The 71,186-nt window shown below is 40.2% G+C and overlaps 3 protein-coding genes across 9 annotated transcripts in view; 2 read left to right on the top strand and 1 right to left on the bottom strand.

Moving 5' to 3' along the window:
* Positions 1–20,895, top strand: part of spire1a (spire-type actin nucleation factor 1a) — a 34,078-nt gene extending 13,183 nt beyond the window's left edge. The window contains exons 3-20 of one of the 4 annotated variants that reach the window (XM_022197834.2): positions 2,262–2,522; positions 5,484–5,609; positions 8,565–8,639; positions 8,749–8,913; positions 9,051–9,137; positions 9,621–9,750; positions 11,497–11,538; positions 12,456–12,503; positions 13,461–13,615; positions 14,008–14,098; positions 14,264–14,406; positions 15,471–15,494; positions 16,065–16,094; positions 16,814–16,951; positions 17,041–17,111; positions 18,637–18,664; positions 18,775–18,938; positions 19,020–20,895. In XM_022197834.2, the coding sequence (XP_022053526.2) occupies positions 2,262–2,522; positions 5,484–5,609; positions 8,565–8,639; positions 8,749–8,913; positions 9,051–9,137; positions 9,621–9,750; positions 11,497–11,538; positions 12,456–12,503; positions 13,461–13,615; positions 14,008–14,098; positions 14,264–14,406; positions 15,471–15,494; positions 16,065–16,094; positions 16,814–16,951; positions 17,041–17,111; positions 18,637–18,664; positions 18,775–18,938; positions 19,020–19,281 (2,040 nt within the window). In that variant the 3' untranslated portion in view covers positions 19,282–20,895. The remainder of the gene's footprint in view (positions 1–2,261; positions 2,523–5,483; positions 5,610–8,564; positions 8,640–8,748; positions 8,914–9,050; positions 9,138–9,620; positions 9,751–11,496; positions 11,539–12,455; positions 12,504–13,460; positions 13,616–14,007; positions 14,099–14,263; positions 14,407–15,470; positions 15,495–16,064; positions 16,095–16,813; positions 16,952–17,040; positions 17,112–18,636; positions 18,665–18,774; positions 18,939–19,019) is intronic. The other 3 variants (XM_022197835.2, XM_022197836.2, XM_022197837.2) reach the window with 3 other exon arrangements.
* Positions 20,896–24,393: 3,498 nt separating this feature from the next.
* Positions 24,394–28,900, bottom strand: klhl38a (kelch-like family member 38a). The gene is made up of 3 exons (XM_022197816.2): positions 27,473–28,900; positions 27,178–27,283; positions 24,394–26,329 (listed from the first exon to the last, which is right to left on the bottom strand). The coding sequence occupies exons 1-3, from the start codon at positions 28,826–28,828 to the stop codon at positions 26,040–26,042; spliced, it is 1,752 nt and encodes a 583-aa protein (XP_022053508.1). The 5' UTR covers positions 28,829–28,900; the 3' UTR covers positions 24,394–26,039.
* Positions 28,901–33,444: 4,544 nt separating this feature from the next.
* On the top strand, positions 33,445–67,467 carry fam91a1 (family with sequence similarity 91 member A1). 4 transcript variants are annotated; one of them, XM_022197832.2, is made up of 24 exons: positions 33,445–33,780; positions 36,626–36,710; positions 37,542–37,693; positions 39,489–39,546; positions 41,571–41,638; positions 43,290–43,403; positions 44,679–44,769; positions 46,379–46,441; positions 46,692–46,798; positions 46,962–47,000; positions 50,019–50,131; positions 50,570–50,679; positions 51,889–51,998; positions 52,132–52,218; positions 52,383–52,512; positions 54,539–54,687; positions 55,327–55,461; positions 56,568–56,681; positions 57,989–58,061; positions 61,604–61,750; positions 62,272–62,373; positions 62,610–62,733; positions 62,858–62,927; positions 65,043–67,467. In XM_022197832.2, exons 1-24 carry the CDS (start codon positions 33,709–33,711, stop codon positions 65,229–65,231), a joined length of 2,502 nt encoding a protein of 833 aa, XP_022053524.1. In that variant the 5' UTR covers positions 33,445–33,708; the 3' UTR covers positions 65,232–67,467. The 4 variants fall into 4 exon arrangements, with proteins under 4 accessions (XP_022053524.1, XP_022053525.1, XP_022053522.1 ...); XM_022197833.2 differs by having other exon boundaries at positions 33,447–33,780; positions 65,046–67,467; XM_022197830.2 differs by having other exon boundaries at positions 33,448–33,780; positions 51,886–51,998.
* Positions 67,468–71,186: the final 3,719 nt, after the last annotated feature.

Here is a 71,186-nt window from a genome sequence, read left to right as displayed (position 1 = left end):
ATTTAATGAACTCAAACATGCTCAGTCAACACCCTTCTCTTCTGTTTGGGACACTCCCAGACTCGCAGATAGGTGCTATGCCGTCCCAACACCTAAGCCAAGCATAACCAGCCATGCCCATCAACACTGGTTTCACCCACATCAACAGCATGTTTTGTTTGAGCACCTCCCTTTCTCAACAATGTAACTTTGGAATAGAACATGCAGTACAGTAATGAGTCAGACCTGTTTTAGTAAATGGCTTCATCCTTATTTAAAAAAAAAAAAAAGCATTTACATGAAAAAAACACAAATGCATAAGACATCAAAATGACTAACTAATAAAGGCAAATTCTTTGGAAGAAAACGTGTTCATGGTTGACACCTTTTCAAATTGTTGGAGTGCTGAAAGAATTTAAAGTATCCATTGAAGCATACAAAGAGATTGAAGTGTTTTTGTGCTGAGCTGAAAGAAATTGGTGTCAATTGTTTCATAAACTAAAAAAAAATTGTATTTGCTTTATTACTAACTAGATGTGCACTTGAACCACAGCAAATTGTCCACTATTTTGTGCTATGTTCATTTGCAAACAAAGCCATTATACACTGCTAAACGCAAAAAAAACAGTTATAAGGGAAAATGCATTTTTCCTGACTGCAGTCGCCCCCTGAGTTTTGTAATATTGTTGGTGTTTCCTCAACATTGGGTTGGGTGTGCTTTCGATAGATCAAAGTGTAACTGAGATATGACTGCATCTTCACCGCAACTTTGAACAAATGTACTCCAAGCACAAAATTCATGTCTAAAAATCATCATGACCAATTTTGAAGGAGGTTGAGGTCATAGTGTCTATAGACTGTCAATCAACTAGACTGTCTTTCTGTCTTAAAGGGTCTTCAAGAACCAAGAAAAGAAGTCCAGTTCTCTTCTATTGAAACATTTAAGTTTGTGGTCATGGGGCACTCTGAACTCGACTTGATGTGAAAAATCCAAAGTTAGCTCTTTAGTCTGGGCTTATGGTTCAAAAGATACTTTGACACACAGGTGGTGATATAGTGCAGAACGTACAAACACCAATTTGTAACTCTCCCCTGCGTTGCTCTCATGCTTCTTCTTTTGACCAAGTTTTATGAAAATTGGACGTGTTTTTGTAATCTTTCTTACTGATCGACACACATACGGCAGATAAACGCCACCTCCTCAGAAGAAGTGATTCCCTTAGCATTTTTAGTCAGCATAAACGATTCATTAACATTCTGTTTAGTGCTTAAATGCCAGTCATCTTCACTGTACTCTGATTGAAACCAGTGGCCTGCATAGATCACTATCTGCTGTTTCCAGCGGTTGATTCAGGCCCACTGTCCTGTAGAGAACTCTAAGCTCTGAACGCTTAATAATGGAAGAGCAATGATTATCTTAAGTTGTCTGGTGAGGAAGAGGCACAGATGAGCCAACCGGATATGCTGCAGTGAAAGAACAGCTTTGTCCTGGTGGTAGTTTGAAACATTAGGATGAATTTAAACAAGATGCATAAACAAAACGTCATATTCTACTTATTGATGAGACTAATCAGTGATGGAATGAAACTGGTTCTAAATGATGCTGATAATCACTATATCTGGGGAACGCCGTGACCTCCTTTTAAGATTTTGTTTGAGGAAATGAAATGTCTTCTTGTCTTTTTAGGTGAATTGAGGTGTAGATTGGGTTGTTGGTCTGTCTAGGACATGGAATTTGAGGAAATTGGGTTGTTCCATGAGAGTGTGCTGGTGTGCTCTTAATTATAGAATAGTAAGGGCAGAGAAAGCAAAAAATGAGTGAAGACTGTCAGCTGGAAAGAACATGTTACCCAGCTGAAAGGCAAGTAAGGTAATTTAACAAGAGAGGCATTTCTTAAATACCCCAGCTAAATTTGTGAAGTCCTACAGGTTTACTGAACTGTGGAGTTTAGGAACATTGAAGGTTGTGTGTTTGCATTTGTAAGAATAGCACTGAACAGATATGACGGAGAATAATTGCTCTAATGATGTTCATATTTGTCTTTCTGTTTAATTCGAGGCATTGAATTCCAGTCTTAGCATTTTGTGTGTGTGTGTGTGTATATATGTGTGTATGTGTATTTTATCCCTGTTTGAGGCTCTCAGTGCAGCTACAACAGCTAAACTCAATCCTCATTCCAAATATAAAATCAGATGGAAGGAACTATTTTAGCCAAAGACCAAAACATGTAAACTTGTCTTAATATCCTTCATACAATAATAACCTTCAACATCTCCTTCAGGTTATTGACTCATTGGGCGTCATGATCTACAAAGCTCTGGATTATGGCCTCAAACAAAATGAAGAACGTGAACTCAGCCCGCCGCTGGAGCGCCTCATCGACATGATGACCAACACCGAGGAAACGGAGAGCGACCCTTGTCCTGATGAGGGCTACGAGGCCACAGAGGAAGAGGATGAAGGAGAGGAGGAAGAGGAGCTTGTCTCTACGACCTCCACAGGCACAGTCAGCAGCATCCAGAGCTATCGGGACATCATCATGGTAGGTTGGAATGGCGGGTTGTTTTGAACCCTATGAACCCCAAGCTGTTTTACGAGTTCCTGTCACATTTTTATTCACTGTAATAAAAAGTCCTGCACCTCTGTGGAAACGGCACATGGCTAGAAACAGAGGGGAATTAAAAATGACTTCTATTCAGTTTGAGGCAGCGAACATGCAATAAATCATAAATAAAAAGAAAACTTCAGTTGAACTTTTGGCTAATTCACAAAAAGAAATGGAAAAACTAAAATGAACATGTATACCATTTCATTCTGACTATAGCTGTTTCCAATACTAGAAAGAAATAGTTAATTTACATCCTTTAGATGTTTAACTACTTGTGTTTTTATTTCGCTTCCATAGTTGTCTTCTATTTGCTCCATGTAAGTTCAGCCCGCTGTTCAAACCAGTTCAGTCCCTGATTTTTGTCATGTAGCTATTAATCACTGCTGATGGACGAATGGCTTCACAGTTGGGCTGAAGAACACAGAATTTATGTTTTTCACATAATCTGGTTAGAGTTGTCTGAGAGAGTTTTCATAAAGCGATTATGATTAAGTCACACTTTTTTGATTTAGCTTTGCTAGTTCCCTAATTGAAGGGCACATCACAGATGAGTAGTTCAAGGACTGTCAGATTCTTTGTATTCACAGCTTCTTGCACTGATAAATGCTGTCATTTTGGTGATTATTATTTTCTAAAGACAACAAGACTTTGAAACCTGCTTTTGAGTTCAGTAATTTGATTTTTATACAACAGTGTTTGACATCAAAGGGTTAGTGACAATAATTACCATGAACAAACCGGTACAGTGTGCACCACAGTACGAGATGCATATGTAGGCATGTAGACATTGTGCAATCTGAATTCTTTGCATGCACACTGATGTATTTTCTGTGCAAGTATCAAGTACTTGTGTTTATATTCAGTTGGAAAAGAGAGCTTAGGTTGTCTTCCAGTTTCCATGTGTACATTAACCTAAAAACAAACACTCTCTAATGGTCTTGTAATAACTGTAATAATTTAATACAGTTTTCCGTCATGCTTCATCCTCAATCTGATCATACAGTCTGTGACGGATTAAAATGATGCGGCAAATATTTTTAAAGCAGTTATTAAATGCGTATAATGTGCAGATGCCTCTTTTGCTCGGATTATATTCTTCAGTGTCCTGCACATATTAAAAACTGCCAGGGTGTACATACATTATTCTTTTTTACCACATTATTGCATGATTAGTCATCCGGTTTGCCAACAGAGCAGTGCAGCCACACACAGGCATCATCACCACAGCACCAAATGCATTCCCCTGATGGAGGCTGTCACTGTAAACTCCCCAAGTAGCTTCTGAATATGACGCTGGTAAATATAGCTGTATAAACACACTGGTGTTTGGGGAATAGGCTCAGAAATTGTTACAGCTTGTTCCTTCCATGTAATGAATGCAAATGTTAGGTCTGTTTGTTGCCCCTACGTGTCCAGCCTGGCCTCTAATTCCCCTTAACAATCCTGCTCTTGAGGGTAAACTGCAATATGCTGGTATGACATGGCTGGATTAGATAACTGCACATTCCCGGCTGACCTCTTTCCTGCTTTACTCCATTCGGTTCTGTCAGACAGAGACAACTCAGACAGGTGAAGGTTCAGTGAGACGCGAGGCTGATGAAAGATGACAGGACTTAGTAGTTCCCACTGAGACAGGAATAGCAAGAAGTTGAAAGTGCTGAATGGGTTTTCCCAATGCTTTAGTGAAAAGGAGTGGATACATGACCTGTCATCCTTTTACCAAAACTGTCAGTCTGGTGTTTTGAATTTAGGTGCCCATCTTCATATTAATCACGGCTCATCAAATACGCTTCTGATCAATCCAAATCCACAAACTGACGTTGACAGTGATTGTAATTTTTAAAAATTATGCAATTTTCATCTATTTTTTGTAAAAAATGAGGCTCCAGGTTTGCATAATTATTTGTGGTATAAACAATGGAAACCGCAGACGCAGTGTTATTTTTGACATGCAAGTGCATGCTTTCATTACCCTGGTGTCATTTTTCCTGTAAATTTCCCCTCAGTCGGTGAGGATGAAGAGACTCTGTTTGCTAAGTCAAATTCTTGTGACTTGCCACGCCTTAGTGGAACGCAGAAATATGTCATTCGTCTGGTTTCCTTCATTGTTTCTCTTGAAATAGTTTGACAGCAGCACATACATTACTCTGTCAAATAGCTTTCTGTTATCATTAGTCGAATACCGCACAGGTCAGTTCTTTAAAAGCTTGGGCTTGTCGGGCATTGCTGCTCCGACTGGACAATCAGGTTCATGATGGTTCTGCTTCACATAGTTTCTTTTATTTAGTCATGCAGTGAGGATGGGTTTGTTGATGTCCATCTGTCAGACCATCGCTCTGATCCAGATTGAAATACTCGATAAATGTCACATTTGTAATAACGTGACTTTCCCTCTAGTGCAATGAATAGCCCAACAAATTAATTTGATCACCTGTTTGACTTATGATGAAATTTCTCCAAACCTATGGACATTCTCACCAGCAGGAGCAACTTTATTTGTAGTGCTAATTAGCGAAACCAAAAACCTGAGCATGATAATGGTATGGTATTATAATGTCACTGTGTTTATTAATGTCATATTAAGCATGTTGGCATGCTGATGTTGACGCTGTAGATTCTGAAGCCCTTTTCAGACATGGGATGGGTACCATTGCTGCTACGTCAATCTGTTCAAGTGACGGCATTCAAACATAGTTGACCTGTCCATTACTGTTCTTCACAGAATTAAAGAATTAATCAGGGAAAGACAGATTGTGCTTTAACTAGACAAAAGATCTATGTCTGCAGCAGCTATGCAAGATACTAGTACATGTGCAAAATGTTGGCCATGTTTTATTGATGAGTATTTCACTGGCATCATAGTATAACCCATTCCTTACTTTTTCACCTCCACAGATATGTTCTTCCCACCTGCCCAGCCCATCAGATGCCCCCAACCACTACCAGGCTGTGTGTCGGGCTCTCTATGCTGAGAGCAGGGAACTACGCACCTTTCTGGAAAAGATCAAGAGTGCCAAGGAGGTACGAAATTCTGACACCTGACGTCTAAGAGTTATTAATAAATCCAGTTTGGACAAGTCTGACAAATGTCTGCACTCACTTTTAATATTTTTTTTTCTCATCTCTGCACTGCCAAAGTCTGGTAATTCTTATCAATAAGTCATACGGAGGCTGTTCGACTCGTTTGCACATCACAGACCTGTCAAAATCTGAATATGAAAGTAAAACGAAAGTGTGAGGGGAAAAGTGTGCTTCGAGGCACAGAGCAGATAAGAGCTTGTGAGAAAGTGCCGAACATCGTCTCCCTCTGCTTTGGTATGTGGGTTTACTGTGTGGAACTGAATTGGTTGAATTAAGATCTGTCAAACTTCCTTTTGCTGGGGAGAGAAAATACCAGAGATGCCCAGAAACGGCACAGTAACAACAAAACAGTCTACAGAGAGACAATCGCACAGAATGATTGGAACTGAGTGAGTGCCCTTTTCTGACCCATTTGTCACGACAGTTGAGAGCTCAACTACTTGGCATAACTTAATTTTGCTTGAACGTGATCTGGCATCCTGTTTCTTGTGCCTGTATACAAGCTAACTGGAAGATTTCTGTTTGTATCTGGCCAATTGGTAACTAAGAACGATCAGCGAGAAATTCCACCACGTTGTTGTTGTGCTTCTTAGTGACAGAATGTTTTCAACTACTGTTTGAGACAACTGGCAACTAACAGCCGCTTGGAATTGCTCCTTTTAATTAGAAATAATTCATTAACAATCAGAATAGCTGAACTCGACAGCTTTTAAGAGCGTGATGTCTTAAAATTGCCAAAATATAAAACTATTCATCAGTGCCAGGAACCGTTAAAATGGTAAGAATGGATTGGATTCTCAACTTTCTGACAACCCTTGAACTTTGTTGGGACAACTTTACCAAACCTAATCTTGAAGTAGCATCAGAATCTCCTGATTCTACGTTTCTTATGTAAAGGTTTGCCAAAAATACAACATTTGACAGTTTTTTTAATAACAAAAAATAAATGTGCTCTCTGCGTAAGCATGGAGTTATTAATAATTTAACTGCGACCAACACTGATGAAAAAAAATCTGGGTTTACACAGAGCATAGAAGATAAATATGGAAACAATTCAATTTTAAAAAAGTAGGAAAACATCTATAGCATGCAATTGCCATTTTTCCTCCCAGCTCTTGTAAAGGTGTTTTACATATTAATTCTATTTTTTAAAATTTTTTGTCAAATGAATAATCAGAGAAATTCCACTTTTGTTGAAAGTGATTTATGGCATTACAAACTGCATAAAAGATATTTAGAGGTTCTCTTCTCTTCTAACTATGACTGCGGGACTGAACCGTATATTGTAGTGACAAATAACCCCACAGTGGTTAAAAAAAATGTGACACAAAAACGTGAGCGTAAACACCCAGACATTGCTTGAGATTCAGGGGATTAAAGAAATATACGCTGGATTATGTCATGAGCACCTTAAGCTAAACAAAATATGACAGAGTGGAGTGGAGTCAAGTTTTGGAATCTTCTTTGTTGTTCATAGACTCCATTCTTAATGCTACAGTTGTCATTTTTGAACACCGTCTTTGCTTAAAATTTGCACCTGATGAGGAGGAGGATGATGATGCTAGGTATCCATTGTACAGCACATTGATGAAGAATGTCTGGAAAAAAAAGTGCAACACTTGCCTAAGCCTTAAGCAATTGAAATGCATTAGTTGAAACCCTTGTACTCTTACTAGCTCTCTGCTGTTTGCTGTGATTTAACTGAGGTTTAAGGAAGATGTTGCGATAAGGCTTACTCTATGACTTGTCAGACAGCATAGCTTTACTTTACAGTATGTTCACACGAACTGTGGCTTCTGCAGCAGACATGATTCATGCAAACAATCTTATGTAATAGATGGTTATAGAATCAAGTTTAACCTTATTACAGAAATTTAAGGAGCTTATTGGAAAGGATTGGACCACTCAGCTCCCACTCAGTGTTACTGGGTAATTAATTACTAAGTAACCACACATGGTACCATACATCACACATGCTTTACAGATTAGCGGGTTAGTGAGTGTTGTTCTCAGTTTCTCTTACTGTTCCAGTGTTTTTGTGTTTTCTGTCTGTAAAGGCTCATGCTAAAAAAAAACAAAAAAACAACCAAACTGGAATTTTAAAACTACAAACTGAAATTTGGGTGACTCCTGAGTCCCAAAGGCAGAAGCTAAATAATAAGAGGAATACGATTAAAAAAGGATTTTTTTGGAAGAAGGGATGAATTTTAGCAGTAAACATGGGTGTGGATGAATAGATGTGTAGATTAGAAATGCAAAAAGAGAAGCAGATGCCAGCAGATAACCGTTAAGGCTTCAGTTTTTCTTTGATCTGAAACTCTGGCATGAGTGATATAGATAAGGCTTCGTTCAACTTGTGATGAACCGGAACTGAACTTGAGAAAAGAGCAAATCAGATAACAAGATAGCATGCAGACATGTTTAAAATACACCCAGAAGAATGCAAAAAATTTGTGGGATTTCCAAGTCAACGTACCTTAGATTGTAAAGGATGCACATACTAAATACATCAACTCCAAAGGCTGTTTTTTCAACAAATATGACAAATAAAGTAATCACCCAGAATGTTCAGAAACTTTCTTTTGCTGAAAAGATCCAGCAGACACACATTAATCGCAGTCATTAGTTGACTATTGACCTATTTTTTCCCCCCCTCTGGCTGGCTGTCAACACAAAACGAGATGGATATCGACATGCTCATGTGAAACAGCATCTATTGATTAATTAACCAGCCAGCTATGACAATATGGGCATTTTGCCCGTGCCCTCAATTTGATTTTAGCCGGTCTTGTGAATGCAGTGATGCACGAGTTGAATGTCATGACGTTGCAAGTTTTCTGTCTCAGTTCTTTCGTTCTCCATTTCATGTTTTTCCTTTCTTCCTTTGTTGGCCAGAACCTTCGGAAGATGGAGGGTGAGACTCGGGAGGAACCCGTGAAAGACCTGAACGAGCTGCAAAATGCAGATTGGGTAAGAAGAACATCTGCCTTTTACATGGAGAACCACTGGGTTTAACTTAGTGGTGCATCTGTTCGGAACATAACTGCTGTAATTGTTAAATCGCTTTTATTCCAACTAGGCACGGTTCTGGGTGCAAGTCATGCGAGATCTACGACATGGCGTCAAGTTGAAGAAGGTTCAGGAACGTCAGTACAACCCATTACCGATTGAATACCAACTCACGCCGTATGAAATGCTGATGGATGACATCCGCTCCAAACGCTACAAGCTGCGAAAAGTCATGGTGAGGCTCAACGTAAACATTTAACGGTTTCCTCTGTTTTGGAGTAAACAAAGAAAAACCACCACTTCTTTCTATATGTTAACATTCACAGTGCTTCATTGTCAAGTTGCTGTTATTGATCTTCTGTCTCGTTCCAGGTGAATGGAGACATCCCTCCAAGGTTAAAGAAGAGCGCACACGAGATCATTCTTGAATTCATCAGGTCACGACCCCCTCTCAACCCCGTGAGTAATGAAAAACATAGTGCCAGTAATGTGCCTGATGCTTTTCTCATTGCTGCCTCCCACTTTGACTGACGTTAGCTTCCAGTTGTAGTCAGATTACAGTACTGAGATCTCATGTGTTCCCACCAGAGTCAAATTTCAGTTTGGCAACATTTAGACGATGATACGATGATGACTATCCATATTTAGCACAGCTGTGAAAACACTTAGTCACAGACATCAATATTTGATTTCCACTTGTTCTATCAGTACATTAGCAGACACGGTGCTGTATATGCTGAATGACAAGGTGTGAATGATGAAGGATAAATGGACACATGCATGTCTGTCACCTCAGTGGTATTGTTATCCAAGTGCTGAAGTTTGACTTAAATGACTTAATGTAGCTGTAAGTCATACAGCTGTCATATGAGAGGTGTGAGGTAAAATCTCATGCCTGTCTCCATGGCAATGGAGTGCTCACTCTTGTCGTTGTCATGACAGGTCTCGGCTCGTAAACTGAAACCTCACCCTCCACGTCCCCGGAGCCTCCACGAGCGACTGCTGGAGGACATCAAAGCTGAAAGGAAGCTCAGGCCAGTTTCACCCGACATGATCCGCAGAAGCCGCCTGGGTGAGACACCGACACACACTAATACACACACAGAAGTGATGATATTTACAGCCTGACATAAAAGCCTCTGAACCACAAGCAGTGCTTTTTCTCCCCCATTTTGGCTCCAGTTTTTCATCGCAATGTGACAAAAGTTGAATTTCTTCTATCGTTTATTTTGACAAAAATTGAGAAAATCAGCATGCACATTTCACCAAGTGCTCCCAGGTGTTACATTACTGGATACATAATGGTGACTCTACTTTCTATAGATATGACATTTTAAATTTAACAGGCTTGTCTCTTTTCTGCTCTGTGTGAACACAGCCGGCAGTTCAGCCAAAAAAAATTCTGAAGTTTTGTCACATGACTGTTGGCTCCAGCTGAGTCATGAATTGCATCCTTTTTTTGCACTAAGAAGAGCAACATTTTACATTTATTTTACAGAATCTGGTTACTATTTTTTGAGAGTCTTTAAAAGAGACACGTGACTTTGGTGAGTGAAATATCCCAATAGTAAGATTTGATCCTGATCATTTCCCAGAAGGAAATGAGTGCTTCAACCGTTTCTTTAAAAAAATAAAAATAAAAAAATTTCAGTTTCCAACAGTGCTACATGATGTAATTTTGTTTTGATGATTATATTTATTTTTAATGATAACCTTTCAAACCTTCCAGCAGGTTTTGAGGTTCAGAGGGTTAAACAAAAACTCGCGTGACACACTGTCCTGGACATAGCTCACACACAATTCTCTGGTCTTTTCTTCCAACTATCAGCAACAGCGCGGCTGTCGGCTTACTGCATGGCTGCTCTAACTCATCCACTAACAACGGAAACCATTAACCATGACTTAATCATTCCTAACTGCATTCGTCATAATTACTCTAACAGCCCTCCTCATGCATTCATCTCTTCACTTAATCAGACATGTCGTAGTGTTGAAACAAGGATCACTCTTACTCCAGCTGGGAGCCTTCAGGTGTTTGCTCGACTGACGCTGCTGAAGTAGCTGTTGTTGTAGTTGCTGGTAAATATTCTGTTTGCTTTGAACTTAATTTACATTCATTTTATAAAATTACAATGCGAAAAGCTGTGTTTGAAGCCAGCAGTGCATAGGAGGTCAATAATCTGTTCGGTATGCGTTAAAACCGCTAAAATCTTTAATCAGGCAAACAGCAGCAAACATTTTGTCAGTCTATACCATACAGCGTTCCAGCAGTTCACACAGGACTTCTTTTGTTAGCGGCTTTAGGAAGCTAACGTGGAGCAGCTGTTGCATAATCATACATAGGAGATTGTACAGTATTTCTGAAAATCTGAGATTATAGAGCCTGGATAGATGGGTCTGTTTTAATGACTGGTATGTTTTATAACCATCAGGGTTTTTCCTGGCTCAGAATGGCCCTTTAGGAGGTGACTACACATGACAGTAAGCATGATTAGCGTACAGCAAGCGCAATCTGTCTGTGATGCCTTTTTTCACAGAAATCTTTGCATTTCACTGTTATTTCTGGTGATTTGGTAAATTAAAATGCCTATTATGCTTGATTTAATATAACCACAGTCTAATAACGATTTATTTCTTTCAAATTGTCAATTCTAATTATTTTGCCGCTGGCTAAAACCTCTTTGTGGGCGGCGCCAAAATTCCTCTACACAGGAAAAACCCTGATCAAGGATGATTTCCTGACTTTATCATCCATTGAAACTTTTTTCTTTTTCTCAGATTTGCTTATATTTTGTTTTGTTTTTTCCGTATCTATCAGTCATGCGACCTCTTAGCATGTCTTACAGTTTTGACTCATCAGGTAAAGTTCACGTCACCTATTGTCTTCCTATTGTTGTACCTTGTGCTTCATTCCAGGCTATTTTTAGAATTAGCTCCTGCTCCTCCCTGATTTAAACACATGCCTTTTTTTTTTTTTTTTTTTTTTGCTTTATCATGTTTGTGTTTACAAGTGCATCGATGACACACTACTGTCACTTACTGGCTGCTGTGATAAAGATCTTCTCCACCTGAGGAACAGATGGGTCACCACAGTGCAACTTCATCTCAGGATGTGTGAAATTTTAATGTTGGTCGTCACTTAATTTTACACGATCGGGCAATTTTAGAGGCAGTGAGGTAAATTAAACATAAAAAGCCATAAGAGCATGAACACATATTTAGGAAAATTATGAATGGCAATCTCCCCACATATAAAGGCTACAAAGTTAAATTTAAATGTGTGGTAGAGCTGATAGGGAATAGTCACTGAACCAGAGCCAGTAATGTGAGATTACGAGTCATCACTCTGCCTCTGCAGCCAGTCTGACCTGCTGGTCACCCTAATCCGCTCTCACTCTGGGATGCGAAGAATTACGTAACACTGGTGTCAGCAGCGTACCTCAGATAAACAGTCGACTGGCAGATGAAGGTTTGAATGTACAATTACAGTTCCCAGGGTGACCACGATCCAGATGGATGTACCACAGTAACCTTTTGCGCCGTGGCTGCACTCATTGTCTTCCTCTGCTTCCCTGCCGCTTCCCCTCACGCTCCTCTGCCTCTCTGATTTATGTCTGACTGTAGACCACTGTCACATAGCATCCTGTAATTCACACCTGGTCTGACAGATGTTTGTTGCTGTCGAGTCCTCCCTGTGGTACTAGTCTGGCAGTAGAAATGGAAAATATTGACATGTGTGCTCTCACTGATGTTTATACTCCCTCAATTCATGTGCAGGTGCAGGGAAAAGCATCAGCACCCCTCAGGACTTGTTCCGTAGTTCAGGTAAAGTATCAGTCTTCCTCAACAGTCTGAACCATAGTTTACAGCAGGCTTTATAGTTAGCTACCCTCTAAACACCAAGTTGTTTCTAGGCATATTTTGCTCCTGTCACATTATTAGTCACTGTGGTCTCATATAAAATCCTGCACCTCTATGGAAACAGCACATCCATGGCTAGAGAGAACATAAAAACATATCCTGTATCAAATAATAAAGTTATAATTCCATTAAATTTCTTTGATTATTCATTTTACAAAAAATTAAAAGAAACTCTGTACAATTTCAGTTTTATTTATATAACGCCAATTATAGGTCAAATTGTCTCAAGACACTTTACAGAACCCATATGCCTACAAGAAGTGCCCACAAGTGTTAACAGCACTAGAAAACAAATGGTGGCTCTACGTACTATTCATTTTTACTATTCCTATTTCCTGCCTGCAGTTTAGCCAGAAACAGATGTTTGACATGTGACTTTTGGTTGCAGCTGACTCGCTAATGACTTCTTGGTTGCTGTGAGGTTTGCATAGACAAATAAAATAATCTGATTGCCTGCAAACTTTTTATTTTTGGCAAATATTTAAATGAGACATATATAATTATGTGGTCCTGATGAAATATACAGATTTTTTTGCTTGGATTTGGGTTTTTCTCTGAACCAAAGCAAAAATCACAAATGATTAGTTCGAGGACAGTCAGAAAGTTGAACATCCAGCAGTTATTTCAGTTTTTTTGCAGTTTGTTGCTCTGATAAATGGTGCAATTTCTCAGTTTACAGAAAAAAAAGAAATTAACACGCCTTTTAAACCTGCTACCGGATTTTAGTGTTCAGAGAGTAAAGATAAAGAAACGGTTCACGATAACTTGTGGTCAGCTTGTAATACAACACTGTCCATAATTAAACGTCAGATGTCAGAAACTTCATCTTCACCCTTTAAATAACCGGCCTTTGCCCTACAGACACTCCTGATGCACAGAGGAAGTTGGCTGGCAGCACCCAGTCTCTGGCCAGCGGCACCACAGGACCCAATCAGAGTGGAGGGCAGCCCTTAATCCAGAGGAAGAGGCTGCTCAGAGCGCCCACGCTAGCTGAACTGGACAGCTCCGAATCCGATGTAAGATGTCAGACTCCATTTTCCATGCAGAGTGATCATCCTCTTAATGTGACGGCTTCCTGAGCTGACAGTGCCAGTAAATCTGATGGCTCTATTCTCAACACTTGGTTATGGCCCATATTACAGTTAGTCATAATCCAGTGTAGTATGAAAATGACAGTGGCTAGCTTGCATCCTTTGTGTGTTTGTGTGATCTCTGAAGACATGAATCATTTACATCTGAATTCAGAAAGTGTGGTAGGGTGTGTAAATTGGATTATTTCGGCAAGATTATGAAAAGTATTACAAAACTATCTTAATCAACTTGTTTATATATCTCGGGGAAAATGGACTTCATTCATGCAATATTCAAGTCAGAGTTTCTGAATTTGTGTAATCTGTCTGGTTGGTAGGAGGAGCCCACACGCAGCAGCTCCAGTATGTCCACGTCTTTGGTGGAGGACACATCTCCTGAATCTGTCGTGACATTCGCAGGAAAGAAAGGTATAGTTTTATCTTAACATATATAGTTTAGTATAGTAATATACTGCATGTTACAGTCCTCACTTTGAACCCATCTAAGGTGTTAACACAAACCGTAAAGTGTCCTGTTCTTTAATGTTCCTCCTCTGAAAGTCTTCAGTGCATTTCTCTTTCTCATCTCTGCAGCTCCTCCAAAGTTCTTGCCCGTCTCTGCCACCCCTCAACCAGACAAACGTCGGTCTCCACAGAGGCGGCACTCCATCGAGAAGGAGGCCCCCACCAGCGTCCGTCCTTTTGCACCACCGTCCAGACAGGCCTCCAAGTCTCTGGTACGTTAATGTCAGATTTTCTTCCTTCTGACTTGCTTAGAACGTCGGAATGGCTGAATGAACGAGGCCCCTGAGGTTGATGAAAAGATCGTAACATTCCAGCTGGGTTTGAAAATACTGAATTGCAGATTTTACTGTAACAGATGCTTAAATTGGATGATAAAACTGACATGGTAAATCATCGTCTTCATTGATATTACTTAGATTATCGGCTTAAATGTCACTTTTATCAGGGTCTCCAGTCAGTCAAAGCCTTCATGGAATATAAATGATATAAATATGCCAGAAGAGTGGAAAGTGGTTGTTCAAAAGCATTTATGAATATAAATGTTTTATGAACTTACATAATTCCAATAGACAGAAATGTTTCGCATAATTTGAATAAATGAAGCCGATTACTGTGGCTCCATCTACCAGTAGCACCGGATATCCTCATCCTGTGACTGCTCGTATATTAGCAGTGAGGTCACTGGTTGTCTGAGTACCTTCATGCTGGTCGTATGATGCTAGTGAGGTTGATGGATGTAATTGAAACCACAGGACAGCTGCTGTATGAAGCAGATTTAGATGGAACTGGTTTACTCTCACAACTCACTTTTTTTTATTGGCAGAGCTCAGTTTCAATCAGAGGAAGATATCAGTAGAAACACATGTGAAAGCCTGGAATAGACAACTTTTGTAGGGCTTCATATTTTATGTTTTACCCTCAGTGATCATTGTTACTGTCTTAAAAATGATCCAGTAGACCGTACAGACAAGTAGCAATGTGGAGTTTATTTTGTTGATGATTCAGATTAAAGGCTTTCACTTTTAAAAAAAACAAACATTTTTCAGTTTTTGTTTTTTATTTTCTCTTTCTATTTTTACATGAACAAACAGGTTTTGCTTTTCATTTCAATATTAGGAGCTGAGCTTCTTTAGTGATGTAAAAGACTGAGACCTTTGCTCCAGTCCACCTTCCTTTCTGCTGTACCTTTTATATCTCATTAGCATGTTTATTCTGGTTAGCTGTCTTGTCTCAAAGACTTACTTGCAGTTGTTTCCTATTTTACATAATGCTGCAGCTGATGGCGGATCCCAGCGCCAAGGTAACTTGGTCAATGTCCTGTTGCTCCATCACCATCCTTTTCATACACAATTCTGTCTCTATAGCATTTTTAAAAGATATAATAGTGAAGTAGTAAAGGATACAGTATCGAGGGTTTGTGGAACGTTGACATGATCATTTGACAGCAGCTTGTGGTCCTTTGTGTCTGATAACTGCTGTCATCTCTGTGAACTCCTTTTAAGATATCATATGACTTTTCCATCATGGGACTCTCTTCTACAAAGCTTTGCTTGTTGTCAAATTAAATGTCATACGGCATATGACAGAAAATGACAATCAGTGGTATGAGTTCATGCAAGAAGGACGGTCAATGAAACACTGTATGAACTTTTTTTCATCTTGTTTTACTGTTTTAATTAGATTTGTTGCTATAATCTCTTTAGCAAAGTTGGATATAACGAATTGCATAACTAACAGACAGAAAATATCCCTTAATGAACTTATGGAGTCTCATCTGGAAGTTGCCAAAGTACATTTGGTAAGATTAACTTGTTGGAATTTGAAGTCCTGTTTGTGTTTGATTGTCCTGTTCCTTCTGTCTGCTGGTCAGGTGGAAGCTGGCAGCAGTGCTCAGGGCACGGTATGTCATCATCAGATCCTATCATCACAACCAGTGTGTGCAGGGAAACCATCCAGAATGCTGTTTAATGCGATAGACTTGTAGTCTGGTGTGAACTTGTGTCATGACTGAATGTGAGATCTGTGGTGTGCTGAAAATGACTCGGGGAAGGTTGAAAAACATACAAGAGAGGAGAGAAAAAGCAATCTATAAACATTAACAGCAGGAACTTGGTAAAACATCAGGAAACAATCTCCCTGAGAAATTTTCATTTCTGTTGAATTGAGTGTTTTGGGAGCCCCAAGCTGTGCCACTAATGTCCATGAGTGACCTCAGCTTGGAGCATGATGAGGATCCACTTACTTACTGGTCGTCTGAAAATAACATAAGTTTGATTAGAAAACAGTCATGCTTGTTGGTCAAAGAATAAAGCTGATGGAAAACCAGAAGTTGTGGACCATCATCATGGCTGCTTTATCACCCGGAAGTTGTGCGTTTGTTTTCAGTGGAAGCACCTCTTTTCAAAAGGCTTCTCATCATCTCACTCTGCATTTGGTCTTTTGGTGAAGCGGTGTGCAATGGGTGCTTGTATTTTGCATTTCCCTACATTCATCTGGTGTCAGTCCCATTGGCAGCAGATACCATCACTTATTGCCGTTGCACATTCCTGCATTATGTGTGTCCTGATCTGTAAGTAAATAAGCTCAGTTTGTTGATTTAATGTTTGTGTTTTCCTGCAGGAGGAGTTCTGTTACCCAGTGGAGTGTTTGACTCTGACGGTGGAGGAAGTGATGCACATCAGACAGGTGCTCGTCAAGGCCGAGCTCGAGAAGTTTCAGCAATACAAAGACATCTACACCGCTCTCAAGAAAGGAAAGGTAGAAACCATGTGGCGAGTTTTGCCTTCAAACTGATAAACGCATCAGATACTTTGCACTTTTCTCATCCCGTTTTCTCTCCTCTCAAGCTTTGCTTCTCATGTCGGACCAAAAGGTTCTCCCTCTTCACCTGGTCCTACACCTGCCAATTCTGCAAAAGGTAAACTGAGTCCTCGCTACTAGAACTAGTTAGCTTAATAGTAGGGCTGGGCGATATGACCAAAATTTTATATCCCGATATAGCTTATTTTATATCCTGATACGATATACATCACAATATAGCATATTTTTCAGGTGATAAAAACAGTTGCTCGTGTTCGAGTCTGTTGTTGGGACCGGGCAGCGGCATACCTTACAAAGTACGGTAGTCTGATCCTTGTCGGTCTTTTTAAATCCAAACCACCGCCATATGACAGACGTTCCCCCTCTTTTAGGTACAAACTCGTCGGTTTGAGCTGGTTGTTCGTCATCTTGTTGTTTAGATTGTTCTTCTGAGTCAAGTCCACCGTCTTCCTCCATAGCTGTTTATGTTTTAGCTGCGTCACGTGCCTATAAGTCTATGGCGTGCCTGGGCTCGCCGTAAGGCACGTTGGTGACGTGAAATACTGCCTTAAAGGGTGTTTGGCGACACTGCGATATAAACGATAGGATCTTCACATAAAGCGATAGACATTTTCTATCGTCCAGACGATATCTATCGTCATATCGCCCAGCCCTACTTAATAGTGTGTCATCACAACTTACATAGTGCTGCTGCATATGTGAGAAAACCGTATGAAGTCTCAAGAGGGGGATGTGTGAAATCTGTACCACAGTTCTAATGCCATAAGTTAAATTTGATTATTTATCTTGCAAAAATATTTTTCCAAGGGCCCAGAAGTGTTACAGTACTGTAAAAAACAAAAAAAAAAAAAAAAAAAAGTATCTACATGCTACAGATATTTTACAAATTATGTTTTTAATTTGTTTTCATACTTGGCCTTTCTGCTGCGTCAGCACAGCCTGCTGTTAAGACCAATTCAGTCCAAAGGTCTCTGAATTTTTGTCATGAGCCTGTTGTTTGCAGCTGAGTCTCTAATGGCTTCGTGGTTGCACCAAGGAGTGCCTAATTTTTAGTTTTTAATGAAATATGATTATTGCAAATGGTTTATTTTTGACAAATGTTTAAAAATGTAGAATATATCAGCTTAGATTTGTTTTAGTTTTTCAGTGGAACAGCACATATGGATAAGTTATGATAGGACTGCCAGAATGTTGAAAATGATTCTTCCTGTTTTTGCATTTTATAAATAGTGTAATTTTGGCATTTCTAATATACACTACCAGTCAAAAAAATTGGACACACCTTCTCATTCAGTGCTTTTTATTTATTTGTATTATTTTCTATATAGCAGATGAATACTGAAGACGAACACGTTTTTGGTTTCAACATATTTCCATTGGTATTCTTTTATACTTTTGATGTCTTTAGTATTAATCTACAATGCACAAAATAATTCAATATAAACCACTGAATCAGTGGTTGTGTAGACAACATGCATGTTAAACCTGCAGACAGGTTTAGAAGAAGAAAGTTTTTTTGTTTTTAAACGTCTGGACTGCAGTGCTGTCAGTGAAATACTCTCTTAAGTGGAGCATCTGTTCAATAATGTCCAACTTACCAGTTATTTCTTCATTTTCTCCAGGCCTGTGTGTTCCCAGTGTTCTACAAAGGTAGGAGGCTTTTGATTTCTGTTTACCATGCTCCCATACACCTGTAAATGAACACCGCTGATGAACTCCACGAGCAGTTTTCATTATTTTTCTTCATCCTTTTGCCTCAGATGCGGCTGCCGTCTAAGCCCTATTCCACGTTGCCCATCTACTCTCTGGGCCACGGCGGCATGGCTAAAGAAGAGGGCGGTGCAGCTTCTGCCCCCGCAGGGCCACAAAAGCAGCCGTTTGGACCTGCACACAGCCGACACAGCCTACGCAGAAGTGTTTCTAAGTACGTGAAAGCAGAATGAGCAGGTTTAGTGCTGGTGTCACGCTCTGTCAGGATATCTATTCACTATTTCTTTGTTTTCAGATTGTCCAAGCACAGCAGCAGCAAAGATAAACAGTCGCTGGATGAGCCGGAGCTGCCCAAGGAGCTGACCGAGGACTGGGTGGCCATGGAGGTCTGTGTGGACTGCAAAAAGTTCATCACAGAGATCATCTCCTCCAGTAAACGCAGCCTGTGTGTGGCCACCAAGAGGGCGCGTCTCAACCGCAAAACCCAGTCGTTCTATATGTCGTCGTCCAACTCAGTCAACTTCAGGCCCTCAGAGCGCACCATCAATGAGGTGTAGGACTGTCCTGTGCGCTTTGTTAGCACCTCTACCCAGACCTTAGTCATTCAATAAAAAATAAATAAAAAACATCCCCCTGATGCAGACTGATGTACTGCATTGTGTATATGAATGGGGATTTAAAAGAAAAGAAAATGAAGCGACCTTGAAGCCAGTCCATCCCCTAGTAAGCTAGCAAAGGTTCTTATACCTTATCCCCTCTCAGGAAAAGTTGCTATCGTTGGTCATAGCTGGTCAGGACTCTGAACCAGCTGCCAGATAACAAAGGACAGCCATGTTTCAGTAAGTGGCAGCGACAATTCAGGGCATGTTTTGTAAAAAGAGCTGCTGCTGATGACGCCATTATGAAGCAGGTAGGGATGTATGCTGCCATAGAGTGGACTCACATGATACAGGAATCAAGGCGACAAAATGTAAATAGTTCCGAGGCCCAACCTTAATCTTAGCTATCCGTACGTTTTCTAGTTCCTGTTTACTTCTAGCACTCAGGAAGAACAACCGATTGTCTTTTGACAGAAATGCACTGTAGATCCTCGTGTCAGGTCTGCTGGGGTAGATCTCTTCCTGCTCCTCTGCTATTCTTCCAGCAACAATTATGCCAAATGTTACATCTTTCATTTTTGTTTTAGCCACTTTAAATGCATATTTACTCTAATCTCATGTTGCTGCGATGAAGTGAGGAGATGTGACAAAAAGTCAATTATTTTTCTGGGTGGGTTTTAGTTTTTAGGATAAAAATGTATATTCAATTCTGTGCCTGGTGCCAAAATGTAATTTTTTTTTCTCTGAATGCCTTTGTAGTCATGGACCTGCTGTACATATTTGTCATAAACTAAACGGGGGGCATTTTAGGTTAATTTAAGGTTTGGTCTCTTGCCCCTCCATTCTCCAAACAGGGCAATAGAAGCACAGATGTGGGGTTTTGAATGTGTACAGGCTGTAAATCTTCACGGTTGCAAAATGAAAATTTAATATAAAATACTGAACTAAGTCAAAGTATAATTTTTCCATGTTTCTAGATTTCTTTATTTGAAATTGTTCATTTGTTATTAGTTCTATATTTCTGTCATAAGATTTTATTTCTATGTTTGTATAGTTTCTAAACTTCTCAATGTTAAGATTTTAAAAAAAGTTAATTAAAAATAGCACTTTTTATTTTGAAAATGTATTGTTTATGTTGGGTTTTTGTCTTAATAAGTATTAAAATGTTTATTTTTCAGTGCCATTTCCCAGGATTCCTCATGAATGAAAATGTGTGTGAATGTTTGCTGGTTGTTTCCAAGAAATGAATAATGAATAAAGCACTCCAATGAGTTGAATGTAGGCATTTTAAGTGTAAAACTGTCATTGAATAGGCTTTATGAACATTTTATTCCTTTTAAAGAACTCTGTTATTCACAGACACACACATGCTCACATGGTGTGTTTTGTGGCCGTTGTTACCAAATGAACATGAAGCCTAACCAGCCTGGTAAAAAAATTGATGCCATGTTTAAAAAAAAAAAATCCATCCAACAAGTTTTATTTTAGACCTCTGTTAGGAATGTGTGCATGCTGTACCGTGATCTGTTTGTTTTTATGACGGTAAATACAATAAAATCAACATGATTCTTACGTTTGTCACACTTGTACTGAATTTTGAGTTCTGTGTTCGATTTAGTTTGACAAATGTGCAAAGTTGTATTAGACAGCAGAGGGCAACAGAGGCACCATAACAATGTTGGCTTCATATCAGCCTGAAGGCTTGGAGACATCGGGTGGCTGAAGATTTGTACTGCAGGCTGACTGTTTCACTGATTCAGGATAGATGCATTTGGGTCAATATATAATTGAGGGACTGTTGAAGTCCATGGGTTATATCTTGCATACATTATTGTTAAAAGTAAAAAAAAAAAAAAAAAAAACAGTTTATTCTGTTCATTATGATCATGTCTTTACAAATTCCATAATTACTTATTATGGAAACAATCACTAATAAAAATGACTGGATATCACTAAAATGTCAACTAAATACCTGCTTGAATTTAATACCAACCACCTTCTCATGAGCTAAACAATAATAAAATGAATTTATTCAAAAATTGTTTGTGTTCTTTTTATTAAGTTGAGATAATCATGACAGATATTTCTTGTTTGGACAATTATTCAAATTAATATGAAAAATAGCAAACTGTATGTGTGTCCGACTAGCTTACCCATTACAAAATCACTTTTCAAGGAAGTGTGTAAAATTCCAGATCACATGACCTGCTCCACATGATGTCATTTCCTCCTGAAGAAAAGACTGGCAAGACTCCAAGGCTTTCTAAGTCATTTATATATATATATAAAGTAGTGGATTTATGGCATTTCAACAGGTTTACTACAATATCTTTATAAACAACTTTCAATTTTACTCAGTTGTATTTGTAATATTTTGAAGAATCCTTCTGTAAAAATGCCATGTGGTGTTTGGTTATAGGCGGCCATGTTGATTTTTAGATCTGAAAACAGCAAAAATGTCAACTATGATACCTGTCAACTATGTTAGAAAAAGTCCCACAATTATTATTGACCCATTTAATTTTGCTGTCTGAAAAATGTAGCTTATTGTTACGTTAGCCCCGCAAATGAGAAACAGTTAAGCTGTGCTGAAATAAAAAGGTTTACATGGGCTTAGACATTTTAAGCAATATGGTCATTAACTTGATGTTTTCTGTACTTCTGCAGGTTTCCTATTTTATTTTTCAGCGTATTTAAGTAACTAATCATTGCTCTAATGTCAGTCAAATCCATTATCTGCTGTTATGTGTTTGATCTCGCTATCACTTGCGTAGAAAAACAAAAAGCTAAAGAGATGACAGGATCTCTTAGCATTTGTGCTCCACCCATTGGTGTAAACCTTGATAATCCCCCTGTCCCTCACATTAACACAGGGGATAAAGTTGTGGACTGTCAAAAGGCCTTCTCAAATGACACAGCAGGGAAACCCCTCAGTTCCTATTTAAAACTGCTCCAAACAGGTGCGTCTGCTCATCGTGGTGTTTCTTTCAAACCAGGAAATAAACTCTAATGTGTTTCTCTGGGCTGTTGTCATTACGGTCATTAATCATGAACTAAAGGGTATTTAAAATCAGAAGGAGGGATTTTAGACACAGTTTCTTTTACTCCTCTTCACTCTCAGGCTCAAGAGAACTGGTCTGCCTGTGTTGAAATTTAGCTTAACTTCTAGTAAAAAACATAATGTTTTTGTGGGGTTTACACTGGTCGCAGAATGCATGCTACTCCTGCATGTTCATATGTCTCTTCTAACCGCAATTACTGTCTGTGTACATGCAAAATAGGCAATGAAATGCTATCCCTTGATGGGCTAGTAACAGACACTGAAAATAACCTGCCAGGCCACAGCCTCCCTGAAGGGTGACCCTCACACAAGGGTTTCTATGGAAAGGTAGCAAGCAAACACAGTCGGTAAACAACCTGAATAGACAGTGTGTTTAGCAGCAGCTCAATAAAAAATAAAAATAAAAAACGAGACGAGCATCTGATGGCAAATTATTTAGAATGATTTCTGTTTGTGCTGAACTTGAGGCTCTCTGGAAAAAATGCCTCTCCAAACAAGAAAAAAACGTATTTCAAGGAACTTTTACCTCGAAATAAGTGAAAAAATCTGCCAATAGAACAAGTGAAAAATGGCTTGGTAAGATTTCTTGATATAAGATATGATATTTAGAATACTGAGATCTTAAAATTAGCTCGGAAAACTTATTTTAAGCTAAATTTGACCAGGATTGTCAAGCTTAGATGTCTTAAAATAAGCCAGATATGTTAAAGAAAATGGCCGTTTTTTACTCAAAAAGTAGATTTTTGCTTTCATGTAACCTCCTAATTTGAGATTTATTAAAACTTATTTTGAGTTTTCTTGTAAAATTCAACTCAAAACAAGATAATTTCAAGATTGTTTGACTTAATAATACATTTAAGATGCATTGTCTTAACCCTCCTGTTGGCACCAAAAAATATTGCTTCTCTGTCTGAAAAAAAAAATTCCCAAAATTTCTGAAAATTTGCAAAACCTTCAGGAAGAATATTCCAATCATTCCTTAAAAGTTTCCCTTAAAAATTTTATTTAAAAAAAAAAATCCCCCAAATTTAAAAAGAAAATTCTTGTAAATAGTTTTTAAAAATTGTAAAAATCTTCCAAAAAAATCCGAAAAAATATCCAAAATGATTACATATATATCAGTAAAACTTCTAATATTTTCTTCAAGAACATTCACAAAAAATCAACCAAAATCCAGCGAATTTCGCTGGATTTTGGTTGATTTTTTGTGAATGTTCTTAAAGAAACATCTTTAACATTTCTTTTTACAACCAAAGACCAAAGATTTCCCAAAAATGTGGAAAATGTGGACATCAGAAGTTTCACTGTGAGAATATATATTTAATCCACATTATCAAACTTTAAAACGGGTCAATTTGACCCGCAGGACAACACGAGGGTTAAAACAAGTCCTTCCATCTTGCTGAAATGTCACTTGTTAAGAGAATTTATCTTCAATCAAGTGGGATGAGACATGGTTGTTGTGCATCATTCTGCACAGAACGTTTGTCTTCAGAACATTTTAGTCGGGCATCACTTATTGAATGCGCTCACACACACATAGACAGAGGGTTAGTGTGGGGCATTTGCAGCGAGCGGGCTAACAAGGAGCCTTTTAACCCAGTGACAGCCTGAGCTTGCTAATGTGGACTGTGATGAAATTCCCCCTTTTGGTTGCCACTCCAGGACAACTTTCAGTGTTTCCATGCTAATGGACAAAGGATTAAAAAGTGCAATCTGATCCCAGATGTCGTCAGCTTCACCGGGGGGCCTCCTTACAAGCAGGCTGCACAAACAGTGAGCCTCTCAACGGGGGCTGCTGGTAACTGGATATTAGGCCTACATGTGGACCTACTTAATGCCAGACACTCTGTATGAAGAGAATGTGACCTGAAGGGTCAAGAGGCTGGCACATGTCGGTGACATTCCAACATACAGCAATTTATTCATCAAATCCCCATAAAAATAACATTAACTATAAGGCAGGATTTCAGTTAATGTTGCTCTGGTATTTAGTGATGTATATGTCACCTGATAGTCAGAGCATGTTGACATATCCGTACCAACAATGTTTCCTTGTTTTGGAAGGAATATGACTCAGCTGGTTGGCAGACAAACAGAGAACCCGACGAATCTGCACCAAGGTCAATGAAAGACGAGCAAACAGAGCAAAAACTAAATTTCCAACATTCTCTTGCACATATTATCGCTGGTATTCATGTGTTGAGAGATTCAAAGCAACAAAATAGGAGTTCTGTTTTCTTAGCAATGTTCCTTTAAGTCCCACAGAGAAATCAGTCTCCAAAATATAAGCACGTTGTCCAAGAAATGATGCATTTTAATGAAAAAACAAAGGTGCAAGTAACAGTAACAAATCATGCAGTCGATCAGTGATGCTGTCTTAAATAGATAGGATCCTTACATGGATGCATACCACAGATTATCCAGTAGAGTTAGAACAGGGTTGCCATGGCAGTCGTTACCAGGGCCAGGGACGGGAGCATCAACGCACGCTCTGCAAGGAGAGGGTTGAAGGACAGAGATGGATGTAACACCAGTAGAAGCCTCCACATTTGTAGTGGTGATTGCTTTAAAGCTTTTTTTGCAATATTCCTCCTTTTCCACCTCTGATTATTTTCTCAGATGAATGAAAGATTGAGTTCAGATAATGGTTTGTGGCTAACCAACTGCAGGTTACATCTTTAGCCTGTTGTAAGGCTGCGCAAACCCTCCACTGCTTCCCCTCGTGCTTGCACTTAGTCGTTCACTGCGTCACCTCGAGGCGCTCGTGTTCAAAGGCGGCATTGTCACATGTCCTCACATAAACATACGGCTGCTGGCTGTGAAGATATTCTCTTTACCGAGCAATAGTTGCACGCATGATGAAACTGAACTGCCTCTGAACCTCTCACATTTTTGTTTTCAGAGCTTTGACTGATCTGGAACATCTTTTTATTCTACTGCCAGTGTGTTGCAAGTGAGACATCCATGAAATGACACACAGAACATGCTTTGTTGAGTTTTGTAGGAATAATTCACAGTCAAGAACTGAGCCCCCAAACTGGAATAACGTTGGCCCAGATAATTTCATTTGAGTTCTTCTTTGCAGGATTTCATCAAACATGACAGAATCTACTGCTACTTTAACTTTGCCGTAGGAGCTTGTTCATGTCGCAGTTGTTCACAGGAGGAATGTATTCTTTATTATCTACAAAGTGCAAATTACTAGCGATGTCATTTTCAGTTTTACAACAGATCATAGGATTGTTACAGAAAAGTTTGCTGCAGCTGCCACTCAGAGTGATGATGCTGTGTGTAAATCAAAGCATTAACACTTTTAGTTAGCCTCCGGTGAGTGCAGCCATTTGCGGAAACAGCTTTTTGGATTACGTATGTGTGAGCAGCTGCTTGTTGTGTAAGTGTGACTGTCTCTCGTCATCTCTGAGGTTCTCGGTTCAGTTCCACTCCAGGTGCCTCAGAAATGACACCTCTGCATGTCAGTTCAGCTCTTCTGTCATTCAGATGAAAGTCAGCCTTTCCTAACATGCCCTGAGTGGTGGCAGAGACTGGGCTGCGTGAAGGAATGTAGCTAGTACGAAATGGTTTCCCATTGGTGTAGTTAGAGGCCGATAAATCAAGGCAAAGGGGAGGAGAACCAAAGTGACTGGATGGTCGGTCACGGTGGGTTGGGTCTGTTAGTGACACAGACCAGTGGCAGAGAGCCGTGGTCGAACAGCTTGTATGGAAGAGAACCTTTGGACGTCCAAACATCTGTTTTTGGATCGTAACACTCGAAGCAGTCCGAGTCCTCGATGACATCGTGGCCGTTGAGGATGCGTCCGCCAGTGACATAGAGCTTGTTGTTGATCACTGTAGCGCTGTGATGCATTCTCCGCTCCTTCAGATTCTCACACTTTACGAACTTGTTGGCTTTGGTATCGTAGGCAATCATTCGTCTGGTGTATCCTGGAAACAAGATTTACATTAAGCCAATTTTAAAAGACAAATCGTGTGAGATATACCTGTATTTTCTTACTAGAAAAACCAAAATCAGTCAACCAGCCAAGAACTGTTTATCCTTCTAAATGTAGCTTGTCAGTAGACTGTATATAAAGGATGGATGTCGCCTCTGGTTCTGAAACATGAAGCCAACTTGAAATCACCTTAAACCTGAACTCTTTCTATCAGCCAGCAGGGGGCGACTCCATTGGTTGCGAAAAGAAGTCTGATTGCCGAGAAGTCTGTAAGCAACCAACACTGCTTCTCACTTGATTTATTACTTCAGTAAACGTTTTCCCAGTGAGCTAATGGTTTCACTGCAAGTTTCAAGTCTATTTCATTAGAGTACAATATTCACTGAGTAATTTATGGTCCCATTTGGAGTAAAATAGACAATCAAATAGGCTTTAGGGCTTGGCTACTTTGTGAATGACAAGTTGCTACCCTATTAGCATGCATATTGTCCTTCAGTTCTCAAACAGATGTACTTCTTTCTTGGTGCAATTCATTAACAAGAAGCCAAGATGGCAACAGCCAAATATTAAACTAAAGTTAAGGCTTCAGAACAATAGTCCACAAACCAATGGGTGACATCTTTTATATACAACGTATTAGATTCTGTTGCTGGAAATAACCACTTGAACACCAAATGTGTATTAATTTGCAGTTAAAAATAGTTCAAGCAAACAAAAACAATTAATTTGGTTTAATTTGGTGTTCCCTGCCTTTGCCCAGTCAGTTGGGATAGAGTCCAGCACCACATGACCCTAATGAGGATTAAGAGAAATATTTTCCAGATAACTATTTTTGCTAACCTCCTATGATGTAGATCTTGTCTTCTATGACAGCAGCTGGAGCACAAACATTCTTCACCGTCCTTGTTTCTAGCCTGGACCACAAGTTTCGAGAGATGTGATACACCTGTTTCACAACACAAACATCAAGAGTCAGTCTGTTGTATGAAGCTTCAGGGATTATAATTCACCAAGCGCCTGTATAACTTCTGATTTTCAACCTTTTATCTGCACATGCTGACTTTCTTTTCAAGAATGCGTGTAAATAATAAGTGAGTGTTGATCTGATAATGCTAATATGAAACGTCTTCTCTACCTGAATCAGTCTGACTGGGTTCTGCATGGCATCCTCCCCTCCAAAAACATAGATCCTCTGATCACTGGCTGCAACAGCTGGATGAAGCGTTGCTGTGGGCATTGGTGCCATGGCTTCCCACTGATTAAACATGCTGTTGTACCTCTCCACTGACTGAGAGATTCTCTTGTCTACCCCAATGCCTCCTAACACAAAAATAAAGTGCAGGTAGGAGACGCTTTGATGGGCGTATCGTGGCTCCAACATGGGCTCAGCAGTCCTCCACTGGTTGGTTTTCAGGGAAAGTGTGTAAACTGTGGCGCTGACCGAGCTGTCGCCTGACGTCATGCAGAGGCTGAGCCCGCCAAGCACATAGAGGATGCTGTGAATGCAAACATATGCAGCTTTGTAGAGGCGAAGAGGGAGCTTGGCCAACCACTGCCAGCGGTGAGTCCTTTCGTCATATAGTAACGCTTCTCGTGAAGTCTGTTCATTGTTTTTACGCCCACCAACTACCACCAGTGTCTCTCTACAGGTGTAACGCCTGGGCGTGGTCCAAAGTGGCTTCAGTTCTCGGCTACACTTGGTGCTGACTGTGAGCATGAGACGGCGAACTGACTCGATTATCTCGGTGCAGAGGGTGGAAGACTGCACCAGCGGGTCATTGGCAATGAACTGGAAGAGGTAAGTTGGATGGATGTAGCGCAGACGGACTTTCTTGAAGAGATCGTGGATGGCGCCGCGTCGTGAGAACGGGTCGTGGTGGATCCACGCCAGGAGGGTCTCAAATACCTGCTCCTCCTCTGCACAGAGTCGGTCGTCTTCTAGGTAACACATGAGCTCAGGAAGAGACAACTCACAGAAATCCTCTGTGGCAGCGACGTCAGAGAAACACCTCACAGCCATCTCCTTCGCCCTCTCCTTCAAGCTTTCACAGTGAAGGATCTCAGAGAGGCGGATCATGCTCAGACAGTTCTCTGGACTCAGCTGGTCCTGGAGGAACATGGAGCAGGCCTCAAACAGACCTCCATAGTGAAGCATGGATGCTGCCTGCATGAGCGGCAGCACATTCTCCATGGTGATGGTGACGCAGCCCGTGTAAACATAGTCCACGATGCCGATGAGGACATTTGAAGCGATTCCCCTCAGGTTGACGCGGGCCTGGCTGCTCTCCAGGAAGTTGCTGCAGAACATGGCACGGAAATAGGGGCTGCTGGACACCAGGACGCTCCTGTGGCAGGGGATCTCCTGGTGCTCGGTGCAGAGCAGGACGTCTGTCAGGATGCGCTCCTGCCGGAGGATGTTGAGCTGAGCAAGAAGGTGGGAGGGAAGTTCTGAGTCTTTGAAAAAGAAAACTTCTCGTGGTCTTACAGCCATTCTGGAGAAAGGAAGGGGAAAGGAGGAACTGTTTAATGATTGCAGTTTTTCAGCATCTGTGTAGATTCTCAGTCATGGACTTCTCCTTTTGGTTCTTGAAGATGTTTCACCTCTCATTCAAGCGAGAGTTAAATGTCTGAACTGAACTGAAGAAGGTAAAATGTCCTCAACAACCAAAGTAAGAAGGCCAGTTTCCTTCGACTGAAACTCCTAGGAGTAGTTCTATTTTGCAATAGGAAGAAATGGATGACTAAACCAAGGATACTGATGACATTATTATGCTTACAAACATACACAGACACACTGCTTTGAATAAAATGTGTCTGGGAAAATATTTCCATAAAAAAATTTAATAACTTGGCTAGAAATTCTTATAAAACACATTTGCTTCCTCTCTGTCAGTCTCTTTAAAGTCCTGCAGTGCAGCTGTCCTTAATGTGAATTACTGACTCACAGATTTCTATTTTAAACCCCTTCTAAATTATCTTGATGCATCCATGTACCATTAGGCCTCATCTCTGTTATCAAGCCGCCCATCGCAGCACACATTTACAGAGCTGTGGCAACAGACCATCTGTGTTTGTCTCTCCACTGCTGCAGAATCCTCTCTTTGGACCCCTCTTTCCTTCATGATCTCTGTTGCATTTTCCTATTTGTGATGCTTTTCTTCTATGTTTTGCTTGCCGTCATGGCCTCAGTTTGTATTTCCCTAGTTGAAGTGTTTGTGATGATCCTGCCGTCTACAGAGAACAAATTTCATTGGGCCATTAGCAACATTAAGTCTTCTAATCATCCCTGTGTCAGCTACTGATTTACTCCCACTTACGGGGCCCAGCCTGCCTGATATATTTAGACGGCTAATCGTTATCGTATATTATTAAATGCCAATGGCTGTGAGTGACATTTCACAAGTGGCAGTTTCGCCTCACACCTTAAATAAGAACTGCTGGTGGAGAGTTGTCATTCAAAATTGTCTCAGGATTTGAAAAAAGAGTCTAACTACTTTCTATTGATGTGTCTGTACATTCATTATGCAGGAAAATTCAAATTTTGAATGTTTTACTGCCAGATTATTTATGGGGGTTTTTTCCCCACAATTTGTGTCCAACTCAAACTGAAACAAATGTGTATGATGATAGAACAATAATGTGTAGAAAACTCAGGTTTAAAGAGTCGAACTCAAGTGTCTGACTCCTTAAACCTAAAAAAGAGCTCTCATAATCAGCAGTAAACCTACACTGCGCTCTCTCTGACCAAATCAAACCAAAGAATAGTGCTGCTACACAACAGAAACTTTACATCAAAAGTTAAATCATAAGATTTGAGTGAAACTGATGAGTTTGAGACAAACTTGCTGTCAGCAACTTCTGTGACGAGGTGAATCCTTACCTCATGCCCTCTGAGGATCAATAATATCCAAAGTATCTTGTCGGTCTGATCAGAAGGAAACGCTCAGTTGCAAATGAAAGAGAGGTAAAACATTATCCAGACAGAAAGTGGGTAGCGTAGTCAGGGAAGGAGCATGACACAGAGAGGCTTTCCAGTTAGGCGCTGTGGAGATTGCCATGAGGCCACTGTGTACATTCCTGCATCTAAGAATAGTATCCTGGGCCACTGTGACTCCAACCAAACCTCTCATGTGACACAGAGCTGTTTGGTACCCAGTTGCCGGCTTAACAGCTTTGCCAGGGTCCAGTGGAGGGAGTGTTTATGATGGCTTCGGGAGGCAGAATCATCACAGGGTCCTGACTCAGCCATCGCGCCCATCCAGGCTGGTGTTGAATCAAAGTGTCCCTGAGCTGCTAACCCTTGTCCATCTTCCTGTGCGGCTAAAGTCCTCCCCCTCCTCCCTCATGTGTGTAACCCAGGATGTAGGTAAATATAGGACAGTGCTGATGGGCCCATTTGATCAGGGGAAACAGCTGTAAGAACCGGGCTCAGTTTTCTCCGAGGTGTTGTGCTTTGTTTCTTGTATGCACACGTATGAATGTGCACAGCTGGAGATGACTGCTTTTACTACTGCTCACCTGTGTGACATTAAACTTGTGTATCAAATAGCCAAGTAGCATCCAGTGTGTTAGGTCCTGCATATCTTGTACATAGACTGTGGGCTGCGTCAGTCAGTCAAATTCATTCAGCGTTGGCGATCATTTCACTCCATCTAATTCGATCTTTTGCCTTTTGAATTGTGACTGTTGTCCGTTTCATGTGCAGCCATGATGTCTATCATTTTCATTCTCTGTCTCCCTCATCCTCTCTTCCCATTAATTCTTCCAGTTGTGATGATATATTCCAGGGTCTAATTCCTTATTATGTGTCAAAAAAATGTTGCTTGCCATCTCCTACTTTTATTGAGACACAAAATGACAAAAGAACAACGAACAATCTAGTATTTTACTTTATGATCAAAACAATTTGTCATGGTTCAGAAATTATTTTAAATTAATAATTTTACAAATTTACAATTTGCCGGTAATGTCTTCTCTGTAATTTCTACACTTTAAAAAGTCTCCCTGAGGACCAGTTTTGGCCCGCAGGCCGCATGTTTGACACCCCTGCCTTCAAATCCCTCAAATGACCAGTTTAAGAGGGATGTCTGTGCACAGCTTTCACTACGTTAAAGCTCGAATCTTTGAGAAGGCGTTACAAACAGACATCACTTCTTCTTAAAGTGGTTGATGCAAATAAATGAGCATGAGATATGTGCTTTCGTACATGGATGAGAGGTAACAGTTACTCTGGACACGACTACTTATGCATTTTTGAAGTCACCAGGCAAATTACATGCATTTTCCTTCCATATCATCTTGTTTCCACTGCCTGCAGACCTTTAATCCTCCTCGTTACTGACAGTGATCATCAAGCTGTCATTTTTTAATCTCACGAGGGATCATCTGCTGCCCCTCTCTGCAGCTCGAGGGGCAGCGAAATGAATTATTATCGTGTTTGTTTAGCCGCATATGACAAGGAACTGGAGTTACATGTGGGGAGATTGAATGACTAGCTGTAAGAAAGTGAGCTGTCAGCAAGTGAGATATGGTGACATGGGAGCACAGCAGCTTTGGTGGACTTTGTCAAGCAGTGAAATCCTATACATGACTACCGGTTACTAAGTGACAGCTTCATGCTTTTAGGTCATTACTCAAGACTCCTGTAACGGTGAAGCTCAACATCTGACGAGAAACACTTCCTACAAGCTGCAGGTTGAGGTGCAGGGAAAAGATGATGATTTTCCACTTTAACTTCTTCTTGCTGATTTAAAATCTCACTTTATTGATTGTTGTGTTTGTTTGTGCTGCTGAATAAAGCTACTTGAATGCACTCACATCACTCAGAAGTAAATGTGTGAAGTTGTTAATCTTGACTTTGCACTGTTCCAAAAACTGTTTTTAAGGCAATTATTGTTGCTTCAGCTATTCCATGTTTTGTTTGCTTAAACAATAATCACTCTAATACAGAAAAAAAAAATCAATGTGGGTTCTTAAAAGGTACATTTTGACTTTAGACCAATACATGTTTTATCAACCACAACATGCTGACACCCTTTTATGTGGTTCTACTAGGAAGTATCTCAGGATGTACTGTCAAGCCCAAAATTATTCATACCCCTATAGCAAACTTTGATGTAAAGATACTTTAATTCAACCAGCAAGTTTTTTTTGGATTGGAATTGACACAGGTGTTTCCCAAAAGATAATAAGATGACATACAGAAGGCATCACTGTGGAAAAAAATATTTCTCAGTTTTTATTTACATTTAAAAGTAGCTTTAAGTTAACATTTGCTTGGGGTATGAATAATTTTAGACTTGACTGTATATAAGTAACACTATAAATATTTTTTTACACTTTAAAGTTTTGTCTGACATTTTCTAAATTTTATTCTGTGGTCCAGAATAAACATTCATGTAAACAACCAGGGCTGCCAATAATTATAGAGGGCGCTGTAAATGAAGCTGGTGCCAGTGGTGGAAAGTAACTATGCATTTACTGAGTTACTAAACTTAAGCAGAATCCTGAGGTACTTGTACTTCTGACACACTGTATTTGGAGTAAGTAAGTGGTCTTCATGTCATCTGACCAAAAACAAGGTAACACAAAACAAGGGTCCTAGAAATGGGAACATGAAAATGCAGCCCCCTCTACTGCAGAGGCAAGTGAGTCCCAAAGGTGCTGCTCCAACACTATCACGTTTTAGAAAAAAAAGTATAAAAATATTTATTCCATCGAAATATTGCATAACCCTAAAATATTATTCCCGTGTAAACCGTGAAAAAGTATGTGTATTTACAGTGACAGTCCTGTCAGAATGTCACATTAACACATTTCAAGACTATTTCTTTTTATTTATTATCATCAGCAAAATTATTTAATAGTCATTTGAAATATCAGCAGGACCATAATATCCACGAAAAGTGCTGAGATTAAATCAGTATGAGGTGGTCAGGAGGGCAGGAATGGAGGAGGAGTTCTCACCTCGGTTTACCTGTAAATAACAATAACCTGACAGCTTGCTAACTCTCCTATGAACACCCCCGTATGTTACGTTTTTATTGTAAAAATACATTAAAACATTAAACTTTATTTAACAGTGCTGATGTGTCCCCACTCTCGAGCTCCATTCAGGTCCACGGTCACGCCTCAACAGGAAGTGACGGATGTGGCCACGAGCGTGACGAACGGCTTGTTCGAAAATACAACAAGGAAGTGACCATTTGTTGAGAAGCCAAATAACCACCGGACCAGCCGTCTACTCTCGCCGTGGGTCGCCTCGCACGGTTGTTGGGTGTCCGCGGGGGGTGAAGTCACCGTGGACTCGCCCGAGAGCCCGTTTCTGACCGTCTCCAGGGATTCTGCTTGTAGCCTGCTAGCTAGCTAGCGATGAACACGGACGTGGAATTTCACATCAGGCAGAATTATCCGTGGAACAAGCTCCCCGCTAATGTCAAACAGGTACCGTGTTTTAAACGTCTCCTCGGGGCTCGGTGAAGCGGTAGTGGTGGTGGTAGTCGGGGAGGGGGGCACCGCGGTGTCCTGCGGGGAGGGGGTGAACCTGTCAATGTCACCGCGGTGCTCTCCGTCACACGGGTGGCTGTCAGCTCCTCTCCTCTGCAGGAGCTTCACTGTCCAGCCGGAGCCATAGCTGACCATCATCACACTACGGCCATTCAGGGCTCCGCTCCGGCACACTGGCATCACATGACGGATTGTTTGATAGGTGGCGCCACATGATTTTAGCGCGTGGATGTCACCTGCAAATACTGCATATGCGCGTCATTGTGCACACAGTCTTCTGTGTTGCAATGCCATGACACATAAAGGGTGATTTTCCCACTAATGGTCTCCATAAATCCCTCCTCCTGCATGCTGCAACATGTCGTATTGGAGTGGAGGCGGGTTTATGTACATAGATTAGCTTTGTGCTGCTGTTTCAGCCGCCTGCATCCCTGTGCATCCCCAGAAAAGTTGGATTATCAATCAGAAACTGTGCTCCTCCAGGAACCTCAGGCCACATGCTCGTTGTAGATTGATAGAGGGATAGATAGACACCTAATTGATCTTTTGCGGGAAATCACTTTGTTAAAGCAGCTGCAATCACATCTCACACTGAACTGAAAACCATTCTGGCACAAAAGTTCCAAAACATGCTGAAGGATTTGAGATAGGTAATAAAAAAAACTGTAATATGTAATGTGCCAAGTATACAAGGGGTGGTGCTGATACAGTTGAACATTTTAAGAAAGTTTTACTGTCCCAAAACAGATTCAGTAACTTCATTTGGGCATATCCACCAATATCGAGCTCCCTTTCACATCAATATTACTTTTTCTTTATTGAACGTCTGTGTGCCCCACTTTGTGTATCAAACTTAATGTGGAGCAAGAAGTTTGTGATGCTACAAAGGACTCAATGATTGTAAGCAACAGATAGCACAGGTTTTTGTAATGGAACTGTCTCAAAAGATAAGAAAGCAAATTTTCCTATTAATGGTCTGCATAAATCCTCCTCATGCATGTGACAACATATCATAGTGAATTGGAGGTGGGTATGTGTATCTAAATTTGCTTTGTACTGCTGTTGGAGCTGCCTACATCCCTGCGCATCCTCAGAAAAGTTGAATTATCTGTCAGAAACTGTGTAACACCAGGAAGTCCAGACCTCCAGGGACCTCAGGCCTTGTGCTTATTGCGTATCAAGAGATACAGATATATTCTTTATTGATCCTTTGCAGGAAATAATTTTGTTGAAGCAGCTACAGTTACAGTCAAGAACCAACATCTAACACTTAAAGCATTTCTAACACAAAACTATTTACAGCAGTACTAAAACATACTGAACAATTTGAGCAAGGTAATACAAGTATTTGTAGTATGTAATGTGTAAAGTATAAAAGGGATTTGTGCTGATACTGTAGGACATTTTGAGAAAGCTTTTCTTTCCCTGTTGTGTTAGTAAAAAAAGTTACTGAATGATTTTTAACAAATGTACACCCTGTTTTTTGTAGTGGCATTGACGAAGAACTCTGTGTTTTGTCCTTGCCATGTCAAAAAATCTGAAAGGAGATTTTCTAGTGGTCTGCATAAATCCCTCCTCCTGCATGCAGAAACTTGTTGTGGTGAGGTGGAGGCGGGTTCGTGTACATGAATTAGCTTTGCACTGCTGTTTGAGGTGGCTGCAACCTTGTGCATCCCCAGAAAACTTAAATTACCAACACTAACAGTGCTGCTCCAGGGACCCCAGACCTCCATAACGCCTCACACTTATTGTGTATACAGGTGGTTTGTGCTGATGCAGTACACATTTTCGGGAAGTTTATCTCTCCCAAAACAGATTCAGTCACTTCAGTTCAGCATATTCACCGATACTGAGCTGCCTTTAGATATCACTGTTGCTTAAATTAAAAATCTGTGTGCCTCACTTAGGTTATCAAACTTAGTATGAAGCCAGAGATTTGTGTGACACTAAAAAACTAACTGAATGATTCTAATGAAAACGTTTTTTTTTTTGTTTTTTTTTGGTAATGAGGTTGGTCAAGAAACTGTTTTGTGCTTGCAATGTCGGAAAAATATGAAGTGTGATTTTTCATGATAGTAATAGTCTGCATGAATCCCTCCTTCTGCATGAGGCGATGTGTAGTGAAGTAGAGGCGGGTACATTTGCATAAATTAGCCTGGATCCTTGCGCATCTTTAGAAAAGTAGGATCACCAACCAGAAACAGTGCAACACATGCTTAATGTGATATAATTGCACATTTTGAGGATGTTTTTCTCTTCCAAAACAGATCACATCCAATACTTACATTCAGCATATCTGCCAATATTGAGCCGATGTCCGCTCTTCCTCTCTTTGAATTCAAACTCTGTGTGCTTAATGTGCTGTATCAAAGTTAATATGAAGCCATAAATTTCTGTGGCACTAAAAACTGAGTGAACTCACTGAGTTTTGCAGTGCCATTGGCATTGAAACTGTACTTAATAAGGATCTGCTTAGTCCAGTCAGTGTTGGTACCAAGGATTGGTGCACTCCTGGGAAATTGCACTACTGAAATGTGCTACCAAGCAACCAGATTTGACAAAATTCTTACTTTGTTGCCTAACTTTCAGTATGAGTCAGAATCAAGTCCCTTATTGCACTTTCCTGTTTACATGTTGGATATTTCTAAATGAGTGACCAGCATTTAAAACTGTACACATTGCACAGCCAGTGAGGAAAAAGGAGGGTTAATAATCACCTTCTGCTTCAGTTTTACGCCCGAGCAAGGTAAATGTGAACTTGTGCTCTGTGTTTACTCTGCAGAGTTTGGGGAACTCTCAGCGTGAATATGAGAAACATGTACTCCTGTACAGCATCCGCAATCAGCTGCGATTCCGCAATAACCTAGGTGAGTAAGTTTGTCCTTCACCCTAGTGCTAAACATACACCCTCTAGTATGAGACACATTAGAGTTGAATAGAGTGTGAGATTAAAAGAGAAAACGTCAATTCTGGAAGATTGAATCTTATCATTTATACTGCATCTGAAATGTCCAGTTTTTCTCACTGGTCTGCGTCAGGAAACTTGAATCTCGTCTTATCACATTTGGATGCGTTTGAGTTGGTCTGAAGGTTGAGCTGGCATTGATTATGATTAATTATGACTTTATCCTTAAGCATGCTTGCTCTCAATCAAGAATAAGATAAGATGAGATAAACCGTTTTTGCTCCCCACGTCAGAGGAAATTTCCATGGTTACAGCAGCAACATCTTTCAAAGCAGCACTAAACACACGTGCAGTAATATGTACAGTATATATAAGAATGAAAAATGATTAAATACAGTATTACTACACTATAAATGACATCAGCATACAGTGGCTTGTGGAATAAGTGCAACTGTAAAAGTGCAAAATGGCAGCAGTGCAAAGAATTGTTGTGCAGATTTTACCATGGTTTACGATGATATTATAGGGTCCAGTTTTTGTTAACATCAGCCCATTAAGTAAAACGTCACTGAAAAAATGTAATAGCTGCTATAAGCTTTTCATGGCTACATAATAATAATATACACTCAATAATCAATTACACTACTTACCTTGTTGCCTTCTGGAGGTTGCCTAGGATCAGGGTGTCTTTTTTTAACCTGCATCGATCAGGTGTAGATCGACTGCAAGTGTAATTATCTGAACACTCGCCTCTGGCTGCGACCTGACTGCTGCATGTTTGTTTTACGAGCAGTGCGCCACGTGAGGAAAGACGAGCGCAAGTATTATGAGGAGCTCCTGAAGTACAGCCGGGACCACCTGATGCTGTACCCCTACCACCTGTCCGACATCATGGTCAAAGGGCTACGGGTCACTCCATTCTCATATTACATAGGAATCATGGAGGTGAGTGCTTCGTGTTGCATGGCCAAAAAGATGATGATGTACTTAGACTTTTCTGTTATCATAATCTCTGTAAACAGATTCACAAACACCTAAATCCATCACCGATCTGCTTCACGTTGGTTACAGAACAATATGGCGTTTGAAGTCAAAGGAAAAGAGCAGAAATTTTTATTGTACAGCAAGATTTTCTAATTGGCTTGGAAACATCCACTCTCTGGTAATTTAAATTGAACAATGGCTTCAATTTTAGCGTGTCTTGAAACCACTGCAGGAATGTCGGTTTTACACAAAGCTAGCTAAGAGACCATTACAATCTGAAGGATGTGAGCTTTTTACAACTCCCTGCTTTTGTAGATAGTTTTTTTTTTGTTGCGTGGAGAATAGTAGTATAGCGTATGATTTGGTACACCTGAATAGATCTGCTAAATGATATGTGCAGTTAAAGTGATTATAATGTTTAAGAAAAATTAGTCTTTGTCGCTGGCTGGAATGAGCAAACTGTGAATTTGAAATTATATGGAATTTTCCTGTCAAGTAAGAGGGATTATGTTACTTAGTTATCAAGTCAGAACATTTAACAGCAAGAAAGAAGAAAATATTTTCTATTTTTCAGGATTTTTTTTGACTACACACAACAGTAAACATGATTTGTCCACAATAAAGGCAATGAATATTTGTTTCTCTATTCAAATCTGTAATTTTTTTCTGTTATATCTGACTGTTAACAAACATGTCTATTATTCTTGAGTAAATGAAGCCCCAATTAGCAAAACTGGTTAAAAAAAACTAATATACTAATCATTAAAACTATAAATATATTCAGATTATATCTTTTTGGCGCTGATGAGTTTCCTTTGGCCTTGGCTAAAAATGCTTTAGGAGACACCAAACATGTTGAGGACAAACCCTGCTTTGAGAAGAGAGTTTAATATATTTCCTGTCTTGGTGGATTTGGCATCAGTCAGGCACTAGGTGTCAGTCAGCATCTAGCAAAGCCTCCCATAGCTGCTCAGGGAGACACAGAGGACTGACCCCAGGACAAACACACCCCGAGAAAATCTTTGCTGTTTGCTCTGCAGTCAGTTTGGGCTTTGTCTGGCTGACAGATCGCACTCACTGATAAAGCACAGTCTGTTGTTTGAGGCAGTCACAGCCGGGCTCACGGAGCACCAGTCTGTTAGAGAGTCTGACCAGCCGGGTTCTCCTTGACTTCTGGCATTTTCAATTAGATTACAAAGTCTGAGTCCATGTGCTCACGCGGCTGGAAGTAAAAGTAATCCACACTATGTACAGAAGAGTATTTTGTAGCTGGTCACATAGACGTTTGTTGTGTTATTACTTTATATAATGCTGTCAGATGTGTTTCTTTTACCACACAACAATGTGTATACAAACTGTGCAGATGCTAGCTGACACAAACGATTGTTCCACATTTAGCGTACTTCCCATTTCATTAGAACAGATGTGATTAACATGCCCTGTGTTCTTTTACTTCAAATATAAACATGAATAAACCATTTTCACTCAATGGGGCTTCACCCACTTTCCTATGCATTGCTAAACCAAACTCGACCGAGCTTTAACTGTAACCACTAAATTGCCGATGGCTATGTCATATTCTGATAATCCGTCTTAAGCACTTAATGAAAACGGGGAGTAGAAATTAGCACGGCTGCCCAGATCTGCTAATCCTGTTATTAATCAGAGGCAGGGGACACAGAAAACAGTAAAAAAAGGTTTAATTCTTTCTTTTCCCTGTCTCCCTTCTCCTTTCTTCTTTTTTTTGCACCTCCAGGATATTATGAACAGTGAGAAGAGTTACGACTCCTTGCCCAACTTCACTGCTGCTGACTGTGAGTTTTTTTTTCTTTTTCTTTTTTGTCTCAGTTTCCCCCTTCTCTCCCACAATGTTGAAATGACTTTACTGAGGTTTTGTTTGCCTCCCACATCTACTGTCTCCGTGTCTCTGGTGTCTTTTGCACATCTTTCCCCAGTTTTTGTTTGGTTATCTTGATGGGCGCACACTCACTATGAAAAGAAAGTTTGTAGGAAAATGATTGAGGTTAGGAGGTGATTTTAGGGGCGTTTCAAACTTCTTTAAACGTCCCTAAAAGTTCTTTGACTTTGCAGTTTTATTTATAGTGCGCATCAGTTCCTCAATATTCATCCTTAATGTAACTAAAGCCTGATTTCTGGTTTGTTTGATTGATTTTGATAATAGGTAAACTGTTTAAAATATTCACTTGTTCCAGCTTTTCGCTTGTGAATATTTTCTCCTTTTCTGTGCTTTTTATGCCATTTTAAACTGAATGCTGAATTTTTTCAGACCAAGCAATTAAGCAGGAAAATATTTGAAAGTTTAATTTTGTTTTTTTGTCTTTCTTTTTTGCATTTTGGGAAAACAGATTTTTTTAACAAATTACTTAAATTAAACCAACATGTCAAAATGTTTTGTTTTTTTTAGGAAATGGAGCTTTTCTTGTTTACTGTTAAATGTGAAGATTGGCACCTGGATGCCAGACTTTTGGCAGGAGTAGCATATGTTGTTTGTTTGTGTTCTTGACAGATGCATCTGTTTTTATGAAAAGTTTTTTGTTTGGTTCTGTGTTTTGGATTTTTGAATTTCCCTTTATAGGTTGCTACGCTTTCTCTTAAACAGATCGCCTGGTGGTTTCATTACTTCATGAGAGAATAGGTTTTTACCTGCTGACTAGCATTAATAATGCATATAAAAAATTGATTTGGCAATGCTTTTTGATTGGCTGATATAAATCCCACTTTATGGTGAGTGAAATTGCCTCTCAAAAATCACACTGCCACTTTTCTGCGTCACTGAGGAGCTGTGTTCATCTGAAATTATTGCAAAACCCTTTAAGATGAACTGAAAGTTGAATGTCAAGTGTACAAGTCGTTGCTGCATTCTTTGACTTTCTGTTGTCAAGTGAAACAGCGTTTGGTGTGAGAAAGTGAGTGACAGAGTCCTGGCAGTACAGGACCTTCATGCTGCGTAGACAGAAGGCTGCCAGCAGGCTGTCGTAGCTGTACTCGGAGGGGCCTCTCTCCACTAATCTCCCTGGAGGAGCTTTGGAAGTGTGTCATGCAGAAGTGGGTGGATGGAGAGGCAGTGAGAGTGTGCATGAAAGCGTTTTACGTGGGTGGCTGTTTGTGTGTTGTGTCTGTGTCTTGGTGAAACAGCAGGATACGTATGTACGATTCTGCAGCGTTAGGTGGCCGAAATGCCGAAAATGTCCCTCACTTGTTCCTGTTTTCACTGGCAGCCATCCCAGCACATTTTGCTCTGCCTCTTCCAAGCCTGTGCAGCACAGCAAAGAGGAGGTGGCATTTGTAACTATTTCCTACCATAAGTCTTTTGCTATATTACCCAGAATTTTCTAAAATTAAAAAGATATATATTTTTAACTTAATTGCAAATGAAAATGCATGCACAAGGTCTCATTATCTTCAGAGATTCCTCCGTGTTTGTTGATAGATAGATTAGCAGTGCTTTAGTGTGTGTGCATGTCTGAATGGGGGGATTGTTTCAGAGAAGGAGTGTGGGTATTTGTGTAGTTGTGCTCCCTTGGCAGAGTTTGGATGAGTCACCGTTACCTCACAAACCTTGCAAAGCTCTTTCGTTCGCTGGAATAACTCTCCAATATGAAGTTTGAAATATCCATAAAAGTCAATTCTCAGACTTTGCTTTTTGCTGTAATTTTCCACTGAGGATGGAACTAAAAACGCCAGAGACACTTTTGCAGCTGCACTGCAGCCGGATTTATTTCCTGTCAGGTTAATGTTTGGCGATTACAAGTTCATGAGCCATTACTGAGTCATGATTGAGTGTTATTGACTTGCTCATTTTCCCATAATTCCACAGGTCTGAGGCTGCTTGGCATTGGAAGAAACCAGTACATCGACCTGATGAACCAGTGCAGGTCCTCTAAAGTAAGATATGTTGAATATATACTTTTTTCTAAAGTAAGATATGTTGAATATATACTTTTTTCTCTCTTTCTTTTAAACAACCAGATGATTTATAGAAGGCAAAATGAATTTAAAGATTTCATGTCTGTGCTTGCATTATGAGCACTGTTCATGCACATTTAGTACAGCATATTAATTCCAGTGGTATTTTCGCTGGTTGTCTTTTCAACAGCAATATATAACCTAAAATTACTGTAATATTTCTAATACTCTAACCAAATGTTAAGCCTCCGAACCTTAAATAATTTCTGTTCCTGTTGCATTGTTAATCACTGTGGACTCATTTTTCACTGCAATATACAGTCCTGAACCTCTAGGAAACAGGTAGGGTTGGAGTGTATCCCAGTGAACATCCTGGCCAGGTCGCCTGTCCATCACAGGCCCACACAGACAGACAGACAGACAGACAACCAAACACGCTCACACCTATGGCCAGTTTAGAATCACCAATTAATCTCAGCATGTCTTTGGACTGTAGGAGGAAGCCAGAGCCCCCGGTGAAAACCCACACAGTGCTGGCAGCAGTATTAGCCACTGCAGCACTGTGTTGTTTTACAAAAAAACAAACAAACTGGAATCAAAATGTACAACACCACTGTGGGGAAAAATAAGAATAAAGTAGATAAAAGAATAAAGTGATTGTGGAATATCACAACTTTAAAGGGGAACTTCGTTTTTTTTCCACCTGGGGTCTGTTTCCATGCCATTTCATACATGTGAGTGATGGAGAAATGAATTTTCGACATAGCTCCAGTGTTTAGCCAGGCAGGCAGCTTAGCAGCTCAGCTAGCAGCTCGGCTAGCGAAAAGTATGGGGCAGCTGGCCCCCCCGCGTCAAAGTCCGCCCTAACGTGCTTTTGCCCCACACTGACCAGCTCAGATAGTCTCAACGAGTGTCCCACAACATACTAGAGATGAGAAATCGCGCGATTTTGGAACGAGATTTGCTTTCTAGTGTCCTGAGATTTGGATACAGACCACAACAAAGAGCGATCGCCTAGTAATGTGGAGGTTTTCGTTCGCTTCTCATCTCTAGTATGTTGTGGGACACTCGTTGAGACTATCTGAGCCGGTCAGTGTGGGGAAAAAGCACGTTAGGGCGGACTTTGATGCGGGGGAGCCAGCTGCCCCATACTTTTCGCTAGCCGAGCTGCTAGCTGAGCTGCTAAGCTGCCTGCCTGGCTAAATACTGGAGCTATGTCGAAAATTCATTTCTCCATCACTCATATGTATGAAATTACATATGGAAACCGAAAAAAAAAAGAAGTTCCCCTTTAAGCTTGGATTTGGATAATTTACAGATAAGTAGTTTAGAGACTGTTGCAAAGTTTAAAATTGGACTGTTCTTTCTGTTTTTACTCTCTGCCTCTCATAAGGCTTTTTGAAAGATATTCCTTTCAAACCTACTGAATTTTCGTATTTAAGAGGTTAAGGAAGATCTAAATTGATGTTTTTGAAATTTGTCCAAATGATCGTCTGTAATTAAAACATTAAAAGTTCCCACTTCTCTCTCTTTTTTTTTTTTTTTTTTTTTTAAACTTCCTATTCAGTCTGAGCTTCCTGCTAGCAGGTGAAGACATTGTAATCGCCTCCGTATTTGTCTCTTCCATCAGAAATTCTTCCGCAGGAAATCAGCACGAGACCTGCTACCAGCCAAACCAGTGGAGATCTCTGTGGAGCCGTGGTGGGTGGCACAGACGGGCTACATCACCGAGGACGACATAAGGGTGCGACACAACTTTCACTCTTTTCCATGTTTCTGTTTTAATTATTTGTGCACATCATGCCAAGTTTTATTTACATCGGCCAATGCCACAAATCCTAAATTTGCCTCAAGTGGCTTTAAAGTCTAGACAGTGTAGAAATATCCTCTGTTATTTGACCCTCGATGGAGATAAAAATGAAAGAAGTCTCAGGAAGAGCAACTGAGAAGGACGTGAAATGGACCTGCAGTAGATGCAATTTACAATATAGCCATTTAAGATGAAAGAACGTAAACATGGAGAATAATGACCCAGAAAGACATCAGGTAACTTCCAGGTGTAACAGAACAGATAAAACTGAAACTCCATGACTTTCTCAGCACGCTGAAGACCTAGAAAAAGGACGGCACAAACGCACACACACACGATGAAAACCTGAACCATGCATTTTCAGGCAGATACGAGAGGGAAAAATGCACAGAAGGCGAGAAACAAGAGCAGAGCTAATCCTCTTCAGGACGAAAATCCAAATAATGTGGCAGAAGACACACACAGGAGAGAGAGAGAGAACCAGGAGGAGAAGATGGGGAAAGGAAGAGGCAGAAAGAGAGCTAAAACTTGGATGCTAAAATGCTTGAAGGACAACAAAGAAAAACAGGGTTGGAGTGACGCAAATGTTTTATGGAAGTTTACAGGGATGTTGCTGGCACAAAAACATGAATTGTACTTTGTTTTGGATATAAATGTGCGTTTAGATATTTAATTCATCATGACACTGACTGGGAAGAGCAAGATTTGCATGTCAGGGGAGGAAATAGAACAACATGAAATATTGAAATAATTAAAATTTTATCGATTTAATTTCCTGTATTGTGGAGATGGTGAGAAAGCACCAGTTTATTGATTTGATTTTCCACTAACTTTTATGCACATGTAGTGTTCATATACAAATTGAATGAGAGGATCATGCGAACCTTCGCATTTTTACAGTGAGTTTTCATTGAAATTCATACACATAACCCACCAAGCTACAACTCTTCATCCCATGAGCCTCTGCACTGCATGTGGAGTTCTGAACCGACTAAAAATAAATACCTGCCAACTTCGCAACACTTTTTCTCCCTGTCAGAAAAACAGAAACATTGGAAAAAGTCTCGGAATCCATACAGTTACAATATGCAGATATATTCATTCTCCTAGAGAGCGCTGCTAACGTTGTTCACTGGAGGGGAAGGTTTTGCAGCAAACGTGTACAGATGTGCTCTAATGTTGTCTAATGTTTGCTGGGTAAAATTGCAGTTTTGTTCTCCAGCGGAGAAGAAAGCCATTGATAAGATGATCGATTCTGGTCCTCAACTGGCTGGATCAATGGAATACAATGTGGTCTTAAGTGAGTGTCATATCTTCTTATTTGCATCTGTTTGAGTAGAAGTCAAGGTGGGAAATTAGCACTAGCTGCTGGCAAAAGTCTGGCAAAGGGTAAAAATGGCTTTGATGATGATTGACCACTGACTGCCTGGTTAATTTGAGTATTTATCTGTTACTGCGCAGTACTTGTTCACTATTTTAAAAGGTAATTTCCTACCCTGGTAACAATGAGATAATAAGTAACTTTTATGTCTTGTTGTCCATACAAATAGTGTGCTTTCAATAAGAAGTGTCAAATGTTGCAGATTCAGGGCTTTAATCAGTATGCTGGTCTGAATTTCAAAGGTAAAGCACAGGGACAGAGTGTGTCTATGCAGTTTAACTGTTAATTAGAGGCTGGTTGACAGTGATGAACCTCTGTTCTGGAGAGCTGGTGACTGAGTAGAAACAAATAAGATTAAATACCGGACACGAAGGGAAATCTGAATAGAAGTAACTGTAATTAAGATTTTATTGGGTTTAATTTTTTCCAGCACACCCCGATCTAATCAGAGGAAGTTCAAACAATAAGTAGATAGTTTGGATCAAAATATTTTTTTTTCTACATGTGGCAGCAGTAGGGACAGTTACTGTATGTCTTATGTCCCTTTCATAAGTGCACTTCTCTCTTTTAAATGGCCACTGAATACAATGCACACAGGATGTACTTTGAGTTGTTTATATTGATTTACGGTTTAATTTGTCTACATTTCAGCACAAACATTTTTTTAGAAACAAGCACAGAGAGCAGCAAAGACCCAATTTGCGCATCAAAATAACATCATACATTTCTTATTGACTTTTCCCGACAATTTCACAAACCGAAATGTTCATAAAAATGAAATTTACAAAGAAGACAATCGACTGTAACAGGCCAGAATAATGAAACTGACCGATAATGATGCAATCCAGGTTTTTAGAAAAAGCATCAACAGGAGTTAAAATTTAATTTGTTGGCGTCAGCTGTTTGTAGGAGTCTTTCCTCTGAGTTTATTAAATACCTGCTGCATCAAACAGCGGCAGGATCCTTATGAACATCTCCAAAGGGATTTGTACAAAATTCTAGACATGGAACAGGCAAAGAAGTGTCATTTACCGAAAAAGAAAAAGAGCGGCAAAGTGGTCGGTGGATTCATGTCTGATGTGAGGTTCACGTAGGTACAGCTGACATTGATTTAAAAAAAGAAATTATTTCATTTGTTCTGCATAGAATTTAAAAAGGACTGCCATCTTGATCCCTTCACGGGGGAATATAATATAAAAAAGTGAATAAAGTAAGCATTACTGCAAACACGCTTTTCCACCAATCATTGTAATTAATGAAGTTACTTTTGATTATAAATCATCTGTGACTTGAAGACAGGATTGATCCCAGTCTACTGGGCAGTCCACACTGTGACACACAGAATCACAGTTTATAAGCTACAGTTAAATAATTTGTAACAAAACCCATTTAGATTGAGTTATTAGGTGCCTCTGTCTGAATGAACGAATGCCTTCAGTTTAGCAGATTAGTAAAGTCAGAAGTCTTACATACCTCGTGTCTGAAAAGGGATTTATGCTAACAGCGCATTATTGTTCTTTCACTGCAGGCTTGTACAATCGAGGCTTCATCTACTTGGATGTTCCCATATCTGATGACAGCTGCATCTCAGGTACATGAATGCATGTGTGGGTTGTGTGTGGCTTTTTAAAGATCCCTGCTGTTATCCTCCTCTGAGTGATTACTCTGTCTAAGCATTCTACATACATACATTAGGTGAGGAAAATGTAAACAATCGTTATGGGTAATGGACTTTCACTGATCTGAAACAACAAATGCACCCAGTGTTTAGAAAGAAAGAAAGAGGAAGCCATTCTATGAAAATGTCTGCTCAGATGTTCGATGCTGTTTGTGTCTTTCAGTGCCCCCACTGGAAGGCTTTGTCATGAACCGTGTCCAGGGTGATTACTTTGAAACGCTTCTCTACAAAATCTTTGTGTCCATTGATGAGCAGACAAACGTAGCGGAGGTAGGCTTTAGAAATGCGTTTCATTATACTCTGCTGTTGTGGTCCTTGAATGTAATATGACAGTGTGTGTGTGTTTATCGATCAGCTTTTCAACCACAGCCTGTCTTTTTTTTTTTTTCGTATTGTTTTTTTGCCTCTCCTGATCCTTACTCCTTTTTTTCAGCTGGCGAATGTGCTGGAGATTGACTTGGACTTGGTGAAGGTGGGTATCCCCTTGCTACATTTGCTGAGTCCTATTGCAGTATTTTGACTGAAATATTGTTTTTCTGCAAGAGAATGAAAAAGCAAAAGTTATTGTAAATATGGATGTGCTTACAAAATCGACATTGACAAAACGGAGAGATAGATTTTGTGTCCCCTGTGGCTTTCGAAGAGATTTTTAGATGTACTTTTTGCCTCTCCGTATGCTCAAATGCACACAGTATAACAGTGTGTAGACTGAACGAAAGAAAGGGAGTGGATTTTTTCTTTTTTTTTTTCTACTTGATGTTTTGAAAAATGTGCATTTGGTTTCTAATAGCATGTTATTAAATTTGGGTGCTGGCAAATTGTTGGATAAATAGCTGTTATATCACTTTAGAAAAGTAGCACATTGGCATTGCTGTGGGTGCAGCACAGTGGAAAGATTGGATATTATGTAGCCCAACAAGGAGATATTTCAACACAATTTTGCAGCTTCATTTTGGATGTATGCTCACACAGACATATCCCAAAGAGGTAGACTGTGACACACAGTGTTTCAGATTAGATCCATCATACCCCATGACTCTACCAGAGAGCTGAGCAGCACTATTCCAGTTGAATTGGTGCTTGAGTTTGACCCAGTTTCCCCCAGTTTCCTGTTCACTCTCTATCAGACACTGGGCCAAACTCCTTCACAGTGTTGTGACCTCCAGTGTGAAGGGCTGAACTCTCCTCTCCCTCGATCCCATCTCATTCCTGCAACAGAAAGGCAGCACTTAAGAGAAGTGGTTGAAGGCAGCAGTGGCTGGATTCTCCAGCAGAAGCCCTGTCACTTCAGAGATGATTGAGATGTCTGAGAGGTCTCCTTTGTGCACAGCTTTTCCCATTGTGACTTGAGGTTTCTCTTGTGTAATGACAACCTTGCAGCCAGAGTCATTTGAAAGAAATTTCCCCACAGTGCTTATTTTGACATAAGAGGATGGTGAGTTGACCTCAAGTTGCATTTCTGGAGTATTAAGGTGTGGAAAGCAATCAAACCCACTGTACTCGACTAAGCCGGCCTGTTCAGTCTGAGTAAAATATTTAACAGCTTGGCAGGTTGGCAAGTGTATAAATGATTGAAATAGTAGAAAATCTGTCAATCTGTCAAGTGAGAAGTACAGTGTCACTTTATTTCATTTTAAGGATTAAAAGAACATCCCCATAACACATTCAGGCAGTTTTTAGCCATTTTAAAGGTCCCGTATAGTGGAAATCCATTTTTATTGTGTCTTGTGGCTGCTTTAAACTTGGAATTGTAAAGTAAATGTTGTTGAGATGTTTACTTCAGCCATTCCTCAAGTCCCCAAAATTAGATAGCCTGTCAGCTTCATAAGGCAGTAAGAATTTTCCTGCATCATATCTGAGGACCAGGAGTCTTTTAGGTCAGACTTTGTATAAACCTGCCGTCTGACGTCAGCCATTCAGAATGAGTAGCTGCATCAAAGTGTGCCAGGTTTATGTACTTTTTAGAACTGCTTCTGCAAACAAATTAAAACAAACAAATGTTCTGCTGTTGGCTGCAAGAGTGAACATAAGAGTCTTCATGAACACCTAACACCAGAGGAATTGGAGACTCAGTGGATTACTTCTATTATTGTGCCCACAGCAATAGGAATTGCCTTAATGTTAGAGTGTTCTGTGGTTAATGTAGCTAACATCACCATCAGTTTTAAATGTATGCCCATGGGTCAGAGCTCTGTAACAATGATGAGAGGCATTCAAGGATAGTGAAAACTTTAGGAGCAATTTTAAACCAGTATACAAGAACTGTCTAGGTGTCAGTCCTTTACAGTGGTTTACTTCTGTCTTACACTCTGCGCTCTTATATACCGTAATTTAATGCAGTTGTAGTCCCAATTAAGCTGTTCTCATTTACATACTTCTTTTTCTGTTGTCAAACAACAGAACAAGTGTGAAAGAGACTTTTAACACAGCCAATTAAGATAACAAGTTAGCTGGCAGTCACTTCACAGCCATTTCCACGCTACCGCTCTGCACCACTAAAATACTGATTTTATAAACGCTGTCCGACAAATGCACCATATACACGAGTTAAAAACAGCAGCTGTGCTTTTAATTCAGCGATATTTCCATGAAACACACAGACATTGACATCTGTGTCAGTAGTGGTCCGCTGATTTGATTTGCCCTGTCAATCACTCATACAGAGAGTGTCTTCTTCCTGAAGGGTCATGGACAGCAACATTTGCAGACCTTTAAGACCCCCACACATACCACCAATGTCAGTATAATTTGAACCTGTAGTCCTAAAGCTATCTTCTTATAGTCTGCAAACTAAGTACGTCCAAGTGGTTACATTTCATTGCGCTAGAGTGTTATAACAGTAGTACATCCTTCACTTTGTGTTGATACTATAGCCATGAAATAGTCAAACTGTTTCACAATGAAGTGATATTTAAATTGATGGTGTTATCCTTGGAAGCAGATAATGAATTGTTAAGCTGGCTGATTCTTGCCGTGTGAATTGAAATATTAAATCAGTTCTTAAATAAAAAATCCATCTCATAAATACTTTAAACGTTGTATTTTAGGAATACCTATAGACACCTGCCTGGACATAGACAGTGTTGTGTGAGTAATAGTCACTACAGCAGAAGGGGTTCTGTGGAAGAAAAGAAAATTCAGAAAAACGTCAGCAGTGAAACTTTCAAAAGGTTATATCATCATCTCTGAATGCAGGAGCAACATTGAGAGTCAATGTCATGGCAGCATTCGAATAGAAAGAAGTGTTTCACAAAAGGGAGACTACCAAGTCTGCCTTTTTGTGACAGTCTCAACACATTTTACTGTGCATAAATGCTGCAACCCGCTTTTTCCTGTTTTTTTTGTTCAACTATAACTCTGGCACACATTAGTCCAATAGGGTGGCAGCTTGATGATATGTATCTAACATCTGAGTCCCTGACTAATGATGCCAGATAGGTTTTATGTGGGATCAATGATCTTTTGATTGTGTTTTTCTTCGTTTTACCAGAATGCTGTTTCCATGTACTGTCGCCTTGGCTTCGCTGTGAAGAAGGGGCAGGTGTTCAGCTCAGAGCAGCTCCACCCAACCTGGAAGAACGCCCCATCTGTTAACAGACTCAAGTATGTGATGGCTGTCCAAACAGCTGTTCATATTCTATGCGGTCATCAATCACCTACACCCCACCTGAAACTGACAGTATAGTGCAATACATTGAACCACAGTCATCCTATCATTCCTATTATTCAGATTTTGTTTAGCAAGACTTTGCTTTTCCTATTAAACATGCAGAAGTGTAAAAGATGTCATTTACATTTGCACAAACAGACAAATAAAGGTAACATTATGAAAAATTGAAGCTGTCACAGCAAACAAAGGATTTAGAATCTATTCATTACTGACATCAATCTCGCAAATCCTTTTTTTCCCTCCCAAATGACAAATTAAATCCACGAAATGTGCAATGAATTGAAATGTTCACTGCTACATTGGGTCTTACTGTTTGGTTTGGGTGAGGAGGCTTTTTCTAGAAGTCATTGTGGGTCTGTTCTCTGCTGTAGGAGCACCATGGATCCCCAGAAGATGCTGCTGTCCTGGGAGCAGGGCAGTCCTGTCATGGAGGGAGGCTCCTCAGCCACCGACACCGACACCACCAGCCTGGAAGACCAAGGTCTGTCCGTTCACACGCACATACTCAAACACACTCACAGGTGTATTCTAAAGGGAATGCAAATAAATACACATGCTGATGTATGCACACAGAGCACTTTATGAATTCTACTTCAGAAGTTTGAAGCAGCAGCACTAATTAAAAAGAAATTGGTGAGAAAGCTCAGTCATGCTGCTGAACATCATTCTCACATTAATAGGTGTTTGTTTATAATGGTCTCATTTTTGGTCTAATTTTGATTTAGTTTTTTGTATTAACCCTCTGAACTCCAAACAGTGTCTGGATGTTTCTTCCAGATTTTTAGTCTCATTTTTCACTCCAATTTCAAGTCCTGAACCTCTATGAAAGCAACGCAACCATGGCTACAAGTAGAGAGAACTCAAAAATGTCTTCTTTGCAGTATGACACAGTTATGATGCCATGAATCATAAAACTAGAGAATACGAAAGTTCAATGTATTTGGCTATTTATTTTGCAAAATATGAAACGCTTGGAATTCACATGTACAACATTTTTCAAATTCCGAAAGGTGTTACTAGTACTAGAAAAAATGGTGCCTCAAGATGCTAGGAAATATTTTGCTACTTACATTTTCAGTTTGAGTTTGTCACAGCAATGCAAGTCACGATTTCTGGTTGCACTGAAGAGCGCAGAATATTTAGTTTTTTACGGAATTTGGTTCCTACAAACACTGTATTATTGGAAAAGACTTTAAGTGAAGAAAATTAGGTGATTTGAAAGAAATATTACAGCTTGGATTTTGATTTTTTTTTTTCCTGGCAGAATGACACATGACGCATAATTAGTTGGAATGCTCTTAGAAAGTTGAAAATCTGACAGTTTTTTCTGCTTTTACAGTTTCTGGCTCTGTTAAATAGTGCAGTTTTGACATTTTTTAAGGATGAAATGCCTGTCAAACCCACTGACAGGATTTGGTTTACAGAGGGTTAAGCTGGCTTTATTGGGTTTTTTTCCTTGCTAGATATTGTCAAAATGAGCCTTAATAAATCACATTATATACAAATCAGTCAAATTTTTTTTGATAAACTGACAGGGTTTAAGTTTGTCCTTGTAAACACATTTAATATTCATAATGCAAGCTAATATCCTGAGTTTAAGAGGAAGAACTGACAGTAAATCATGCATTGCAGAGGTGTTATTATTTCCCTGTTGTATGTATTGTTTTTTTATGTTTTGTTTATGCAGCAGACACAGCAAGCGTTAGCAGCCTGAGCATCCCAGCTGCACCCACCAAGAGGATTGCCTTCCTTTTTGACTCCACCCTCACAGCCTTCCTCATGATGGGCAACCTGTCTCCGGTTAGCGACTGCATGCAGACACCATGAAACACACAAAGATTCTCAGTGGAAAAAGCTTGAATAAAGACAGAATGATTTTATTAACGAGAAAAACTTGGACCTTAAACGTTCTTAATTCCTTTTGTTCCGTCAGAACCTGAAGAGCCACGCAGTGACCATGTTTGAGGTTGGCAAGCTGTCTGACGAGACTCTTGACAGCTTCCTGGCTGAGTTGGAAAAGGTGAGAACAGTCATTTCAGTTTGTTTGCGTCTTCCTTCATTTGCATTTTGACACAAAACAGATGTTAATTTTTATTGTAAGGAATTATGCGTATACGTTCTCATGAATATAGGTCCACACAAACTCTGAGCTATAACTTCAATTCTTGTTTTTGTTTCTCTCAGGTGGAGAGCACAGCAGAGGGCGAGGCTCAGCGCTACTTTGACCACGCTCTGACCCTGAAGAACACCATTCTCTTCCTGCGCTACAACAAAGAACTCACTCAGGACCAGGGACCTGATATCCCAAATATCGGTAGTTATGCAGTTACACCCTCTTTGTCATTGCCTTTTTGTGTAGCCACATTAAAGAGCCAGACATCATGCGGTATACCTGCCCATGTCTGAACGAAATAGGCAGGCCAGGTTTGGTTGTGTGTGTAATTATGAAGCTGCCATGCTGGTTTTGGTTATACCTTCCCTGCCTCCACAGCAAGCTGCCTACAGTCTGCACACAGTTCCCTCTGTGCTGTAACTATGTGTTTTTGTAGTTGGTTTTCTGCGAGCAACAGGCAATGTTTTGTAATGTTTTTTTCAGAATCATGTTCAAAAATGCACACGTGTGTATGTTGCCTTGTAAAATATGAATCGCAGTGGTTTCAGTGAAAAACAAGTGTGTATGTATTCATTTCGGTGTACAAAACCATGTGCAATTTGGGTGAAATATGTTTCTTTTTATTTAAGCTGTTCTATTTGCTGCTGTTATACTGTAAATTTCCCCGCTGTGGGATCAATAAAGGTTTAATCTATCTATATATTGAAGCTAAGTGCAGCTAATTATCAACGAATCAGCATTACTTTCTCCCAATTTTAATCTTGACTCTCTGTTACTGAAAAGATATACAGACCTGTATTTACCACAATTGTGGTAAACGACCGCAGAAAATGACTCCCTTTTAACTACTTAAACTTGCTCTGTGATCTTAGAAAATCAATAAGCAATTAGGTGTTCTTTTTAAAAGTAGTTTTTTTATTTTAAAGTTCTGCATAACGCTGGGAAACTCAGCAATGGGTAGTGGATCCTCTATTTTGTGCTGCTTCTGGCAGACTATATCTTGGTGTCACTCTCTGCTGTCTTCCGTGGCTCTCTGCTGTGTCGGGATACTTTCTATTAAATATGCTCATATAAATTACTGAGCACTGCAGCATACTGTGAATACAGAGTCAACCTGTATTGCTCAGCTAGTGTCTCTAGGGGGAGCAGCAGAGAATATGTCCTCTGACAAAGTAAGTCTCTGGTTCCATGTAGGTACCGTTGTGCCACCAGATGCTGTTTGTTTGGTTTGGCTGCATGCCTCTTTCTGTTTGTCTTATCTTTCAGTCTTCCTCGAGCTGCTGCTCTGCTGAGGAGTGAGTGCTTTGAGAGCCTGCTGGCGAAAGTTAAACTAAGCCCCTAATGATACAATAGTCTAATGATGATTGTTCATTTAGGAGGGGGGCGGACTTTGTTGCAGTGGCTATTCATCAGGAAGTAGAAGAACGCTGAATTGTGATTGACATAGAGGCATTAAGCTAACATTGGCCTTCACTTTGGTGTTATATTACTATTGTCTAACAAAAATCAACTCTTACACTTTATATAGTCAATATGATGGAGTCTGATTTTTAAAACTAGCTTTTGCTTGTCTCTGCATTGTGGATTTCATGTCTTATTTTTACATTATGTCTATATGTTGTTATATTTTTGTTCTAGATTGTAAGTCTGCATTGACTTACACTCTCACATTTACAGTATGCTACAGCAGGAGGAATGAGGTAATTAGCGAATCCAAGAATGTCAAGTTGTCCTTTTAGAGACTCTTCTTCACAAGTCAGCTCAGGGAGCACACTCCTCTTCACACCTCGGCTATAAAGAAAGAATGAATCTTTACTGTGTGTTCTGCATGTGATCCGCTGCTCTTTAAAAATGTTGCACTCTGAGGCATCCACACTTAGATAATCATTTTTCTGCTGCTTCTTTTCATGTAAAGAAATAATTTGACAGTTTGGGAATCTGCCTTCTCCCTTCTGTGTTGCAAATCCAGTGAGTAGATCACTATCACTCTAACAGTGGTTGGGTAAATATACAGATGACTCAGAAGCCAGTTATTTTTTTTTTTTAGCTTAGCATAAAGCAGGAAACAACTCTCCAAAATGTTTAACTATTTCTTTAAGAATGTACTTGATCCAAGAAGTTACAGTTAGTCATGTAGGTATACAGGCGTCTCACGTAATCATTTGTATCTCGTTGATAGCTTGTTTTGTAAAGAAGTTATGACTGTCTTTGGTTTTTCCCTCCATAGGTTTCCCTTTGGACATGTTGCGGTGTGAGAGCCTGTTGGGTCTGGATCAGGCCACCTGCAGCCGCGTCCTCAACAAGAACTACAAGCTGCTGGTCTCAATGGCGCCGCTCAGCAACGAGATCAGACCCATCAGCAGCTGCACGCCTCAGGTATGATGCCTGTAGGGAGGGAGAGCAGAGGGGATGCAGTGTTGCATGCCGGGCTGTTTGGTCAGATGCTATGTGTGTCTTTGTGTGTATGCGAAATCGCTCTGTGCTTGTATTTTAGCTGACAGTTAATGTATTTGTGTTCTCAGCGTGGTTTTGTTTGCCTTCTCGCCTAGTGTACACACTGGTGTGCCCGGAGTGATTTGTGACTGTGCGTATGCTTTGTGAGTGCTCAGCCTGCAGTTGCCCCAACAACAAGACTACACAAAGAGAGAGGGAGGAAGGGAGGCGAGGCTCACGAGTAATTCCTCCGCCTGGCCACACTCCAGCTTTCTAGCCGAGCTCAGAGAGACACAGGGAAAGAAGTTAAACTCTTGTTGTGCCATTCATGCTGCTGCTTATTCTCACACTGCCGCGACTCAGTGAAGTGGAATTCGATGAATTTCTTTCTTTGTTTTCTACTAATAGCAGCTTCCATTTCTCCTCTTTCAGAAGAACAGACACAATCAGTCTCAATTGTCTCGGTTATTTTTGTGTTCAGTTGAAGTGTGTGCTTATGTTTATGTGAGAAATGCGATGGAAAAGACATGTGCATGCATTACTGCTGTGTATGTGTACATGTGTGTTTGTTTCTCCCTGCAGCACATTGGCCCAGCCATCCCTGAGGTGAGCTCCATCTGGTTCAAGCTGTACCTGTATCATGTGACTGGCCAAGGTCCGCCATCTCTGCTGCTTTCCAAAGGCTCCAGGCTCCGCAAACTGCCAGACATTTTCCAGGTAGAAGAAACTAATGATTAGTGAAGTATGGAAGGTAAAAGCACAGTTACATAGGTAATGATGATACAGATACATTGTAGATGAAACTTTTTATTTTTTAGAAAAGAAAGTCGGATACAAGAAGCCGCATGTATGATGAGTAAAACAGTACTGGGTCTGATCATTAATGGCTTTGACCTTGATGTCAGGTAGAGGAGCAGGCAATCAGAGCACTGTCTGCCTCCTTCATCCCTGTCAGCCTTCACTTCTTAACAAAGCGCCTGGTTCATCACAGTCATAGTTCACCGTGCACCTGCAGTTTCCTCCTCCAAGGCTTCCCAGTGGTTGGAATTTTTAACTATCCTGGGAATGTGAAACAGGGAACAAAAGAGAAATTGATGCTCTGAATTCTCAGAGGGAGACCAGTAATATCATGCAAATGGGTCACTTTATGAGAACATTTGATTGCATATTTTTGTGCTCAGTCTATTCATTTAAACAGTTTCCCTCCATGAGGAATTTAACTGTGATAACAACCAGACTATTTACTTCTTCACCTCTCTCAGAGCTTAAAATAATTAACCAAACAACAAACACCTTCATTTCATCTAAAAGCTCCGGCTCAGTTAGAGGCCCACGCAGAAACCTTGGCATGTAAGAACAGTGTCAGGGTGGAATTATAATTATTTTAATAGGTTAATGTTGGCATAGTGGGAGGTTGACAAGCAGACATGTCAAGTGGAGTGCGGAAATTGCTTTTTCTCTTGCTCTTTTTTGTTTATTGCTCCCCTAGATTGAACCATTTCTTATATAAATATAGCACAAGTGGGATTGTCTTACATGTAGAAACTTGATGATGTTGCTACTTTTGTAGGCCAAGGAGGTACTGAAGCACTTTGTTGGGCCTGTTTCTTGAGAAATCTTTATTTCACAGTTAATTTCCCTGTATTTTCTGTCCCACTGTTAATTATTTGGTTTATTCATAAAACTTATGTTTGAAATCTGCTATATTCAATGCATTTTTCCTAATATTATTTATTACCACTCGTGTATGTTTAGTGATTAGATTCTGAAGAAAGATGTGCTCTAATGATGACTTTGTTGAACCATTTTTTTTGTCTCTTCAGGTCTATGACAGGTTGTTGATCACTTCCTGGGGTCACGACCCCGGAGTCGTCCCTACGTCCAACGTGCTGACGATGCTGAATGATGCCCTCACACACTCTGCTGTTCTCATCCAGGTACAGCTCTCACAGATGAGTGATGACTGATTTTCCCATGAGGGGTTTCAGGCTATCTTTAGCCCCGTTTGGATAAGATTAACATTACACTGGTTGGATAAAATGTTCCTGGTGGTTCCCTGATGATTTACATCACCGTCCTGCATTGGGGATATGGTCTGCAGCAGATAGGAAGATTTTGCAGGAACAACTGAAGCAGAAATAGACTCGTATGTCTGCTTGTACATCAGGAAAAAGAACAAAATGTAAATGGAGAATAGCAGTTTATTTTGGGCCAGCCAGACCTATGCTACATGTCATTCTTTTGCTGTCTTGTCGCATTTCCTTTCCCATCTCTGTTGCATCTAAATAATAAAGGCCAAAAAAAAAAAGCCAGTAAAACAATAAAACATATCATAAAGGACAGTAGGATCAATAGCTGACATTCTAACTGCTCATTAACCCTCTGAATCCCAAGGATTTTGTGGTCATTTTTTGTTCCAGTCACATTTTTCACTCACTGTGTGCTCATTGTTCACTGCAGTATGAAGTCCTGCACCTCTATGGAAACGGCACAACCATGGCTAGAAGTCGAAAAAACTCAAAAATGAGTTCTATGCAGTATGACACAGTTATGATGCAATAAATAAATGATAAAAATGAAAAAAGGGCTTTTTTACATTATGTATTTTACAAAAATTACCTACTTTCATTTCAGGTACATTTTCCCAAGTTCCCATAGATTTTACCAATGCAAAAATGGAGGCACTCCGTACTCGATACTTCACTCATTTTTAATTTGTTTCCATACTTGTCTCTCTCTGTTCTGTGTCAGCGCAGCCTGCAGTTCAGCTGAAAAATCCCTGAATTTTAGCGACATGGCTGTCGTAGCTGAGGCACTAATGGCTTCATGGCTGTACTGAGGAGACTGAAAGGGATTCTGATGAAATATTACCATTTCAAGCTCAGATTTGGTGAAGTTTCCTGACTGAATGGCTATTCAAGGATATGTTGTTCAAGGACTGTCAGAAAGTTAAAAATCCCAGGATTCTTTCTGTTTTCACAGTTTCTGGCCTTGAAAAATCATCTAACTTTTGCACCGTTTTGAAAGACAGTATGTCTTTCAAACTTGCTGGTAGGTTTTGAGGTTCAGAGGGTTAGTGCATTTTTGAGAGAGTTCACAAAATTGCATTTTGTGAGCATTCAAATTCATCTTATGTTGTCTCATTGTTTGTGTATTAGTTGTGAAATCTCACTGTATTTATATTGTAAACCGTGGACTATATTTACAGTCTATGATATGAGCTGTTTGTGTTTGCAACCCTCAGGGCCATGGTATGCACGGTCACGGAGAAACAGTTCACATCCCGTTCCCTTTTGATGAGGAGGATCTGAAGGGAGGTAAGAAACTGCATATAAAACTGTAAAATCTCTTAGTAACTGATACATGCACTACCAGTCAAAAGTTTGGACACACCCTATCATTTAATGTTTTTTCTTTATTTTCATGACTATTTACATTGGAGATTCTCACTGAAGGCGTCAAAACTATGAATGAACACATATGGAATTATGTAGGAAACAGAAAGTTGTGAAATAAGTCAAAACATGTTTTATATTTTGGATTCTTCAAAATAGGCACTCTTTGTTTTAATTACTGCTTTACAAACTCTTGGCATTCTCTCCATGAGCTTCATGAGGTAGTCACCTGAAATGGATTTCCAACAGTCTTGATGGAGTTTGCAGAGATGCTGAGCACTTGTTGGCCCTTTTGTCTTCACTCTGCGGTCCATCTCATCCCAGACTGTCTAAACTGGGTTTAGGTCAGGTGACTGTGAAGACCAGGTCATCTTCATCACTCTATCACTCTCCTTCTTGGTCAAGTTGCCCTTACACAGCCTGGATGTGTTTGGGGTCTTTGTCCTGTTGAAAAATAAATGATGGTCCAGCTAAACGAAAACTGTTGGGACTGCAGGATGCTGTGGTAGTCATGCTGGTTCAGTGTGAAGTCACTTTTGAATAAATCTCCAATAGTGTCACCGGCAACGCACCCCCACACAATCACACCTCCTCCTCCATGCTTCACAGTGGGAACCATGCATGTAGAGACCATCCGTTCATCTTTTCTGCATCACACAAAGACACAGCGGGTAGAACCAAAGATCTTAAATTTGGACTCATTAGAGCACAGGTTTCCACTGGTCTAATTTCCATTCCTTGTGCTTCTTGGAACAAAACAAATATCTTCTGCTTTTTTCTTTTCCTTAGTAGTGGTTTCTTAACAGGTATTTGACCATAAAGGCCTGATTCGTGCAGTCTCTTCTGAACAGTTGATGTAGAGATGTGTCTGCTACTAGAACTCTGTGTGGCATTTATCTGGGCTCTAGTCTGAGGTGCTGTTAACTTATTATTTCTGAGACTGGTGACTCAGATGAACTTGTCCTCATCAGCAGAGGTGTTTCTTGATCTTCCTTTCCTGTGGCGGTCCTCACGTGAGCCAGTTCCATCGTAGCGATTGATGGATTTTGTGACTGCATTTTGGGATAAATTCAAAGTTTTTTCAATTTTCTGCACTGACTGACCTTCAGCTCTTAAAGTAATGATGGACTGTCGTTTGTCTTTCCTTAGCTGATTGGTTCTTGCCATAATGTTGATTCTAACAGTTGTCAAATAGGGCTATTAGCTGTGTACCAACTTGACTTCTGCACAACACAACTGATGGGCCCAACCCATTAAGAAGGAAAGAAATTCCTCAAATTAATCTTGGCAAGAACACACCTGTGAAGTAAAAACTATTTCAGGTGACGACCTCATGAAACATGAGGACATGGACATCCAAAACCTAAGATAAAGAGTAATATAATACAATTTTCTGTTTTAGCTCGATTCGCAAGCAATAGTGAAGATTCTTATTTTATGTAATCATATACAACAAAACACTGAAAACTGAATATGACACCTTATAATGAGTTTTATACGTTTCATTTGTTGGTATGTTTAACTGGGACAGAGCACATTAATAAACATTGCTGTAGATGTGCCAGAGTTACCTGAGAGGCTATGTTTCATCTGTAGTCCCTGGATGTTTATGCACTTGGCACAGACTGAGAGGCGATGGTAAATCAGGAGGAGATTTTTTTTGCTATCACAATAGTATTTTTAGAAAACTCTATTCTTTCCAAAAGCACAAAGAAAGCTCAAAACTACAGACTGAAGATTTAGAGGCATGGCAGACTTTTACCTCCCATGGCTGTTCATGTTGTAGAACAGAACCCACACCCTCCTTTGGCATTTCTAAATAGACATTTCAAAAATGGTTTGCACAACAAACTTATGACCCCAGATGTTAGATTATTTTAGGCGTTTATTGATGGAGTCGTTTATTCATGCACCCATTTCCCCCGCCTATCTGGAGTTGGGTCATAGTTACCCGCAGGCAAAGCAAGGTAGTCCAGATGCCCTCTCTCCAACAACATTTTCCAGCTCTTCCATGAGCTCCCGTAGCCAGATGAAATATATAATCTCTCCAGTATGTTCGGGGCCTACCCTGGGCTTCTCTCACCAGTCGAATGTGCCCAGAAAACCTCCAGTGAAAGACGCCCAGGAGGAATCCCGACCAAATGCCTGAACAACCTCAACTAGCTCCTTTTGGCGCAGAAGAGCAGCAGCTCTGCTCCCAGTGTCTGAGCTTTTTACCCACTCTGAAGAGGACTATGAATTTAGCTAGTGATAATTGTGTAATTGTTGAAAAGTCACATTAAACTAGTGCTTAAACAATTATTTAAAACTGTTCTCCTATTGGCTTAGAACTGCATCTTTATATAGTACTTATAAATGACACATTGAGGGGGTTAAAGTAAAATGTTTACCTCGAATAGAAAACATGCAACACTAAGGGAAAGTTACAAAAACATAATTGCTTTTACGACGCTGCTGGCACGTAGAAGAATACTATTGCATTGGAAATCAAAAAATCCACCGAAAGTATCTTTGTGGTTTAGCGACCTGACACAGTTCATACAATTAGAGAAAATAAAATATACCCTCAGGGTTTCCAGGGACAAATTCTTCTCTGTCTGGGGTCCAGTGTTGAAACATGTAAATAAACTTAAAACTGTGCCCACTTAATGACCACTCTGCGGCTATCTTACATCAATATTTGTGTTTATGATTGAATCCATGTAAACCATGTCGGGGCTAGTGCACAGCTTCAATCTTGGTGAGTCTAGGCATAGGTTTTTTTTTTGTTTTGTTTTTGCGGATGTATATATATATATATATATATATATTTTTTTTTTTTTTTAATTTACTTTTTTTACATATCCAGTTTCATCTCATTTAATCATATGTTTTTTTATGGATTGGTGTCCAACATGTTCTTGGGGGTGGGAGAAAAGTTAAAATATAAACACGGGCATTGTGATTCTTCTGTTTGTGTGATTATGTATCATACTGTTGATGCTCAATAAAAAGAAATTAAAAAAAAAAAAAAGAAGTAAAATGTTCCCTGCTTGTCTTGGATGTTCAGCATTCCCTTAGTAGCTAATATACACTAGTAATATCAATATTAATATATTGTCTGTGCCATGGTGCGTGTAAATGATTCTGACAGCCTCCGTCAGGCTGATCCTTCCTCTGCTGTTTTTGGCTTTGAGGGTTTTAACACATCAAACATCATAAGGAGGATTTGAATCCTCCGGAATCCTTTCATTTGTGAATTTGTGTGTCAGGCTTAACGGTGACATTTAAGTCTCATCCTTTTAATACGCTTGCTTTCAGAGTAGAATAACCTTTAGAAAAACAATTCAATAAATCTTGTACCGCACATATCGATAGCATTAACTGTAGAGTCTTATTCATAATTTTGAGTGACGCTTTTTAACCCGTCAGGAGGTGAAGAAGGCACTCGGTTCCAATTGGATGTGTTGTCTGTTTGCTTTCAGAGTTTTCCTTCTCCAACATGTGTGTGCACAAGGCGCTGCAGAAGCTGAAGGAGCAGGTGGATCTGGAGCACCAGTGTGGCTACATCACCATGCTCAACTCCAACAACAGGCACCGTCGCAGGCCGAGTGACAGTACTGAGTGCAGAGGTAAGGGTTAGCTAACACACCCACTCTGTTTTGACTGTGTGTGTCTGCGGCAAGATTAGTCAATGTGAGGGTTTCTCAGACAAGACATATAGTTGAATTAGCAACAATGTCCCTGCCTGTGATGGCCATTGGCGCTAATGGTGCAAATTAGATAAATATTGCTTGCAGTCCAGTTTAATTATGCTGTTTGTCTGCATAATTGTGTCCCTTATTGCGATAGCCTTTGCTAATGGACGTGGATCGAACAGCCTTAGCCTTTACCTTGAGGTTCCTGTATTGAATCTTGATATAACCAATGACGGAATTTATTTTACATGGACATTTATGCATAAAACACTACAGTTGATTTCAACAAACCTTCAGTTTTCTCCCATCAAAGGGGAAAAAAATATTTAAAATGTATGCATTAATGAAGCTTCTAACTGAAGGTTATACAAGCTGTAATCTGGTTCTGACTAGTTTCCCCAGAAACAGCATCTCAGTGGCTTAATGGTGATATGGATTTGTTGCTTCTCTTCAAGGAGACACCCATCTAGGTGGAGGCCTGGACACCAACGGCAGCACCGAGTCTTTTGAGCTTGTGACAGAAGAGAACAATGGGGACACCAAAGGAAAGACAGACAGTAGGTGTATTTTTTGATTAAAATGTCTATTTTTTTTAATAGAATATATTTAAGTCATATTTAATCAGATGTTAGTGAGTTGGAGATGGTAAACCTGTCTAAGACCGAAGTGCGAATTGCGACAAAAGCTGCACACTGCATTCAAAACCAGAATGTCCTTGTCAATGCTGTGTGTCTCATGTTGTAATTTATGACATATCCATCCCTCCTTTCCCTTGCCAATCTCTTTCTTTCAGCCCTTTCATGTGAAGATGAGTGGGTCCCTCTTGAACTGTGCTTTGGCATGCCCCTCTTCAGCTCCGAGCTGAACCGCAAAGTGTGTCGAAAGATCGCCTCACACAAACTGTGCAGCAATGAGAGGTAAAAGAATATTATTAAAAAAACACCCACTATCATCAAAAATGGAACTTTTGTTTAAAACATTGAGAGGAGTGTATATGTGGGTTGTGGCAGGTGTTACACTTAATCTTTGTTGTTGTTTCAGCCTTCAAGAGCTACTTCACTCAAGCCGAAAGCTATCGCTCAAAGTGCTGAGCTTCGTTCAGTCATTCCAGGTAAAAGCACTCTGCTGTTTCTTCAGGTTAGCACATGAGAATTCTCACTGAAAAGAAAAAAATCTTGTCTGCCAATCACCAATAGGTTCATATTTATTTAGCAGGCATGTTAAAGTCTACGTTCAGCAGTAAAAAAAATATGTGTTCTGAGTTTGTGACATTTGAAAAATCTGTCATTAGCCGCCCAATCAGTTCTGAAGGGTTAAAAAAAAATCGAATTAGATTTCGAAGTGGTGAAGAAATGAGCAGTATTCTCTGCTCTTAAATGCTTCGGGTGTGTCTGCTGAAGGTGCTGATTATCCGCTTTTACAACAACCCACATTAACTGTTCTAATGGTGGAAATGATCTGAGATTGTTTTAAACAAACCAAACAGGTTAAATGTGAAGTCCCAAATGCATTTTAAATCCAGAGTATTTCTGACACTTTGCAAGCATGGACTAACTTATTGATTGTAATACACTAAACACACAAGGCAACTTATACATATGACCAATGCACCAGATGTTTGCAGGATGGGAGGATGCATCTTTTTGTGATGAAAGTTTGTAAACCTTTCTGGTCTCCATCATCATCATGGTTCTTCACAAAATCAGTCCATGTCTTCTCCATCTGATCATTCTTTGGAAATTTGAAGAAGGTGACGGAGCTGTTCTGTAGATTCTGGCATCCAGTGAAGTCAGCTCTCGTAACGGTAGTAACTCTGAGTGTGAGAACTACTGATGCTAATGTGCAGTAGTTACTCTGCCAAGGAACGCAGCGGATTTATGTGATGATCGGCGTATGTTTGTCTGTCTGTCCATCTGTGTGTCTGTCTTTTCGCAACATTACTCAAAAATGGTCCAACGGATTTGAATGAAATTTTCAGGTAAGGTCAGAAATGACAGTTCAAGTGATTAGATTTTGGCCGTGATGCAGCTTATAGTCTGGATTCACGGAATTGTTAAAGATGTCTGTATTGTGAGATGACTGCACGGCGTCACTCTAACTGTAACAAGGAGTGAACACGACGTCAGCCGCCTGCTCACGATCACGATTGTTCTCTTACTACAGATCGACCGCTGCAGACTTATCCGTCAGAAGTCGTACAAGGAACAATTGATTAAATTTTGGGGGTGTTTCTGAATCTCATCAATTCTTGACACAAGTGACATTTAAATCACGCAATTTAGTATCTGTACCGTATATAATGTACATATGCATAACACACGCCTGTGCTTACCACAAGGTCAATTTTTATTGAAGATTTCATCTACCAGAAATGATGGAACGACTGAACAGCTTTGGCAGAGTGCTGCGGTCTGAGTCCTTTTCTTGTAGTTATAATGTTATAGTATTGGGTTGGGTCATACTAAATGTGGCTCCGTGTTCTGTCCAAAAAAAAAAAGGCTGTTCAATGATCTTACTCGTCAGTTCAGGCCTACATAGTTCAGTCATGTATCTTTAAAAACAGTCTTCTGATTGTGTGTAACTATACTGACTTTTCATTTTACTTTATTTTATTGGGTAATGAAAAATAAAACATTGTTGTTCAAAGCACAAAGTGTTCAGTGGGACGTGTTGTGACCAGAAGTTATGGGAGGAAGAAAACAAAGATGTCAGGGAACAAAGAAAACAACAATGAAAGGCAATTATCACAGTTGAATCTGAGTGCAGTTACGCAAGGGGAGGTTGTACAAGTCAGATTGAGATTTAAAAAAAAAAAAAAGCTGCTGTGTTGATTTGCAAATGATTGTGTGTGTGCAAGTATGTTGCAGCCTTTACCTGTGAGGATGAAGCTGGATAAAAAACAAGACACTGACACAGAAACCTAATGGCTGCATAAATAAAGAACAAAGGATGTGGTATCCATGTATTTCTAGTTCTAAACCTCTCTTCTGTGTGTGTTTATTCAGATACTAACTGAGCCTTGAGGACTTGTCCTCATACACTAATTTGCAGAAACATAATTTAGTGTCCGAAGGGGGCTGCATGCTTTGTGACGATGCCAGAAGCTATAAATCAGACAGGAGCCATTCTATTTTCCCGACTTTCTCCTCCCAGGGAAATGTCCCCTTGTCCCACATATCATCCTCTCTGCTTGGTGTTCTGATCTATGGCCTTTGCCCTGTGTTAGCAGGACGGCAGCCAGCCCTCCGACCTGGACAGCGGCGTGTCGAACCCTCTCAGTCAGCCCCCGGCAGAGTCCGGTGTCCCCCTGCCCGCCCTCAACCTCCTCTTCAAGGACGGGCAGCTGAGGGAATGGAGCGGGCGGGCCCCTCCTCCTCTGGACATCTCAGCCCTGCAGAAAGACCAAGCCACATAAACCACCACCACCACCAAAACTTCCACTTTCAGTCACAAGGAAACGGCATCTCAAAGGACAGGACCACCCTCTTTTGCAGCGTCACGTTACACTGAGGGAATTCTTATTTGTGGTCCTGCATCTTCATATCCGATCACAATGAAATGCCCTCGTTCATAACTCCACCTTCTTGTCCGTCAGTATCCGGTCATGGGAAGATTTAACCCCATCTGCACTTTGTATTTACCTACTGTATGAGGAATCATCCTTGGCAACACTAGTTACAACCCCATTTTGCTGTTTCCCCCCTCCGTGATTCCTCGTATTCGTAGCAACGCAGTGTTATCTGTTGGAGTGGTGCTATTATCACGATGTATAACAGTGATGCAGGTAAACAGCATTGAACCTGGAAAACGATTTAACTGGAAACACAAGCGTTGTTTCCCACCGACTACCCCTCCCTCACCCACACCCTCACCTTCCAATCGATGGATGTTTTGTGATCCTTGAGAGCAGAGTGTAAAGTGGTTGATATTGTATAGATGTTCTAAAACTGACCCACAAAATAAACATTGAAGTGTTGAACAGACTTCTTCAGGAATCATTTGACAATATGCATATTCTAGGACCAAGTCTTTGGACCTCCCAGGTTGAGTTCTGATACAAACCCCTGCTGCCTCCCTGTGTTGTCTCATGTTCAGTGATCCAATGCATGATACTGTTGCACAACTCGTACCATAAAAATACTTTTCCTCTTAACTTGTAATCAATATCGGGGGGCATTTATTGTTTGCACTGTGCAGGATTCTGCCGAACTTGTGGATGAAGTGACGTCATGTAATAATTTTTTTAAATGTTGGACCATTTTACAGTACGCACATGATTTTAGAGCTCACGTTTATCAGAAGGAAGTGTTTCCTTATGGAAACTTTGACGGGTTCAAAATTAACTGGGCATCTTGAGAAACTGCATTTTTTTTAAATCATTTGTTATCATTCTTTCTCAGCAAAAAACACCAAAGACCATTTTTTTCTCTTTTTAAAGAGTTTTTAACTTCTTTTTACTCTTGTTACTTTTATTTTGTTGCCTTATTATTGTAGGCCAATCATAAACAACCAGGCCTGGAACTAATCTGCTTGTTTGATTTGCTTAGTTTAGTAACATTTTTATCTTTAAGTTTTGCAGTTTTTTTGTGATGTCTGTGCATTTGATTGAGTGCATATAACTAGTAAAACACTGCGTCACAAACGAGCCACTGCCACCCCTGTTCAAGAATTTGATAAGCTCAACAAAGCGTGTCAAATTCAATACAACGGGAACGGTTAGATCTGCGCTTGACCCAACTCTGTAGCCGCTGTTGCCTGCCAGTATCTCTCTCTGGATCGACTCCAGCTTGTATGCAGTGCAGTGCACTCTTGGCCAGCCCACCGCTCTCTCCAAGGGATTCTGCTTACACTATGTTTTGAAAAAATGGGGTTTGTAGTCTAGAGAGAAGGCAACTTTGCTGTGAAGGCTGTCGCAGACCCCAGGGATGGAAATGCTAATGCTTTGCCCAGCTTCTCAGAGTGTGATGGCCCAAAAAGTGTCTGAAGCCTGTCATGAATTTTCAGTGTGGCTCTGAGAATATAGAGTGCTTTTTATTCCATTTAAAATGGAAACCCAGTTTGTACAGATTTCTTTTTGAAGGAATCTGTCTTCTGCAGTTTTTGACCCACTTGTGGTAGTTGTTTCTAATAACGTGATGCTGAAATAGAAAAAAAAAAAAAGAGACTAACATGAGGTCCCGTTGAAGCATGATGACTGTGTAGAAACTGTTGTGTGTATGTTGTGTATGCGTGTGTATTGTACACCTCACTGGTGTGTTTTCATACACGCCTACCTTTCACAATAAGAGTTCCCTCCCGATCCTGCCCGTCTGTTCTCTAATTGCAGTTACTCAGTCCTCCTCCATCCTTCCCCGGGCATACATCCACCACAGTGTTTAAAATGCTAGTTTTATATGTCAGCCTATATTTTAGGAGATCTTTGTTGTAGCTTGTTTAATGGGACTGTGAATATCATTGAGTTAATAATGATGATGCTCTTGTAATTAAATGGGTTAAAAAAAAAAGAAGAAAGTGACATTCCTTCACCATGCCCTTCCTCCATCCTTCCTCCATCTTCTCCAGATACATATTATTACAAATAAATATGTAAAAAGTATATGAAAATATAAATAAATATGTAATAAGAGCAAACTCTTTTTCCTCCCTGAAAATCTCTTGTCTGTTTTCTTTCCTGATCCATACTTGTGGAGGTTTTGAATCATTGTTTCCACTCTGTAATGGCTCTGACTTGTAGCCAATCACATTACACGACAGTAAGCCGCTAGATGTTTTCCTCGCCAGGTGGAACAGATGGTGCACAAGACGCAGCGCTCCGGATGCTCTGTCCATCTGCCTCACATATACACTTGTTCAACTATCCTTGTAGATTTATATGGACTCTGAGCTAAAAAAAACAAAAACCCCACAAATGTACGATATGTGGCTGTGAAGCCTTCGAAAGCATATTTTCAGAGGCTTCACACACTTTTTTTTGTTTGTGGGGAAGATTAAGGTGTCAGTCTATGTCTGGCTGTGCCCTCACCGGACAGGTGGAGCCCTGCCTAATTGACTATGTCTCCCAGGCCTCCCTGCTCCAGTAATTTCCCAGCGCCACAAATTACAGTGTGTTACCGGGGGGCACCAGGGGCGTAAACTGGGTCACGCCACCCGAGGATAGGAAGCTCCAAGAAGCGGTCAAATGGGCTGCGTGTCACCACTCTAACAGTCTATTTCTTTCCTTGCACCTTCGGCGTGCACCGATATAAAACCCCTTGCTCTGAAAAGGTGTAATACATCTGCTGAATTCACTCTGCGCATTTGTTATTTTTGACTCCTATCATATGCATTGTCAAACTGGGACTGCTGGAGGGCTTCATGCTGAAATAGGAGGAAAGCTGGGAAGAGAAGAAAGGGGGGGGGGGGGAACCCCACATTGTGCACATTCTCAGTACGTGCATAAACTTGAGCCAAAACTGATAAAAAAGGACAGTGAATGGTGAAATGATAGCGGCCTCTTGCACAACGCATTCTTCTGCTTTATCATCTTTACATCATTTCAAGTGAGACTAGAAGTAGATAATCTTCCTTTGAATCGTGTTGCATCATTATCGGGTCAGTTCATGATGCTAGTTTATCTCTCCTGGTGCCGGCAGCCTCAGATGCCTTTTGTGTTGAACTTACCTGCTGTCTGAGGCGCCTTAGAAGTAGTCCAAAGAAAAGAAGATAAAAGGAAAAAACAAATCTATTTGAGCACGTCTGCAACATATTTCATGTTGATACAGTGAACGGCTTTCGAGAAATTTCACTCAGAACTGCAAATATGAGTGTTGTGGTGTCGTGAGAGGAAAAACAAATTCCATTTGAAGTAAATTACATAATTCATTGGCCAAATTAAAAATGTAACCTGCTGCTGGTGTTGCTGAGAACCCCTCAAAAAAGGTAAAAACAACGGGTTGGATGAGGGATAAAACATTTATTGATCCTGTCTTACCTGTAGTCATAAATGTTGCAGTGTATTTCTCATGTTCATACCCACAAGAGCCTTCTAATATGATTTTCTCCACCCCTAAAATGGACCATACCATTTCTAAAAGATAAATATCTAACATTTAGATGTCTAGAAACAACTGGACTAGTGTTATATTTTTGTTGGCTTGTGTCCCTGCATTATTTCAAATGTTTCCAACAATGTTTGAATCAGTTTAATTTTGTATGCTGTCAATGACATCATGCCTCCTGTACCTGCTGCATTCAGTGAGAGAGTGCAGAAAAAATGGATTAAGTTCATTGTATAACTTTAACTATGGTATATGTATGGGTAGTTTACACATCCAGTTATATAAAATGTGAAAATAAGTGACTTTAACACATTATGTTAATGGTGGCAGCAAGTCACATGATCCAGCACTTGTCTATGGTGTATTCAAGCTATGTTGTTTTGCTTTTGGATTCATTGAGAAACCCGCTTGTCATTTTTCAATTTGCACATCATTTCCTTACCTTCTCTTGTTGTTGAGGTGCAAACCAAGAAGGTGGGAAAGAAACATGAGGAGGGAGGAGCTGAAGTAAAGGATCTACAGTGTGGAAGTTGGATTGTATTATTAAAACAAATCTAGATTATGGGTCCAATACTTCTAACATGTTAGTAACACGTCTGACTTCCTCGCTGCCATGTTGCCAGTGTCTTTGGTTGGTTGTGAGGGTCTGTACTTCATTGAGTTGCTATTGTTGGTTTTGTGAGTCCGATTTGTTGGCAGTTTTTCTCTAGAGCACTTTGTTGGTGACCTCTGACTACTAAAGCGGTATGGAGCCCATGAACTGGTGTAATGGATTGGATTCATCATCATTTGCAGACTGCAGACGGTCTGTTAAACGAGCAAGATGCCATAGTGATTGGAAGACTTCAGTTCACTGAAGCATGCGCCGATGCTGCTCTGTTTTCTTTACGCCCTTTAGAAAAAGTTGACCTCGCCGTTTATTGTATACATTATACAGGTTCATCCATTCTTTCAAGTCAAATCAAACTGTATTTGTCACATACACAGCTGTACAGAGTACAATTTATAGTGAACTGTTTTGTGTTCCTGACACAGGAAAACACAAGGGCACCCAAAACAAAGAGCTGGGTAGATATATAAACAATAAATACAGAAAAGATGTAACAATATTTACAACCTGCAGTATATATCTGTACCATAGACACTTCACCCTGCAGAGGGTCATAGGGGCTATGCTAGCTCACATTAGGACAGAGGTGTGGTACCTGGATGACTGTGGCTCAGGTGGTAGAGTTTGTTGACCAATTGCAAAGTTGGCAGTTGTATTCCTAGACCCCTCTGCATGCCAGAGTGTCCTTGGGCAAAACCCTGAACCCAAAGTTGCTCCTGAAGGCAGGTGAGTACCTTTCATGGCAGCTCTGCCACCACTGGTGTAGAGGTGTCAGTGTGAATTAGAGAATGGGAAACACTGTGTAGCATTTTGAGTATCACCAAGATGGAAAAACACTGTAAAACTCTAAGTGCAGACCATTTACAGTTAATTTAGAATTATATATTTCCCTTCATGAATGTCTTTGGACCAGAGAAGGAAACCAGAACATTGTACATTTTCACTCTGAGGTTGTTCGATAGTTCATCATCCCGTCTTGACCTGAAAACCTGCATAAAGAAATCCGCTTTGAACCTTTTGACCCTGGCTCAATCTTACCTACAAGGGAAAGCATTCAATCTGGATTATGCAGGGTTTCAGAGAAATAACAGAGTGTGATCCTATGCAGCTCCAAGAAAGCTCATTCTCTTAATTAACCTGATAGTCTTAAGGAATGCTGCCCAAAGGCCTCACTGCTAATCTGTTGAGTCTGTTGTGTCAATCGAGGCCTCTCTGCCTGTATAAACTGTATAAACTGCTGTACTGGATTACTTTGCAGCTGTAATCAGTCCTTCCAGTGGGCATCCAGCTCTGCACTGAGGTCAAACTCAGGCTCAGCCGCTCTACAAACGTTTGTCTGTCTCTCCTCTTCATGGATTGAGTTCTTTTACAGCCTGTCAGACATGCTCACATCCCTCAGCATCTTCCCCCCTCTCACTCACAGCCATGCTATTTCCAGGACAGGTGTTTTCACACAGGCGCTGCAGCAGCGTGTGCCATTTTGGGACACACTGAGCACATTCCCCTTGCCTTTGGGATACAGTGGTGAGAAAATAGCCCATAACCGAGAGCGAGTCTAGGCAGGCCACGAGCCACTACAAACGTAATGGAGACATTAGGTCCCACCAGGAGATGGAGAGTGAGCAAATGATTGTGCAGCTTCAGTTCACACAAGGACAGACAGGTGGTCAAAACAGTAAAAATATCCACAGATGCTGAACCCCCTCACTGTCCTCTTCACTGT

This window comes from Acanthochromis polyacanthus, chromosome 11, assembly GCF_021347895.1.
Source record: "Acanthochromis polyacanthus isolate Apoly-LR-REF ecotype Palm Island chromosome 11, KAUST_Apoly_ChrSc, whole genome shotgun sequence".
NCBI classification, from domain to species: Eukaryota; Metazoa; Chordata; class Actinopteri; family Pomacentridae; genus Acanthochromis; species Acanthochromis polyacanthus.
Note: the sequence above shows the minus strand (reverse complement) of the source record. Positions and strands in the feature narration are given on the sequence as shown.

Excerpts from the sequence above, each read along its gene's own strand:
- klhl38a (XM_022197816.2), bottom strand. The coding sequence starts at position 28,828 with ATGGCTGTAAGACCACGAGAAGTTTTCTTTTTCAAAGACTCAGAACTT. Across the intron at positions 27,284-27,472 it reads ACCCAGTCAGACTGATTCAG|GTGTATCACATCTCTCGAAA; the intron begins GTAGAGAAGACG and ends GTTGTGAAACAG. Across the intron at positions 26,330-27,177 it reads CAAGATCTACATCATAGGAG|GATACACCAGACGAATGATT; the intron begins GTTAGCAAAAAT and ends TCTTGTTTCCAG.
- fam91a1 (XM_022197830.2), top strand. The coding sequence starts at position 33,709 with ATGAACACGGACGTGGAATTTCACATCAGGCAGAATTATCCGTGGAAC. Across the intron at positions 51,999-52,131 it reads TGATGGGCAACCTGTCTCCG|AACCTGAAGAGCCACGCAGT; the intron begins GTTAGCGACTGC and ends TTGTTCCGTCAG. Across the intron at positions 61,751-62,271 it reads TGACAGTACTGAGTGCAGAG|GAGACACCCATCTAGGTGGA; the intron begins GTAAGGGTTAGC and ends CTTCTCTTCAAG.